Genomic DNA, 57,644 nt, shown 5'->3' on the forward strand with positions numbered 1-57,644 from the left:
TTTACTGTCAGCACCCTACAACTTTGCAGGTATTCGTAAGCTTTATTAAGCTGGTTTCTGTGAGGTGTCTGTGCTCCCCAGCCAGCTTGCCTTGGGCCCCGCTTGCCTTGGGCCCCGCGGGCTGCGGGCGGGGGTCGCAGGGCACCGCGAGAGGAGGTTGGTTTCAAGGGGATTTTCACGCGACAGGTAACGCCATTTAGGGGATCGCCTGTTTGGGATGGGAGTTACTGAACCCCCGGGAGCAGCCCCGAGCGCCGGGCAGCACCGCCTGAGCCCGGCCGGGGCGGGAGCCGCGCTGTGCGGCGGCCGTGACGGCTGCAGGCCCGGCAGCCCACCGGCGTCGCCATGGCAACTCGTAAAGCCGCCTAGCGCGTGCCCTCCCTCCGCCGCAAGTCCCGTTCTCGCGAGACTTGTCCCGGCCGGCGCGGCGAGGCCGAGGCGCTCCGGGCCCTTTTGAAACCCAGCGGTAGCGGGGCTGTGGCCCGGCCACGAAATGGCGGAGAACGACAAGCCCGAGGCGGCGCCCGCCGCGCCGCAGCGCGGAGCCGAGGAGGCCGCTGCCGCCGGCCGTCCGCTGCAGCAACAACCACCGCAGCAGCAGCAGCAACAGCCGCCACCGCAACAGCAGCCGCCGCGGGATGAGGAGGCGGCGGCAGCAGCAGCGCCAGCGGCGGTGACCGAGAGCAGCGGAGGCAGCGCTAATGGCGTCAAAATGTGTGTGCTGGGCCCGGCGGAGGGGCAGCGCGGGCGTGCGGCGGGGCCACCTAGGCCGCGGCGGGGGCAGGGCGGCCGGTCCCCTCCTCCCCGTGCCCCGCCGGGCTCCTCCCCCGCCGGGGCTGGAGTCGCTCAGTGCTGCGCGGCCCGAGCGCGGAGCCCCGGTGCGCGGCGGGCGGCTGGGGCGGTGGGGTGGCGGGGCAAGGGGAAATTTCTCCTCGGGCAGGGGCTGAGCGCCAGCGGCTGCGCTGGGGTGAGCCCTCACGCTGCTGGAGCGCGCTCTGGGCAGGCCAGTTCTCACGGGATGCGTTCCTAGAGGTGCTCGGGCTCGTTTGTGGTGGTGGTTACGTTTCCGATTCTTACCGTAGCGGTGCGTTTTGTAAAGCCTTCGAACTAAGCTTCGTTTAAGTGAGATTGGTAAAACAGCCTTACAGCGATTTACTTGTTAAAAACAAGCAAACAAACACAAACTTTCCTTGTACATTGTAGTGTGGTCATACGTGGAATATGTAAACTGACTTATATAGCAGGTCTAAAAGGACTTTTAATGTAGCGTAGGTGAGCTGGAAGTACCACCTCTCTAGAACACTGCTGCGATTAACTTTTTATGTGTTTGGTTGTTCTTGATGTCAGGCTTTGAGGGTTGTCACTCTTCACGTGAACCAGCTTTTGGCCTTATATAATTGTAATTTCAGTCTCCTAATCTCATTCAGATGTTGGAGGGAAGACTAGCTGATCTCCAGAGGTCCCTTCCAGCCCTGACGATTCTGATACATTTATGGTAGACTTACTGTTGAAGTCTATCAAAGCTGTTGAGAGCTGTGAAGTTTTGACGTGTTCTAAGCAGCCCAGTCTGATACCGTTGGTTTTGAAAAATGCACATGGGATCAAGTTCAATATAAAGCTGGAGGAATAAAGGCATACTTCATGCCTTTACTTGACTCCCTGTGAAATGCAAATAGTTTACAAGTTATAAATTTTATATTACCATAAAACAGCAGTTATGGGTTTTCTTTTCCCGAAGCCTGGCCCTCAGCTTCCAAACTACACAAATTACAATAAATTTTTACAGGAAGTTTGTGAACCTTTTGCACAGTTGAAGCATATAACGTTTTATTGACTTTTGGAGTCGTTACTGTAAAAATAATGACTCAATTTCTCTGTATCCCTCCTCCTGTCAGCAGTTTTCTTCTTTTGCTTCTGAACCAAATTGCAAGCAAATGAAAAATCCCAGTCATTCTGTGTGGTAGAAATCACAATTGTAGTTTGAAAGTAATACAGAGTTCTTGGTAACAGAGTTACAGATCTTGTTCTTTCACTGCAATTTCCAGTCTGCCCCAAAACCTGTGTACAAACGATTAAGCTGTCAATGAGCAGGTGAAATGTGCTTCTTTTTTGAAGTGTTTCAGTAACCAGGTTTGCTTAGCACTCGGATTAAATTGAAGAGGAATCTTGGTCTCAGCTTGTGTGCTTCCCGAAGCTCATTGTATTGGGGAGTGGAACTGTTCAGCATAACAAAGCTGAACTGATCTGTGTGCTTTGGAATCACATGTGGACTTCCTGCATTTCTGTCTCTGCTGATCTCATTATTTGTATGGACACTTGTGAGCAGAGGAGAGTAGAAGTTTGCTTAATAAAAATAGCAGCTTTTAGGGCTTTCATGTTGAATTATCTCGTGCTTATTATTTTTTAGGCTTTTAGTTTTGTATATAGAAACCTTGTCTTTTGTTTCCAAATCTTCATGGAAGTTCAAAGACATTGTCTTTCAAAAGGTAAGGATTGCTCTTTCTAATCTATGAGGATAGGCTTTTTTATGCCTTTTTAAAAAAAAATAAAAATTAAAGTAGACATCTCTTTTTAACCCGAGAAATTTTCTAGTGATTTCACAGGCATGTTAATGAAATGCATCAAGTTATATGCTGATACAAAAGCTAAGGAGTAGAAATTACTATTGTTTTTCCCCCAAGAATATGTCAATTCATAGTTTTCGAGACTGTCTTTTCTGTGCTCTGCAGGTGACTAACATCACATTGCTTTGAATGTACTTGATTGAAATTATTTTTAATATTCAAGGAGGAGGGTAAGAGCTGCATCCACAAAAGGACCTCTGGCTCCAGCTGGTTCACTGGCCTGTGTTGGTTTTTGCAGATGATTTTTGCAGGAAGGATTGTTTTTTTTAAATAATCCTCTATTTTCAGGAGACTGACTGTGATCCCCAGACTAGGTGAAGCGTTGTCTTGCTTCCCAGAGTTTATGCCAGACTCGTATCCGCTGTGCTTTACTGGTTTGCGCAGCCAGGTTTTGTAGAGCCTGTGGATTCCATATTTGAAGACCTGGCTCTTCCTGTGCACTACGTTGAGCACCCAGAGGCTGTTTCATAATCCTTTAAGCAGGAAAGAGCTTAAAAGGCTAAAGAGGATCCATTGCTCTAATCCTAAAATTTAAGGAATAACTCGGATTTTATTAGGAGTCTAATTGGGCAGGAGTTTTGCTTTTGCAAATGGGGCTGGATTGGAAAGGATTGATCTGACTCAAAACCTGATACTCTGCTCTTTCCTTCTCTCCCTCTGGCTCCCTCCAGTTCCGTGTATTGTTCCCTTCATTTCACTTCACTACACAGCCACACAACAATTATATTGCCACAACAGACGGGATGGTGGTGTGAAGGAGGGGTGATGTGGGGGGAAGCTGGAGGATGCTTGAACCAGATAATGTGGTGTTGACTTTGAATGTTTTAAATTTTACAAATACTTGGCCCAATAGAGTGTCTGTGAGTTTCTCAGTTGCTAATTCTCTCTTGATCCACTTGTAAACACAAGGATTGTGAAGTTTGTATCATTTGAATACTTCAAAATTTGGGGAAAAGTTGTCTGAGAAATATGGATGTATTTGAATTTATTCCTCCCTGACAAGTGCCCAAGCTGGAGTAGGTAATACGTTTAGCTTCATGAAAGGCTACTTTCATGTGCTGTTGGGTTCAAGACTGCCACTTACTCGCAGTTTTGTTAATAACAGTGCAGGGAGCTGAAAATACTCTTTTCAGTTAATCAGAATCAGTGATCTTGCCATATGTTGTGGTTGTAAAACTGAAACGCCTGTTTCAGCTAATTTTACACCAGGAACCTTCCAAAGTGTCAAAATAAGATTAAAACCTAAGCCTTCTGAGATGTGGGGGAAACTGTAAAGATAGTGATGTAATCTAAGAAGGAGGGTTCACAATCACTTCTGACAGTTCTTTAAGACATTTCCTTCCATAAGTTAGACTGTTTCAACTCTCATTTCTGTGGTGGTGAATATCGTGCAATCGAGCCTGATGCGAAAATTATTGAAGCACCAAATCATGGGTGCTGCAGCTCATTTTTCAGCTGAGTCATTCCATTTTGCCCATTTGTAGTAGTTTCATAGCACTGTCTTGCTGAGTCTTGACAGACATGATGGAAGTGGAATGTAACTGAAGCAGCAAGATGTACTTTCTTCACTTACAGTAGTGAATAAATCTATTATAACATTACTTTTTGTCCTAGCTAAAGCAACATATTTTGGAATTAGACTGGTAACGTGAATTTATTTTTTCCTTATTTGAAAAGCAGCATTTGCCATCCTGGGAGTTCTAATAGCATAGGAGGTATACAGCTATATATATATATATGAGGTATAAGTCTGATGATCCAACACAAAACTAATATATTTTTTGTTTGGATTTGTGTTTTTAATGTAGGGGTAATGATGAGACAGCAAAAGAAGAGAAAGCACCTGCTAAAGAAAAGTATGTTGCAAAACCGAAGGCAATCCCTTCTCTTGGAAACAAGAATAGATTCCACCCCTATTCAAAGGACAAGAATGCAGGCACTGGAGAGAAGAAGGCTATTAATCGTAATAGAGTTTTTATTAGCAACATCCCATATGACATGAAATGGCAAGCTATTAAAGATCTTATGCGAGAGAAAGGTAACTTATTCCTTATAATACACCTTACGTAGAAAGGGGTAGAACTTAAATGCAACGTATATGTCCTTTGAGCCACACAGATTTGACTTGGCTTTTTTTTTTCCTTTTGGCCTTTACTTGGTACATCTATCTCCCTTTTCCCTCTTTCATCTGAGACAATTGCATTGCAGGGTAGGATGGGTAAATGAAGTGCTTACAATCTTCTGCCATTCTAGTGTGACAGTAGAGAGTACATGCATGACCTCATGACTTCTTAAAGAGATTGTGTTTTGTCTAGTTGTAGTCTTTGTAGATGTTTTTTTTAAGGGTTATTGTATTTAAGCAACACATTTAGTGTGTTAACATGAATAATAAAGGACGTCTTTCAAAAGTTGTTTTGTATTTCTTTGGTGGAATCTGGCTGTGGAATTAACTTTGTCTGCATTGTCACTACTGCCATGACTGTCTGGAGACTTGTATTAAAAGCTCGCTACTATTGTTGCAGTTCTGTTAGAGTAATCTCACTACCCCAAATGTTTTATTTTATTTAAGTTTGGGGTAAAATAATGCTAATACATGAATTCTGTAAAAAGTTAGTTCTGTGTTTTCCTTGAAAAATTGATTCTTCAAAAGTAATGCAAAGCACACTTGGCTTTTAGGCTGTGAAAAATGCCAACCCCCCCCCGTAACTGCTGGTTTATCTGTTGTAAGGTGACGCGACTATTTGATTGGTTTATTTACTGAAACTTCCTCCTTTAGAAAGTGAGTGGCTTGCTGTGAAATATTTGACGTGTAAATTTGGTTATTATTGAAGGCAAACGTATGATTGAAGACATTCAGGTAGAAAGAAAGTCACCTTAAAACAGGTGTTGTGAGTAGGACGATAAATGTAACACTTTCCAGTGAACGTTGGCGTTTCATTTGTTAGGTTAAGGGTGTATATCTGAATTTGTTCACCAACTATATCATACTGGCCAAAATATGATCTGTAGTATGAATTAGGTTAAATATAGTTGTTTGTTTTTAGCTTTTGAGAATGTGACTGCTGCATATTTCTGAAAATTAGCTAAATTATATAGCCATTGACAGGAGGTACGTTGGTCTGGTTTTGATTGTTGGTGAATAATAGGTGCTTTTCTGTAGAGTTGTGCACAGGGGCACAGTAAAGAAAGATACTGGTGTTTAAATGCATTGTCTCTTGGTATTTTCCCTTTGTATGTCTTATGTAGTTGGTGAGGTTACATACGTGGAGCTGTTTAAGGATGCTGAAGGAAAATCAAGGGTAAGTGCCGTGGGCAACAATCTGCTAGAGGTTTAAAAGTTCCTCAGCAGTTTTATTTTTGTATAATACTTGTACCAGTTATTGGAAAGTAAGTTTCATTTTTACACCGATTTTCATTAAGATAGCCTTGAGGATTCTATATTAGAAGTAGTCTGACACTTCCATGCAACTCAGACTAGCTGGCTGTAAAGGACAAAATACTTTCGTAAATGTTACCAAATGGCATTTAGTTAATTCTTCTTTTTAGCCAATGTCTTTGTTTTGGTACAAATCTGTTTCATATAAAGGTTGTTCAATAACCCAGCGATTTTATTTAAATTTTGTTAGTGTAGTATTCTCTTCTTGGGGCCAATAAGTATAAAATTTTAGCTAAGAATATACTGTTTGAAGTGCCTGATTTGACAGCGTTGCTTGGTTGGTACTCTAAACACTGGATTAACGTATTTGCTTTCTTAAAACCATATGGATGGAAATGGTTAGTAGCCAAGAGAGTGCCAGCAATGAGGCACTAAGAGTGAAGATTGTTAAAGCTCCTTTGTCTTCTTAAAAGTAGTAAAAAGTTGGGCCAATAGTAGCTCTGAACCTGCATTGAGGCCATGAGAAGTGCAGGTTTGTGTCTTAACTGAGGTTGTATCAATTGTTGTAAATGACTTGCTTTAACGCTTGTTAAAACTAAAACATGCTGTCAGCTTTGCTTTACTTAAAGCAATCCTCAACTCTTTATTAGAAGGATACTGGTGCAGTCAATAGGGTTATTTTCCTACCAAGTAATTTCTCAATTATGCTAGTAATACTGAAGAGGTATGCAGACTCCTTGTTCATCGTACTGGTACACTTGATGTAGGTAGATTTGAACTCTGTAGTCAGTGGGCAGCTTTTAATGACACAATGAGTGTCTCGATTGGCATTTGGTTATGGTTTTGAGTTATTTTCTTTCTGCCCTCCTTCCCCCCCAACCTTCCTCTCCCCAATTGTCCTTACATGGATCTGTGTGGCATTTTTCCAATTGTGGTTTGGCTCAAAGAGAATAAAAGATAATGTATTTTCTTGCACTTGAAAGGTATGTATGTTGAGAAAGTAAGATAAATTCAGATTGGCTACCAGTAAAGAGCATGTATTACGGATTTTGAAGCTGAAAATAACTTGAATAGTTATTTAACAGTGAGCTGGGATCTTTAACTGGAATCTTAAATGATCTATCATTTGTGCTGACTGTCTTTTTCTTTTTTCTTTCCCCCCCCCTCTCTTTATATGTGATGACAAATCATCATGGATGTAGGGTTGTGGGTAAGTTTCTTTTTATATGTGTGTAGAAACACACCGCTATGCAAACATGCTGTTAATTGTAACATTTTAAACTTTACTTTAATACTTTGTACTTTGTTCTCTCTAAGTGTGGTTGAATTCAAAGATGAAGAATTTGTTAAGAAAGCGTTGGACACTATGAACAAATACGATCTTAGTGGAAGACCCCTGAATATTAAAGAGGTATGATTATTGCTTATGGGTTTAATTTGCAATAGTGAAGATACTATAACTACTGAGATGACAATACAGCATTTTGAGCATCTTTTGCTTTGTAATTTCCAGTTTAATTTTTTAATGACATTTTCTTAATGGGCTGAAGTGCCTGATGGCTTGCAGAAGTTCTTGATACTATGCCAACTGCTAACAAGTATGTCCTGAAATCAAAATAATCGAACATTGTTTTTCTTTGAAACAACTTTTTCTTTAACTTCATATTCTTACCTTAGTGCCATCAGGTCTTTTTCCAGCCTAAATGATTCTATGTTTACATTGCTTACCTGCTTCAAAATACAACGCAGAACGAGCTGAGTATCAGACTACTACATATGTGCAAAAATGGGGCTGGAAGTAGAGAAATTGTGCTGACTGGAGAGTAAAATTAATGTCAACATTTTTATTGTAGTGTTGTGTGATGGTGCCTGATGCAGTTCTTTTTGTCCTGTTGCAACTTGGCATTAATAAATTTTTAAAAAAGCTTAATTAAACGAATTCAGCTCTTGGAAGAAGGTGGCAGACTGACAGTCCTTTAGATTGAAATCTCTTCTACTTGTCCGTAGGCTAGGTACAGCATGTGAAGTGGCAGTGCACGCTTCCTCAACAAGTGCTTTGCCAATATGCCTCAACCCTCATCTGAAAGGACCCACCTCTAGAGGTGAGGGAATTAGGTCTCCATGCTAACTCAGTTCTTGATCCCTCTGACACGGACAAGGATGTTGGTTGATAATTTTGATGGGTTTATGTAGAATTTCAAATAGTACTTTCTTGTTTGTTGTCAGTCCTCTTGATGATTAAGTTGGCTTTATTTTTTGCCCATGTTTCAGGATCCTGAAGGTGAACATGCTCGTAGGGCATTACAGCGTGGAGGAGGACAGTTTCCAGCAGGACATGGACCTGATGTGGCACCTGGAATAATGAATTTACCACCTTCTATTCTCAATAATCCGAACATTCCTCCTGAGGTTATCAGTAACTTGCAGGGAGGCAGGCTTGGGTCCACTATTTTTGTTGCTAATGTAAGTTTAAAACTGTGTTTTATAACTGTAATACTTGATCTTTGTAAAGCATCTGACATTCCTGCATAGTTCAGTTTTAATGTAAAGAGAAAATTGGAAATTAGTTCACAATTAGTATATTTAAGTAAAAATGCTGGATATGTATTTAGATTACATTACATGTAATTGCATTTCTTATTTTAATTAAATACACACTTCAGTTTATCTTGCTAGTTACTTTAGATGAACTTAAGCTATTATATTTGTTGGAACTTGTTAACTTCTTTATTTGCACAAAAGACTACTATGTCTGCAAGAGGACTTATGGGAGTAGAGCTGCTCTTGATAAGAACCCATCTGTTTCCCAATGTTAGTATGTTAAAGTAAAATACATATATGTAGTACAAATTGCTGCTTTTAGTTGACATTTTTGGACTTGGTTTCAGTGTGTGTATATTAGAAAATCCTTACTATTTACATATATCAAGCATTTTGTAAAGCTGAAGAGTTACAACAAGGCAGAAAAATCTCGTCCAAATGTAATGGCAGAACAGAAATGTGCACCAAAATCACTAATCTATTTCTGTGTGTAAGCTTGACTTTAAAGTTGGCTGGAAGAAACTGAAGGAGGTGTTCAGCATTGCTGGAACTGTAAAGCGTGCAGACATCAAAGAAGATAAGGATGGCAAGAGTCGAGGGATGGGAACAGTTACCTTTGAACAAGCAATCGAAGCTGTTCAAGCAATATGTATCCTTGGGTTTGAAAAATAATTGATCAAATAGAATGGCTTCTGATAGTGTAGTTTTGCAGATGGTGGTTATTTGCCTTGTAGCTGGTATATAGGGGCTAGAGTTTAATACTGTGCAGATTACATTTTTGATAGTGACTGGGTTTACTGCTGTAGTCTGAAAACGTTTTCCTGCTAATGTTGAAGAAGATTAAAATATGTGGGAATATGACATGCATGAAACTTTTATATACCTAATAGCTCATATAATCTCCTCTGGCCTTTGAATTGACCTTGTAAAGATTAGGTGAGGAAAGATAAGGCCCTAAAAATGGTACAGAAATAAAGTAAGTTATTACAGTGATTCTTCTGAAATAGTTAGATTGTCTTCTGTAGCTAGATTCCTTGACTTGTATTTCTTCAGCTATGTTCAATGGACAATTCCTGTTCGATAGACCTATGCATGTAAAAATGGTGAGTTGCTTACATTTTTTTCTACCTTGCCCATCTCTGCTAAAGCACCGAAAGGATCATGGCATAACATCACTGTTTTTTCTCAGGATGACAAATCAGTTCCTCATGAAGACTTCCGTGTTGCAGACAGCAAAACTTCACAATTGCCTCGTGAGTGCACGCTCTTTCTACTTCTTGCACTTAATATATGTTGATATAGAGTCTTAGAGCTGTTCAGTAGTACTTTTGCTTACTGTGGTCTCTCTATGATAGAGAGGAAAATCTTCTGGTAATACTTATTGTTGTTTTTCAAGGTGGTCTTGGTGGTATTGGTATGGGACTTGGACCAGGTGGACAGCCCATCAGTGCAACACAACTGAGCATGGGCGGTGGAATGGGGAGCATGGGTCCAGGAGGTAAATCTATGTTCTTTGTTTTTAAGTTTTACAGAGCTGTAAGTTTAAAATTGTCGTTTCTGTGTTTGGAAGAATGACATACTCTTGACAAAGCAAATCTTGGATAGTGTGCTGTTGAGATGTTAACTGTCTGTGGTTTTTTTAAAATCCATTAGGATCTTTCCTGTCTTCTAAATGGTGTTTGTGGTTTTGGTTTAAAGGTATGGGAATAGACGGTCCAGGATTTGGCGGAATGAACAGAATGGGAGGCGGTACGTGCTGTGAAATTCTTTGCATTAAGTATTATTAAAATATTGTATAGAAAACACTCTTCCTTATTTTACAGGACTTGCTGGACTTCGTGGAATGGAAGGAATGCCTAATATGGGAGGATTTGGAGTTAACCGAATGGGAGGTAGGTGAACACTGTGCCCGTACACTTATTAGTTTGCTAATGTTTATTTATTAAAAGCCTTTCCTTTAGGGATGAGTGATTTAGATGAGTTCAGAGGAAATACTGTTATTGGCATGAATGGAGGCATAGGAAAGTGGCATGGGTGTGAAGGATTTAGTAAGTGTCTCTGACTTGTGCATTAAACCCACTTCTATTTAAGCAAGCAGCTGTGAAACAAGTGTTGTGTGAACATCAGCTTAGATGGTTTTTGTGCTTTGTTTTCTATAGAGATGTTCCGTGGTGGAATGGGAGGAAACATGGACAGAGAATTTGGTCGTGGTGAAATGGCTTTGAACCGTGGTTTTGGAGATTCTTTTGGAAGGATGGGTATGGTAACTTAAATTTCCTGTGGCAAATTGCAGCACAATATTGGAAGGGTTTTACTAGAAGAACTCGGTTTCATTTGGTCATCTCTGTCCCCTTTCCTCCAGTCATTAAGGATGTAATTCGAGTGTTTGTGAGGGCTGTTGCTTAGGGTGGAGAATGAAGTGGGTCTTTAGGTTGGTTGTGTCCCCCCTTCCCCCGCCATCTGTAAAATAGAAACAAAACTATTTGAGGAAAGCATTTAGCTTCATACTTTTAACTTTGCGAGGTACTAAGTCTTTTGGATATTAAAGTACGTGCTTCTGGTAATCCTGAACAAGCTGCCCATGTACCACCTTTGTAACTTCCAGGAGCTTGCTTTTGTAAGTGCGTGCTGGAAAACTGTTCTTACTGCAAATCAGGTAGCATTGGTTGGGAACCATGAATTCTGGTGCCCTCGGTTTTCTTCCTGCCTTCAAAGCTCGAGCAGATCAGAGTGGGTTTTACTTGCCTCTACTTTAACTGAGCCAGCTTGCTTTTGTTTATAGATGATGTTGTGTTGACAGATTTCATTTTTCTTACTTTTGGGTTCTCCCAAATGAGATACTTTTCTATCTTAATGTGCCTGGAAGTGCTTAACAATAGAGCCTTCTTGCACTTTGTTATTGTATTGTTACCTGGATGCATGCATTGTAGGAGACAGGTTTTCTTTCGCCCCCTCCCATTTTTCTTCCTTTCCCCATCGTCTGGTTCATCTGGTCTAAAACTTGGGGGTCTTTTTGTTTTTTTTTTTTTTGTGGGGTTTCTTTTTCTTTCCTTCCTTTTTAAAAAAATTTTTGTTATTTGGGCAAGTCCTAACAGAGTAATGCTTGTGTGCTTCTCTTTGAGCACTGGTAATTGTGTAGCAGTGATAACGTAATAAACTTGTCAGTTGAGTTAGTGTTACTGCCTTGGAATTAGTGTCTTAGAAATCAGCTGTATGCTTTCACTCTGTCTACTTGCAACATAGGATAAACATCTTTTTCCTGAGTGAAAATCCAAAGCCAGTTATAAATGTTCATGCAAGCAATAGCCTTCTGAGTTTTCTGGTAACACATACTGGTTTTGAAATGCGTGAACATGGCTACTGTGAGAAACTGATGTGGGAGTTCATTCATTCAGTAGATCCAGCAAGCTTCAACTTATAACCTGTCAGCAGTGTTACAATTTAAACATGGTTCTGAGAAACAAGATAAGAATTTTTCAAATTATCATAGAATAGTTTGGGTTGGAAAGGGCCTTAAGATCATCTAGTTCCAGCCTTAAATAATGGAAGGAAATTGTACATCAGTACAGATATAATAGGTAATAGATACTGCTGTGAGCTCATCTGGCTTTAGTACCCTGCAACTTTCAAGGAGGGCAACTTAACACAGTCTTTGACTGTGCTATGGCATCAATTGGTAAAAATGAGGACATCTCATTTACAGCAGAATTGTTGGAGTTGCCATTTAAATTGGCAAAATTTTGAAGTATCCAAAAAATCAGAGGTTGTGTCATAGAGCATCTCTGAGCATATAGTTTTTTACTGGGATAACGCGAGTGGGAGAGAAGGTGCAGGCAAAGGATGTCTCTAAGGTCAGAACCAGCTGAAATCTTGCTTCTTAGGATTATTTGAGCTTTCAGGTTGTGGAGTTTGTTTTGGGTTTGGTTTTTTTTTGAAGTGGATCTCAGACTGTTGGGGAGACTTGGGGTTTTCTTTCCTTTTAAAAGACAGTAATTCAAACAGCTAAGGTTTTCTTCTAATGGAAGACTCAGCAGTGACCTTTTTAGATATGAAAGCAACGGTGTCTATCCTAAAGATGACAGTTATTGATCTGTTTTGCCATAAGTAAAAACTGACCTGTTTCTTTTAGGTATGAAAATCAAGCAAGAAAAAAGCAGCCGACAGCTGCACTGTGTTCTGCAGTGACAGGAATGTAGTTCTTTTGTAGTTCTTTTGAGCTTCTACAGTTCTACAAGCTCCCTTGAGATTACTTTCCTGAATATTAGCACTTCAATAAAAAGAATTATTTTGACCCCACTGTAGGATCAGTCTGATACCATTCTGGAGATTCCATGGTTCTGATGAACAGATTTTATTAAGCATTGATTCCCTTTCTTTCTCCCTTTTCCCTGACCAAATTCCATCAATTCACCTTCACACGCAGTAAAGAAAGACACTGGGAGAGCATCTCCTAGCTTTTGCATTGGTTTCTTAAAAATGGGAGACACTGGGGCATTTCTGTACTATGAAGTTCAAATAAGATGAACCCTTCAGTTTCTTCCATTGTGGGAAGAAGTTAGTTGTAAGATGTTTGTGCTGCTGGTGGACTGTCAGAGGGGAGAGAAGCTAGCAAAAAATCAGAGTAACTTAAATCATATAATAGAGAAGGAGAGACTAATGTTACTTACTAGATGTTTCCTATTTAATTTGTATGATAAAGGCACATGTTAAAGTGTTGTGTAGAAAAGAATTGCCAGGTAACATAGAGATCAGTGTACTTCATCAGTGTGTGCTTTGTTGTCGTCACTAATGGGTGGTTTCAGTGTATATCACTATATTATTTTTTTCCGTTTAGGTGGTGCAATGATTGGTGTTTTTGCAGGAGGAATGGGAGCACCTAGCATGGGCCCAGTAAGATCTGGAATGAGTAGGTTGACTCGTTTCAATAGAACATAAATGCATAGGCAATGTAATGATATGGTGTACATGTAATTATATCAGAGGGTTTCCTTGTAGCATAGTGTCTTGCCAGTGTGGGAAGAAGTAGAATTCTGTTGCATGTGACTGCAAGTCTAATAATTTTTAAAGCTGTTTTGTTGAGGTAAAAATTCAGAAGAAAACTTGCTAATACAGTCTCTCCCTTAATTGTAGTTTTGAAATGGTTTTAACTTCTGGTTTGGAGGGACAAGTGATTGAAGTAAACTCGTGTTCCAGAAAAAAGACAAATAGGCAAAGCTATTTGTGTGAACTTCATGAAGCTGAACTGTAGTAATCTCTCATCATTGAAATAAAAAATAAGCCTGGAATTTCAGATGATCACTCAATTTAATTTTGTGCAAAGCTCCAGTGCCGAGTTTGTCTTACAGCAAATGTCTGAGTTCCTCAGGCTAGAGCAGATGAGAAACTAAAATCTTGCTAGTGGCAATCTTGAGAGGCGTAAGACTTAAAAAGAAGGTCCCTCATGAATGATGTTGATAGTTTTGCTTTACATTATTTTTTAATTATGAATACAGAAATATTATACTAGGATATTTGAATGCCATTGATCTTAGTTCTTTATATAATATACACCAATGTATTTGCTTGCATGTGTCATAGGAAGGTCCATGTTCTTCACAGTACTTGCAATAACATCTGTTCTCTGCAAAATATGCTTTCTCTAGAAGATTGTGTCATTAAGTGTGGGTATGGCTGCATTAAATAAAGCTGAATGTGAATGCGCGAAGCAAAATAAACGAGAGTGTATATGGCCAAATTATCTGTATTGTAATGTTGCCACAGTTACTTGATCTCTTTTTGGTACAGAGTATCAGATTTTTATTAATAAAACTGAACAGCCTTTAAATCTTAATTCTTGTGTTCAATATTTTACTTCATTAGATGGTGTGACTAATAGCTTGATGCGGTTTGGTTTTTACTTTTCTTTTAGAACTGACACGTCGTATCTTCTAATACTTCACCTTAAAATATTAGCCATGCTACTACATAAATCACTGTGCATGTATGAAGTTGTTTTGTATTACAGCAATTTTATTAAAGTTATTTTTCTCTTGACACGAAACATTTTTAAATTTTTTTATTTAAATTTTTTTTTATTAAAAATAAAATACTTGTGTGTTTATTACTAGAAACATTTTGATGTTATCCTCCTTTCCTTTCTCTCTGTAGGTGGTGGAATGGGTGGCATGAACAGTATGCCCGGAGGAATGGGAATGGATCGGATGAGTTCTGGTTTTGATCGAATGGGACCAGCTATGGGTGGAGGCTTGGACAGGAACATCGATATTGATCGAGGATTTGTGCCTGGGCCAATGGGAAGTGGCATGAGAGAGAGATTAAGCAATAAAGGCAACCAGATATTTGTGAGAAATGTAAGCATCTGAATACATAGAAATCATGAGCTTATTTTGCATGCATGTTTGGTTACATGCTCTTTTTCACTTTGTAATACTTTGTTATTTATAATCCGGTTTTATTCCAGCTTCCTTTTGACTTGACCTGGCAGAAGCTAAAGGAGAAATTCAGTCAGTGTGGTATGTATATGAATCCTGTCCCTGCTCAGCTCCATCAACTACTTTTATATAGTGTTCATTCAATAAGGACAGGAACACAAGGTTGTTGCCTTACCCTGAAGAAGAGATGGCTAGCCTAATCTTTCTTAGTTCCCCCAGCTTTTCTGAGCTATAGAAATAATTCTTAGGCATGACATAACACATGATACCAAGGTACAGTACAGGCTATGTAGGCTCTGAGTGCTCATCTGCTATAAACTTTAACCTAGTCCATTAATAAAATTACTCTTCGAGCTTTTTCATTTTTGAGGCAGGTATTATGTATCTTCTGCCCAATACAGAGTATATAGTGTAGCATTTATTTTGAGACAAATGCATGCAGGGGCCTGGGCCTGTCCTGGTTATGCATTACTTCCAGAAATGGTGCTGCATCAAGTCAGAGTTAGTAATTTTGCCAAACTGGCAGATTGTTTTTTATGCAAATAGACGATCCTGATTAGCATATTTGCAGGCTGTAATGCTTCCCCTTTATGTTAAGAAATAAAGGCCCTTTTTATGTAAGATAAAGGATTTCTGCAAATATCCAATAATTCTTTTTATCCAATTCAGAGAAGTTGTCATTTCACAGAAGTAAATGAAAAATGAAGCTTGCGTGTAGACATACGTGATTGTTTCATTTTGAAAATGCGCTTTCAGAACGAAAAGCTTTAACTGAGTTACAGGATGTCTTGTCTTATTTTGGAGAGACAGAAAAGACAAAACATACTGCTGATACCTAAGACAGTCTTCATACAGTGCTTTGTAGATAATTGTTAATGAGAGCTCGCAGTTCAACTGTGAAGATTTTTTGGGTGTTCACAGATGTGTGTTTTTGTAGCTGGAGGATACAGTGAAACAGGTTCTCTATTTTTTTTAAGGCTTAGCTGCCTGGTGGGCAATTTTCACATAGTTCAGAATTATTTTTTCCATTATCTCCTTGGCAACTAACAGATGCAGTAATTATATTGAATTGTTTCTAAGAATCATGAGCACAAATATAAACAACAGATTGTTTTCGTGCCATGTCATGACGAAATATAAAGACCATGTCTCCATATGTTCAGTTTCTTTCCGTGAAAGTCCAACCTTCTATTATATATTCAAAAATAAAAAGCTATGTATTTTAGGGAAGGGTTTGTTGTTTATAATGGCATTTGGAGGCTCAGGAGCTGTGCTGTAACATACCGTAAGTGAACACTCATAAGCTCCATTCTCTGAGGTACCAAGATATCTACATAAAAACGTTGCCTCATGAGTTGTGTCCAATCTCAAGAAAACACTGCAGGAGTCAAATAGCGCATGCTACTTTTCCACCACTCCTAACCTGGGAACTTTACTGTTTCAAAGGCTCTAATTTTGCCCTGCATCTTCTTTACGAAATTGCCTGCTGGTTGTGATTGCTTGATAGGTTGTTGTGATGAACATGGTGGATTGGATTGAACTATAATCCAGTTAATGCCTGTCAGTAGTCACACTTCCGGCAGTGCCTCTAAATGAAATGCAAAACTTTCCCTTAGCTTTATAGGGCACTTTGTTTCAAACTTGAGGTCAAATACAGGTACGCTTCATCTTGCAGTAGTGTGACGGGAAGATTTGAAATGGTGGATCTTAATTTGGATTCTTCGCTGCTGTTTTTGACCTGTGTCACCTTCCCTGAATGAGTGAATATACCATCAGTCTGAAAGTGCTAATTTCATGTGTCCCCCTAGTTTATATTTTAAAATGCTTTTTATCACTTCTGATGAGTTCTTTAAGTTGTTAGTGCACCGAAGACTTGAAATAACTGCTGTTTAACTTATTTATTCAGGTCATGTAATGTTTGCAGAAATAAAAATGGAGAATGGAAAATCAAAGGGCTGTGGAACAGTCAGATTTGACTCACCAGAATCTGCTGAAAAGGCCTGTAGGATAATGAACGGCATAAAAATCAGTGGCAGAGAAATTGATGTACGCTTGGATCGCAATGCATAATTTAAAACTTTGTGTTCAGGATCATTCCTATGTCTGTTTAGCTTCTCTATCCTAGTAAGTCATTTTTAGTAACATTGTATGCTTACAAAAGCTGTAAAAAGGAACTTTTAAATCCCACCAGCCTTTAACAGTATAGTGTTTAATATACTGTGATACTTGTTAACTGAATCTTACGATGTTTGGTTTTTAAAGACAATTTGCCTGATTTTTGTTGTTTTTTTAGAGGCACTGAGCACCTGCAGGTCCCTGCAGGCTGTGGAAGCTTTGGATGCTCAGTGCCTTTGGAAAATTAGGCCAAGTGTCTCTAGTCATTCAGTTTAAATGAATGGTTATACTGTTTTTAATAAAATAAGCCATTTTCTCTGTTAATCTCAAGATTGCATAGTGGGGTTTGTTTAGTGTCTTCTCATTTTTACTCCCCCCTCCCCCTCCCCCCAGTGTGTATCAACATTGTAATATAAAAACTAGATGTCTTTTTTTCCTTTTTCCCAGAATTTTGGTTTTACATGTGTGTTGTCGTCATACTGTAATTCTTGACTCTAAAAGAAAGGGCTCCAATTAGGCTGTGATGTTTTTGTTCTACTTAATATTACTTTAATGACATGACTTAATTCTGTAAATAAGATTTAGAGCCCAATGGGAGTTAGGATTTTTTTTTTATTATTATTTTGACTAAATGAAGAAACTGATCTTTATCTTCTTTTATTTTTTTTTTATCAGTATAATCACTGATTAAAACTAGTTACCACAGACCCTTGTAGGATTGTTCCCTATGATGCCAAGTTCATATAAAATTGATAATACAGTAAATACTAAGTATAGTGCAAGACAGATTGCTCCCAATTTTTTATCTATTTTCCAGCCATTCAGGTGAACTGCCAGAAAAATAAAAACAACAGAACAGATAAGAGAAATGGCTGTGTATGTCAAACCACTGCTGTTCACTTCTATGGGTCCTGATGTATTTATGAAGGCAGTTCTCATAAACCAGGGTATTCCCAAACAGAGCATATCAAATACGTTGGATCCTACAATGTTAGACATAGCCATATCTCCATTTCCTGCAAAAAAAAAATACAAATAAGTCTGTGTAATTGTATTGTACTGTACAAAATTGCCAAACTGTTTTGGAGGAACAGACTGTCAGCCCTCAGTTTCTCACAGAGCACCCTTTTCAGACTTTTCATTCGAAGAACTGTAGTCATGATTCTGCAAAACATGGTTTTGGGTACCACAAGCATTAAAAAGGTCTCCCTAAATCACCAGCATCTGCACAGTTGCACTTAAAATAAGCTAGACAGTCTATTGTAAAGTCCAGTCATGTTAAAAATCCCAAGACCAACAGTTGTGTTTTGCAGTAAAAGTGTAACACTTCATCAACAACAAATCATACCAATCTGGAATACTTCTCTGAGATACTCTGAGAGGTTTTTAAATGTCTGAGCCACAGCTGCTTCAGGTAAGCTATTTATTTATTAGTAAACTTTAGCTCTAGAATCTGGAGCAAAACTTTGAAGTTACTTCTTGAATTTCTGGAAGTGCTGACTCAAAATTTTTCATAGTAACTTTTAAACACATCCATTGAAATGAGTCTGAATACTAAAATCTTTACCTTTTCTAGCCACCAGCACACTTGCAACTGTATCTGGTACACTTGTTCCTGCTGCTAGTAATGTGAGACCCATTACTGACTCTGGAATTCCCAGTGTTTCACCTGCAGTTGATAAATAACATTAGAAAATGCAAGTATGTTTTTAGTTTAAGTTTCATCCAAAGAAATTGCTTTGGACTTCGTTTGCTGGAGAAAGAATTAGTAATCATACAGTAATTTTAAAAGGAATGTGTCAGTTAGTTGACTAAATAGGAAGTGACTGAACCATGAAGTAGTTAGGAACAACAACAAAGAAATAGCATCCTGTCCATGTTCTTCAATGAAATAATAAAGGAATTGTAGTGTAGTAACCATCTTGCTTAACAAGTGTCTCGAAGACCTGAGTGGAATGTCTCCAGTGGTCAAGACAATACCAATTACAAATTTTCTATTTTGGGTACAGTAGAATTTTAAATATCCAACAATTTACTCTTCCCCCCCCCCCCAACTTCTAGAAAACACAATAATTTTCTGGTTTTGGGCATATTGTGATTAGTGCTTAAAAGTCTTAGGAAGCAATAACTCTTTACAGTCACCCTCTTTAAAGTGGTGGGGAAAAAAGCACATGGATTTTCTTGGGGGAGGGTCATTAAGATCATTGCTATGATCCTGTCGCAACTACATGGCTTTACCATTTCACTCCAGTTAGGTTTTTTGTTGGATTTGGAAGAATCATAATGCAGAATTTTTATGACTTTTAAATGCAAGTTATCCTTTACAAGTGTGAGTTTCTTTAGATAAATACTTGCTTAAATTAAGAAAAGTTTTAAGTTATTACTAAACCAGCAGCTTATTTTCCCCACCTTCTTTTTTTTTTTCAGCCCCACATGTCCTGTAAGCATATTAACTTCTCACTTCAAATACAGGGATTCAGCTCTTCAAAACTGTTTTAGCAGTTGTACTGTTCACAAGCATCAATGTGCTGAAGTGTTTGATACCTCTATTCAAACTATTAAGTAATTAGTTTTTCTTAAACTTTTTTGTTCACTAAAAGCATCTTGATACATTTTTCTTTTAGGATGTGGGGGTTGGAGGTTGAAATTGAATTCTTACTTGCAATATGTGGACCCTAATAAGAACAGTTTTCTTAAAGTAAGAGGCAGTGCTTGGGAGCTAGGTCAGCAATGCTTGCCTGTACCTACCAGCTTAGTCTGGGTCACTTAAATAGATTTTTGTTTGAAACTGTTGGTTCAGAGGGACTGATGCGATCCTGTTGCAGAATGTGTACTGGTATTTATTCTCCCATCACTCCTAATTTAAGAGATTTATAGGATGAGGGACCAACAAGATCAGCTTTTATAAACCATCCAAGTGGAAAATAATGCTTCATGCCAAGCAAACCAATGTGAAATATGAATGAACCCTCCATGTTGTACCCAGCAGTGCTTTCTAGCCCTCTGAAGGTTATAAATAGAATCTAAACTCAGGTGAATCTAAATCTTTCTTTTTATTTTAGATTTATCTTTATTTAATGTGAAGGGTTGTTTGGTTTTTTTTCTGGCAACTGACATAAAGAGAGAATGGTTTTATTTTTCTAGCCTTTAGTTAATTTTATATATTAGTAGCAATATCTTTGTAGAAGTAGTACTCCTTTGTGGGTTTTTTTGCTAGCAACAGAATAGTTACTAAGGTTTGTTCTTGGATCAAAATTCAGTCCCTAGTTACAATACCTTTGTGACATTCTGATAGGCGGTTATGCCACAATAGAATCTTTGAGTCACTCTTCATGAAAGAACCTGGACTTGAATAGAATGTGTGTAACTTAGTGTTTTAACATGTAAATAGAATATATTGGACCTAGAAGTAGTGGGCCAAAGACCCCAATACTGCTTGCGATGACTGTTCAAAGGGGACTAACACTAATACACAATCCGAATCTCTAGTGTACCTGCTTTCCCATGGATTAGTGCTTTGTCTTGTAGCACAGCAATAACTTTCATTTGAATCTGGTTTCGAAGGCTTCTAGCGTTCAGACTGTAAAACTTTGCTCTTTAGATACAAGTGGAAAATTATTTGACCAGGGAGTGAACCTGGTGGGTGTTATATCCAGTGACCTGCTAGTAATTTCTCAAAGGTTTACCAAATGTGTCTGTTTCTGCACTGAACAAGGAGTTATTCATTGAACTTAAGTTGAAAACAAGTTTAGGATGCTGAACCAGCAGAATACTTGAGTAGGATTAGTAAGCTATAATGTGGAAATAGCACTTTGTAGCCTTTCTTTCTTGTTTAGAGATTTATTTTCTGCTTCCTCTTAAAATTAAAAACTGGATTTTTTTCCAAGCTGGCTGGAGAAACAATGAAACGAGGAGATCTTTAATACCTTAAGATACCTTTAAGAGAATGTTTTTACACAGAAGTTTTCCTACCCCTTACCTCACTCCAATGCAGTTCTTTACTACTTCACTTTATGATGAAGATTTGTAAGAGGTATACATACACACCAAAAATGTTTAATACACCTGTGATGCTATAGTTGAAATAAAATAGTACAAAAATGTGGGAGATGTTTTTGGCAGTTAATGCCAAATCTCTAACTGTAGTGCTCAAGAAAAATACAGGTATAGAAATAATGGTTCTTTTACAGAACTCTGTACCTTTAATTCCAGTCTTGGTGGATTACTTGTCAGACTTCAGCTTGACAAGTCTATTTCTGTGTATCTAATCGTTTCACTTAATGAAGAAGTTTTATGAACCTGTCTCTTGCTAAATTTAGGCTGGGTTTTTTTGTAGCTATATAAACAAATTCTCATTCATGTGCTGGTAAACAGTCTGAAACAGCTAAACTCTAAAGTGGTTTTCATTAGATGGAAGAAGGTGGCATGTTAAGCAGTCAAACGTGTTTTTGTTGGGTTTGTTGTGTTTTTATAGCAAAGTATGTGTTGCTAAACTGACTGTTAATTGTGGAAAGGAAAACTCTTCACAAGGGGAAAACTGTTTTTTTCAGTGACTCTTGATTGGTTGAGTCTGTAGAGCAGCAGCAGTTCAGGTACCTACCTGCTATTGTTATCATCCATACAAGGACATAAGTTATGGCAGAAATCCATGCTGCTGAAATTAAAAATGTCACCATGAACCAGTTCCTCCAAAACTGTCTTCTGCAATCTGGTATAGTCAAATAGAGTAGTGTAATAATAGGAAGGGATAACACCCACACAATTCTCTTCATATCTGCTTCAGGCATGGTGAAGACACTTGGATGATCTGTTGAGGAAAAACGCTATTTTAAATTGTAGCATGGTTTGAATCCATAGCATAGTCATGTTACCGGCATCTACTTGTGAGAATACTGAAAACAGGTTAAAAATACGTGAAGTTCAAGCTGTAGTCTTACAGAATACCTGCATGACACTGGACAAAACTCTGAAATCAGATGTTCTTTGTTACCATGTCAAGTAGGGGAGAAACAAGGTGGGTGAACTTTTCTATAAAGGTTTACACAAAAGGTTTACCAAAGTAAGTACCAACTGCTGGTTTTTGCCTAAGTGAAGAGGAAACTGGTGATCTGTAGCCACATCATAGCTATTTCCATACTTCTGATGTCATGCATGTTTTGGGCTATGAACCTGCCATTGTCATAAGAAAACAGTGTGAGTATGGTACCAGTGTGTCTTTTGGCATTTTACAAGCAGCATTGCTGGGAAGTTTCAAATGTGCACAGCAAAGACTGATGGAAGTCTGCTGTTCCAATATGACACAAATGAGTGACTATCTTAGCATTCCTCTAGCAACTAACTTCATTTAAATACCACCACTCTGATTTTCCTTGATGTTATGTTCCAGGGAAGAATAATGCTTTACTTAAATACTATGCTGGAGTTCTTTTGTGAACAAAATCTTAATGCTATCACAGAATCTGCTCTTTACTAGAAATGATGCAGACAGGCATGCAGAGTATAAGAGACAACTGTAATAATACTTCTACCTTCAGAGATTTCATCAAGCCCATGCAAGCTTGTTGAAAGCTGAGAGTAGTCCAGCTCATCTTGAAAAATGCCACTATCTGTTCTTGACTGTTGACGGATTAGAGGTCCACTCTCTTCCCTCCAGCCAACCAATGGCTGCTGCTCAGCATTCTCTTCCATAGCTTTTGTAAAACACACACAGCAGGGACTGAACTTTTTCATGAGGTATTGGTTGATTTTAATGTCAAAACATAGTACCAGAATGTAACACCCGTATATCAGTAATAAGGATGCACTTTCATACCTAGAATGAAAAACAGGTTTTACATAACATGTAGTATAAAAACCCCACAACTGTTTGACTCATTAAAATGGCTGGTGTAAGGAGAGAGAAAATTTGTGTGAGTGGCAAAAGGAAAACACCCAAAACATCTGTTTGCAGTTGTATGGCTGATGTCATGAAAGTTCATGAGTGTCCCCATGTCTTTCAGCAGTTCGATTAATTCCACTGCCCTGCAGAATCTTGTTTGTATATTGTATAGCTGCCTGTCTTCCAGGGGATCTTACTGAACCAACATCTTACTGATGTTTGTGAAACTGACTCTTCAGGTGGTGGTTAAAGAGGGGATAGTATGTGCTGTTCTGAGTTAAAAACAGCAGAGACTTTGTGCTGGACGTGACTGAGTTGTTGAGGCAACAGGAGTTTCAGTGTTCATGGAAGAGAGTTAAACCTCGGAAGCTCACGATCTGCTTCTGGCAGATAAAGGCTCAAAAGGAGTAAACTATGAACACTAATTGCTACGCCAAAATAGTGGTGGTAGAAATTGTGAAGTCTCTACAGACAAACCTATGCAGATCAAACTTTATAAATATGCAGGGTTTGAATGTTTAGGTAATAATCTTTATAAGCATTGTGACTTTCTTGGTTGTGCTTTGGTTTTGTTTTTTAAGCCAACAGGATGTTTATTTGTTAGAGAGTGGCAGTTCAGGCTACTTGAAGTTTGGGGCTTAGGTTTTTTTGTTTGTTTTTCAAACCACTGTCTCACTAATCTCCAGTCAACATGAATTCAATACTACTTGTGCTCTTACCAGTAAATTCTGTTGTCAGATATCATCGCAAGGACCGCTGCCACGCTAATTGTGTATGCCAGGCAGTCTCTAAACAGCGGCCAACAGGATAGCTTCGAAACCTGCAGAACACAGATTCATTTACTTTTCTTAAATTCGTCTGTAATACTTTCACTAAGTGCTGTAAATGCTGCATCAATATGTTGTTTCTATATAATGTAAAAATTTAAGATTCTTAGGAATGACTTGAGTATGATATTTAACAAGTTAGTGTTTTTAAAAACTTTCATAGCAAGTTACCTTAAAACTGATTACATGCTGGTTTTGCTACTAAATAATAAACTTGGCAGTTGTCATAGTAAGTCTCTCTTGGCTTTTGTTGGCAAATCAGAAAGGATAACCGTTTGGCTCTTAGGAGCAGAACTATCAAAGTTGATACATACCACGCTGGAAAACAGCCCACAAGCTGCAGAAATACCAAGAAGATTATAGTTTGCTGATCCAAGGATGGTGCTGATGCCGATATCTCCCTTAGTCACGAAGACTCCTATAAGGGAAATGACTCTCTGGTATGTTTCAGTTTGGCATACAAGGAAAAGAGTTCTAGATTCTGAGGAGTCAAACCCTATGTCTGTTACCTAGAAAAGCAGTGACAAGCTCTGGAGCAGAGCTTCCAGCAGCCATAAAAGTTGCTCCAGCAACATCCTGAGAGAGGCCAAGGCCTGAGGATAGAACAAAAGAATTGCTTGAAAAAATAAATACTTCAGTAGTCTGTTCCCTTTACTTGCATTAGTACATAATGTTAGAAGCTGCTACAGTTTAATAGAATGAACTTTGCTTACTTTCATACTGTTAATGCATTTATTTGAAATTGGTAAAATAGTACATTGAAAATGTAGCCTCATTTACTGGGCTAATTTATTTCTAACTTTATTACAGGAATTAGTTTAAATACCAGAAAAGAAGTACTGGTAATACAAGAGATTGGGAATGATCTTAGAATGTAAAATAGGCATATGTATGCAGGCTTTAACTGCTGGGTAATAATTGTGGGAAAGTTCCTTGGACTCACGTGTGATACTGCTACATGATCCATGTCAAGTCTGTCTATCTTCCAGGAAAATCCATGCTACTGTGTCTTCACATACCAGAAATACTAGTTAAATTCAAACCAGTGCTGCGATCTTAAAATCAAATTTTCCCTTCGTATGGACAGTGTAAGAGCCTGTGTCTTGCTTGAATGAATGAGATTTTTGTTCTGGTAAGTGGACTGTTTCTGAAATGTAACTCACTCTGGATCAAGTTCTGCACACTGAGAACAGGAACGTGTGGCTAACTATGGAAAAAGTCTGACAAATACTTATTATCATCAATAAAAAACATCAGCTCTGCAGCAGTGTTTAAGCTTACATTTTCTGCAAGTGTTCTGGTCTGGAGAATGTTTTCCTTAGGGAATTGTTTTTAATTCTTGGCAATGAAAACCTGATCTCTCAGCCAAGACCATCTCTTTAACTCAGTGGTCTGCTGAAGCCAGGGGAATTATTACAGGTTGATTAGATTTCATAGAACGGTTTTAACTGTGGTATTCCTTCCCCTCCTGTGCCATACCTTTTGTGGGTAAACGGTAGTTCATCCTGAAGCTTGTCTAGTACATTGAGAGAATTACAGAAACTCGAGGAAAGTACTTAATTCGCATGTTTTAATAGAGGAGAGGTTTTCTTGGTTTGGTTCCCACCACTCTTCTACTAATAAGATGTGCAAGTGCTCACCCCAAAGTTTTATTGGCAGTTTAGGTGATACTGAGGAACTTCTCAAGATTTTCCTTCAGGCACAAGGAAGGCAAATTCTAAATGAATGCCTGTGCGAAGTGTAATCAGAGTATGGTTTTGTCAATATAATATTGATACATTGTATCAAATTAAATGCTGTATTGATAAGTCTATGCACAGAGACTGGAATGTCTTTAGTTTTGTCTCCAAACTATGTCTCTTAACTATGAAGCTTTTCTAAAGAGAATGTTCTGCACTAAGCGGATTAGTTTTACAGGGCAAAGAGGAGAATGTTCACTTACATTCGCTGAGGATCTCTAGAGAAGGTAGGAAGTACTCATCGCACACGATGGACACGGCCAAAAACATGTAAAGTATAATTATGAAGTAGATGACGATCCCTCCATCCTTCCGCTCCTGCGGCGTAAAAAATCCTTCAGGAAACTCTGATGAAGAAGGGACACAACCCGTCCTGTTCCCTGAAAATGGAGTACAAAGGTGTTTCACATCCTCGCACCTTTCCCTTCCCTGTGGGAGTGGTGCGGGTTAGAGCTGTAGCCGGAGCAGGTCTTGCCCGTAGCTCTGTTCCGTGCAGCTCAAGGGCCGCTGCAGCACCCCCCGGGCTGACGGTGTCCGGTGCGGGACGGGCTGCGGGGGAACCTCGACCCCTCCCGCCCCTACCTGCGTCCGCGGCGGGGCGCTGGGCCCGCGCTGCGCGGGGCCGCTGCCGGCCCCACACCAGCACCAGCAGCAGCAGCGCCGTCCGCGCGCCTGCCCGCATCCCGCCGCACCCGGACCGCTCTGAGCGCGGGGCCGGGGCCGGGCCGGTCACGTGGGGGCCGCGCCCCTGCTCCCCCCTCACACACCCTCATCCGCCTCCTGCGGCCGCCCCGCTCCCCTCAGCGGGGTCAGCCCCGCTCCGCTCCCTGATCCGCTCCCCTCAGCGGGGTCAGCCCTGCTCCCTGATCCGCTCCCCTCAGCGGGACCCGCAGGGTCAGCCCCGTTCCCGCCCCGCTCCCTGGCCCGTTCCGGCTCAGCCAAAGGGTCTTCACCTCAGGCTGCGGTTGTGCGGGCGGGATGGGCCGCGGTGCCGCCATCCCCGGCTTGTGCTCGTGTGGGAGCGCACCAGCGTGCTTTGGTGCCCGCTACGGACCGCGGTCCCCGGGCGAGTGTCCAGAGAGGTGGAAGGTGAACTTAAGGTTTTATTGCTTATTGTGTGCTGTGGCAATTTCTGTTCGTTCCCGCTGGTGCACCTCAGTGCCGGTCCTGGGCGGTGTGAGCGCCGGTGGGAGATGTTCATGTTGAGGTGGAGGGCTCAGCATGGGCAAAGCTGGGACCTTCCACACAATCCCTCCCTTCAGCCCCCGTTCACTGCACTCCTTTGTCTGGTGACCTTTCCGCGGTGAAGTCATGTGTATGACTGGGGATTAAACAGAAAAATACAGTCTTTTAGCAAGACTGGCCCCTCCACAGCCCCTGGTTTGTTTCTTAGACAGAGTTGTGTTCCCATCCAATCACTCACTGACATGTCTCCATAAACATTTTCAGCCCCATTATGCCAAATGACATTTGGCAGTGCTCATGTTAGTACTGAGCGTTTGTTAGGTGCAGGGCTGATGCTTGCCTCTCTGAGAAAGAAGCGCAAATTGGAAAACGCTGTTTTGCTTCAGTTCATCTAATCCCTCTGAACTCTTTGTGTTCCTTGCATCCGGGGTGCTTGGCTTAATACGTGATCAGTCCCTCTCTAGGGTACAGGAGATAAGGTGAAAAAGTCGGTATTTCTCTTCTGGATTAATTCAAACAGAATCATATGGCCATCATTAGAGTATGGACATCAGCTCTCAGAAAAAAATAACTTCTGGAACAACAAATCCTGCTGCAATTGCCATTGCCTATTTCTGACCCCTCTGCCCAGAACGACTTCTAGCAAAGCAAAAATGATTTTAATGATGAAGATTTTTAAGGGTGAGGACTGATGTTCAGAAATGAGTTCTCCTTGCTCCCTGAAAAGCAGACTGCTGCAGAGTTGTGGCGGCTGCTTTGTCTTCTGCTTCACAGGAGAAAATAAATCATTTTGGTCTTGAAAGATTTAAGGATTTTCTTCAGAATCCCACTTTTCAGCAGGGTAAAACACTATGAATTTTCCTGCGTAAATTAGTGGTGGCTCTTCCCTTACACAGGTCAACAGAAAGGGTTTCGTTATCAAGGTAAGTGGCTGCCTTGCCACTGCCTCTCTTCCTTCAAGCTTATCATTTGCCTACCCTTAAAACCTCAGCGCAGTGTTCTAATATCAGCTGCTTCATTTCAATTTAGATACTTTTTTGATGGCGTGCTCATTTTTTTTTATTGCTTTGAATTACTTACGAGCCTGCCATTCTGATGGGAGTGGATTCTTTGGGACAGCATTGTGCTCGCTGTGTAGTTAGGAAAGCTCAGTCATGTGCTTTCAGGATTTGAAGGTTTCACTATGCTCTGCTCTTGCTCTGTGTTCAAGCTCTAATTCCTTTCTATAGGCACCCCCTCTCCATGCATAGCTGAAGCAAAGCCAGAGCTTTGATTTTGTTGAAGAATGAAGCTCACTCAGTTTGCTGAGAAGTTGTGAGTGCGGTTGCTGTACCCCTTGCCAAGCACACCCCTGGAGAGCAACAAGCAGAAAAACCCGATAGTCTCCCAGCACGAGGAACCACGCGCTACCTATCTGCATGCTTGACCCAGTGCAGAAGTACTGACGAGCCTCAGCACGGCTGGCTGCCTGGCCTGGGCTATTTCAGCCTGGGAGAGCATTCTGCAAAGCTGAGGTGGGTCAACTAATAGTGCAGATTCGGTGCGTTCTGCTGCATTTTTTTGGCTGCTGTTAAGATAAAGCACAACTGTCCTTAGCAGTAAAAATAATAGATGGATAAATTTTTTTGAGTTTCTGAAGGAGAGAGAAGGGCAGCTGTTCACTACTCAGGTTGCTAACACTAATGCTCTGCCACCCACAGGGATGTGCTAGAAAGTTCCTATGGCTGCCCAAGCACAAACCTCTTAAAAAGGGTGAGGGGGCAACTGTAGCTCCTTTCCTAGCGTCCATAATTCTGGCATGAACTGGCTATATCTGAATGCCCCATTCGATTGAGGACAGGGAGTAGTTTTGCTGCCCCTTAAAGCAAAAGGAGTCAGGCTGTCCAGAGGTCTGGCTCCAGCTGTGTGCTGTTTAGGGGGCAGGTGGGAGAAAATGTTCATTGGGAGCAGCTGTGTGTCTGCACACAGCAGGTACTCGTTTCCTTGTGAGTAGGGTGGCACTTCAGCACTTCCATACAAGTCCAAGATGGAGTTATCATATATGCAGTGAATTTGCTTAGTAGTTGTTTGAGGATTTTCTCTCCATTTTCTTCATAATTTCAGCAGACGGGACATGGACAGTGAGGAAAAAAGCAGGTGAGTTTATCAGAACTTAAGGGGAGCACGAGTCCTTGTTGGTAGGATCCAGTCCTCGGGTAGAAAAGACATGTGGTTAGCACGATGAATCTATGACTAGCTTAAAACAACAACAACCTTTTTTGTGTATGGGTTGGGCTCCAGTGGGAGGTAGAGGTCCCAGTAAGGGATCTGCAGCTACCTTAGGTGTAGGTGATTGTATGTACCTGTAGAGGAATGCTGAGTTTCTCTGGCTTCCTTAGTTATAAATGCGCTCACTTTTTAATTCTAACTCAAGCTGCTACCTACTGTTTCAATCACAGTTCAGTGTCTGTGTCATCCTTTCCTTGTAGTTTTGGGTTTTTGTCATCGTCTAGTGTGTGGTGCCCCTGCCCATGGCAGGGAGGTTAGAACTAGATGATCTTAAGGTCCTTTCCAACACAAGCCATTCTATGATTCTATGATATGATTCTAGGATTTGTTTGTTCTGGTAGTGGCCTGGAGAAAATTAGCTCAGACTGGGTTTGATGGGTGTGTTCAGACAGCCCCAGAGCTGATAGGAGAGCAGCCTGGTGTTTGCTGTACTCTAGTGTCCCAGTACATGGACCCTGTGCATGACTGCGTGTTTTTTTTGTGATGGTCTGTGCATGTATACACCATTTATGCTCCCAATCACAAGGCCTAATGTGCTGGGAAACCATATAAGTGTAGGTATATTCATCCTCTAAAAAAACCCCAAATCCCAACATTCTTGTGATAATCAGGTGTTATCCCTATGTTGCAGAAAAGAAGCTCAGGATGAAAAGGGAATTGACCTACTGCTGCGATGGGAGGTTGCACTAGTGCTGTTCAGAAGGTCAGTGTTTCCACACTCCCTTTCTTCTGTTCGTGCTGCTCGTGTGGCTTCTTTGGAGGCTGCAGTAACTATCTGTGTAAAATGGTGGTCTCTAAAAGAACTGATAGAATAAATTCTCTCACCATGAGGTGCTCAGATATCACCCTAAGGTGATGAGATAGATACTATACTGTTGCAAAGTTAAAATGAGTCTCTCCAGTATAACTCCATTATTCTTCATTTAAAAGATAAATATACTGTCATTGTCAGACCAGATATTCCCCTTTGTCAGCATTTCATGGCTCACTTCCTGGATCTAGATAGATTGATGATAGCTGTTTAATATTCTTTCCTCCATAACCAGCGATTTGAGAGTTGCCAACTCTCATGATGGCAGCTCTTTTTCTCCAAGCATCAGCTTGATGTACATTAGCCACACAAGATTCCCAGCTTGCTTTCTCTTTCTTTTGAATAAATAGTTCTAGAGAAAGCTTGAAAATGGGAATCTGAACATCTAACGCTGGAGGCAAATAAACACATGACAATATTATTTTCAAGCTAATCTCATGACTTGAAGGGGTGATAAGCTAATTCATAGCTTTAGAACAATGTTAAATGGAAGGATTTGGTTTCTGACCCTTAACTCCCTGAAGTGCACAAGAGCCAAATGCTCTTGCTGTGAATACCTCTGAAGATCATTGGAAGATACAACTCAAGTGCAATCCCTAGTGACAACAAGGAAAGCTGTTGAGCTGTGAAGGAATGGCGTGTGGTAGCTTGTGTGAGTCAAATTTATTCTAGGACTCTGGGCCTTCATGTCCTGAACTTGTACGTGCAGTGAAATGAGTTTATTGACTCTAAGCTGTGAAGTTGTGAATAGCGTTTGTTTTAGATGGTCCAGAAATAGACATCAGTGTTAATGCATCTGTGAGCTAAATGCAGGAAGCTTCCAGCTTTTCAGTTGTGCTGTCTGGCTGCCTCCAGCTGTATTTCAGTCACTAAGAGTGAGTGACAAGGTTATTTTTGGCAGGCAGAACATGGAAGCATTCAGGTTGTGTAGTCAAGGGAGAAAGGTGAGGGTGGGGAGTTGTGAGGCTGCTCTCAACTGGTGATTGCAGTTGTGGAATAATTTTCATGTAAACTGAAGTAAAGTCACTCCCTGTGATAGTGTGATCGTAGCCTGACAAAGGCATTAGCTTGACTTAGGGCTTCTCACAAAGTCAAAAAAGCTAGAAACTACTCGGCAGGATTTTTTGCTTGCTTGTTCTCAAGTGAATGCCCTCTGAAAGGAGAGTGTACTATTGGTAGCTGGAGAAGATCCAATTTGTTAATTTTGATGGCTGGGGATTTCTATTTTCCCAGTAATTCAAGCGTACAGAATTGTGCCTTCCATCGTCGGGCCGAAGACCTCTCTCACTCCATCTGCTGTCTCTTTGGTGAAGCTCTACAATAGTTCTCATGGTCTTAGCTTGCTCACTGGGTGTTCTGGTCATCTGTTCAGGACAGCAGAGGAATCTCTCAAACTGAAAATGTAACATGGGCCCAGATTAAATGCTTTTAGGATTTAAGCAAGAACTTGTCCAGTAGTATGTGAATGCTCCTCCATGTTAACTGCTTTCCTGTGGTTAAAAGTCCTCATTAAGACAATTGGAATGTATTGTAACTGTCAGTGCTTGTGGTATCATGAAACTGAAAGGCTAGATGCACCTATATATATTGCATATATATGAATGCACCTATATATATACCAGGAGAGCAGGTCTGTTGCTAGCTAGTAATAATGCTGTAGAGAAATTCCTTTGTATGGTTCTCATTTGGTATCTCAATATGCGCACTGCCTTTAGAACATTTTAAGGCTGTGAAGCTCAGAAGGCTGCGCATAGGCTAAAAAAGGATAGAAAATTGGGGATGATCTGGCAAATAGAGCCAACATGTAAGCTTGAAGCATGTAAGTCAGGTGTTTGCATGCAGGATGGCCAAAGAATGGAGCAAAATGTTGTGTTTGTGAGGGAAGTCGTATGGGTAATACTAACATTGCACTATGATCACTTGAGGTTGCTCTGTTCCACCCCTTCAGCAGTTTATGTTATAGATCAAATACACCTCTTCTATGTCTGATACACTGTTATGTCAGTGGGGCAGGTAAACACATCACAAAACATATGTGAGAGTAGAAACTAGCAATGAGTCACATATTTCTTTGATAAAATGTTGTGTGTTGTCCCCATCCCCTTGCGTGTCCTCCCGCCATGTTATGCAGGGTTTGTTCCTGTGGACAAAGTTGGGCCAAAGAGCAGAAAACTGCTCCCTTGCCTGCAGTTTCTAAACTTGTCTTTTCCTGCACCAAGGAGTTCTGGTCCCTCTCAGTGACTTTTGCTTCCACTTGTTTTCTTTCCTCTTCCTGTTGACACAGACACTTCACAAACAGTTGTGCTTGTACTTACACTGTGTATACACTTGTTATTCCCTCCCTTTCAAGTCTGGTTTTCTATGGCTTTCTTTACTTTAGCTCTCACTCTGGCTGTCTTGAGGCTTGGTTTCATCTGCTGCCTGCCATCCTTTCAGCGTGCCTCTCCTGAACCATTTTGGAGATCAAGATGTGTGTTGCAGCTCTGTGTCACAGCCTCTGCGGTTTCAGTGAGGCTGCTGGGTTTGTTAAAGTTTTGCTGCTGTTTTTCATCACTTTGCTAATGAAACAGTCTAGCTGCTCTCATGACTTTCAGCTGACCTTGAGTTTGCAAGTACTTGGGAATTTACATTCTACATAAAGAAAATGCAAATTATTATTCTTATGATTATAGTATTATTCTTATGGCTACTGCCTGCAAGTTTTGTAACCTCAGTGATATCAGGAGATAAAACAAACCCTCAGTACGTAAGTATCTATATAAACAACATCAAATCATGCTTTCTCCAACGCGATTGCTTCTTTTCATGTATGCCTATAACTGAACAAGCATTAGAAAAATAATTATTATTGACATACTAGAGAAGAGACACATTTAATTCTGTGTTATAGGCTACAAGGTCGTTTCACCAGATAACATCAGCATGTACTAATGTTATTTACAATGTAATAGGTGGTGTTCATTTGAGGATGTTCCTCTGTTTCAAAAATTGATTGCTAAAAGACAGTGTGTTGCAAAATACTACTTGTGTATGTTGGGTTATGTTACTGTGCATCAGTCTGGAGGCAACTCCTTGCATTTTAAAGTACCTCCAGGTTTTGGTGCAGTATCCATGATGCTAACCTTTTGTCACTTTGTGCGTGTTGTGATATGCTTCTGGAAAGCCTCTCCTTCTCTCAACCCTACGCAGCCTCAGGGGTGAGGCCAGCCAGGAAGAAAACAACTTGGTTGCTGTTTTGGCTGTGCTTTTGTTGAGGAGCAGAAAAGGGGGGAGTGCAGAACAGTTCTCTCAGGAGCTGGAGCAGGGGTCTTTGTGGCAGCCTGGCTAGACAGTGAAGCAGAAGCGTGTTGTGTCTTGTGCAGTGAAGAGGGGGGGCAACAAGTAGAAGAGCAGAAGCTTCTGCTAAAACATAGCTGGTCTGCATGCCAAAAAGATGGTCTAGATAGATAGCGCTGTGAACATGGAGTTTATGAAAACTGGCTGAAATTCAGCTGGAACTTCTTCATAAATTGGTTCTCCCAGTTTATACTTGGTGTAGAGTTCATGTAAACTGTATCCAGACTAATATATCAGTTACGCATGTGTGCAGACACCTGCTTTTCCTCCGAAAACACTGTACGCTTTACATGAGGATGAAGGACCAAAATCAGTTCTGTGCTTCTGCTAAGGAGATGACAGAACTATTACTGCTCAAACTGAGCAGTGCAGGCAACCGAAGCATAAAATTCTTGCAAACTCTGAGAATGTGTCTCTCTAGAGAGCTTTGGTGCAGTCCCCCACTGCTTCCTCATGAGATAATCTCCTCACCAGAATGCAGTTTGTGTTTGGCCAGAGGACTTAGCTTCTCCCAAGCTCGCATAAACTGCTGGTGAGTTACTACTGATTATTCCTTCACAATGCTAACTTTAAAAAGCTCCGCTGTGAAATGGAGAAGATTTAAAACCTCACATATTTAATAGTAATTCTGTTGTTGCTGTATATGCTGGAACATAACATTTTTAATATTCTAAGGCAACATCGAAGTTTTTATCAGACCTTAAAAAAATGAACATATTGATGTCTTAATTGCTAGCACAGAATATATAGATAATACCATATCTTTCACAAGAGGCAGGTTATGCTGACAGGGGAACTGATGTGATAGAGCTGAAACTTTTTCCCCTCAGGGTAGAACAATTATTATATCCTTATGTCACTAAAACTGGTTTCTCATATTCTCACACATCATGAGCTCTATGAATTAGGGTCTTCTCATCCATTTTAAAAGCTTCTAGCTTATGCATCTGTTCCCTGGCCACCAGAAGCGTCATTTCGTTGTGGTCATTTGTCACTAATGAACATAATCATCAGCCATGGAGATGGTGTGCATAGTATATGCAAGTTTATAGGACTTCTTCCATGGACCGTTCTCGTTGTAAGCAGGGGATGGAAGTGGCAGCCAGGTCTCCAGCTGCTGTCCTGTTCCAGCTTTCCAAGAAAGCTGTTTCAGTACTGACTGATTTACTGATAAACATTTTTTACAAGCAATTCCTGGCTTACCTTTTCCTGGATCACTTTTAGATGTTCCCATCCATTGCCAAAGATTTTTCAGCCAGCACTTGACTGAATGAATAGCTGATTCAGCATAACAGGCTGGAAGCCACCAGCAGGGAATAAAAAATGGTGGGGAAATAAGGAAGCGGGTCAGCTAGAAATGAAACAGGCACTCTCTAGGTAACTACTGGTGAAGCCAGTGGGTCTGCTTTCAGATGTTTTTGCTCTAATCTGTCATGTCTGCTGCTGAGCCTCTGCACTCTCAACTTGAATGAGAATAACTTGTTCAGAGGGCATTATAAATGTAAAGCTAGTATTTTCCTTTCTCAATTCTGTTGCTGCTGAATTTCATCTGCCACACTGAGGAATTTATAGTTAAATGGATACGATTTTTTTCACCCTAATTTCCCATCTGTTTGAGCAGAAGCAGGGGCAACAGCTTCAGCTTTATGAACCACCTCCACACTTTGCCCAACTATATAATTTCCATTAGCTGGAAATATATCTTTATTTAGTGTTTGAAGAGCTTGGGCTGGGCTAAGACCGTGGAGCCTCTAACTGTGCTTTTCTGGTGTTTATGCCCACTGAGGCCAAGGCAAAATCACTTGGAATCAAGAAATGGCTTTAGGTGACTTCTTGTGTTTTCTCGTGAAAACTTTGAGACATCAAATACAATCCTCTGGTTAACACAGAGGAGGAAGCAGTGTCTCCTAGAGAAGATGTGTACATCTGTGCTCCCTTGGAATTTAGGGACACTGACCTGAATTCTGCTAATGAATGAAGTGTAGAAGAGTATTTGGCAATATCCAGCTGCCTCAGAACTGGTCATTTTCAGGTAGTTTCCCTCTTCAAGTGACCGTTGGATATGCCCACTCTGATTCTTGTGCTCAGTTTGTTAAATTCCTAGTTCTGAACACCCCTCTAATTTGAGGTGAGGGATGCTGTCCTTACAGCACCTGGTTCCTTTCTGGAATCTGTTTGAAGCTGTCTCCTCTTGAAGGACTTCCTTGAACTTTTTTCCTACTTTAATCTCCTGCTTGCCTGATGAGTTGATGCTCTTGGTAAGATACCTTGTGCAATCTCTGACCTTCAAGACAGGACAAACAATTGGCAATACAAGACTCGAGGCTTTCAAAAGCCCTGCTTGGAAATGCTTTTTTCATGTGCTTTCTGATTTGAATATTTCTTTCAATTTTACAGAGGCGATAAAGAAAACTATGCAAATTTAAACAGGCTTTAAAAATGTTCAATTTAATTGTCCTTGAGATATTGAATACTGGATCTGCTTAATGGGATATCTGCTGACCAAGAATTTGAATGCTACAGACTCCAGTCCAATTCCATAACTGTAGGTGTTTGACATTTGGATACTCGAGGGTATCCTACCTGCTTTCCATCTGCTGCTCTGGAATTGGTCCTGCTTTGTCTGCTAGCCTCACGTGAGTGTCTTGGGTACTCTAAGGTTCCACTGCTAATGAAGATAACTAATGTTTAGGTATCTGAGTTGAACATGTAAGTTATTATCATTATTTGAGGTGATTTTGTGGTTTTGTTTGTTTTTTAAGGTATGTTTTTACTTTTCTCCCTGTTCTGATGAGCAAAACAGCACTAGTGATAGAACCTCGTTTGCAGCAAAAAATTGGTTCTTGTAAACTGCTATCTCCTGTTGGGACCATAAGCCCATTTCTGTGCAAATTATTGCCGTGAAGTTGTGCCAGCTCTGACCAAACCACAAAGGGCTTATTATTAAATGTTATAAAAAGTTTCAGTGAATTCCTGCATCCCTCTTTATCATGCTGCCAGCTTCCCAGGTTCTAAACGTTAAAAACCAGCTACAGATCGGATCGAGTAGCTCTAAACTACTTTGGCAGTTCTCTTGGAGGAGATGCAGAGCACTGAGGCTTAAGGAGGAGAAAGAGTACTGTGGCAAACTTGCACAACCAAGAATGTTCTTGCTTTTGACTTCCAGCACAGTTTAGAACATTCCCCCCTCCCCGCTTTGTTAAAGTTCTGCATTTGGGAATGTTACACATTTTTCTGACTGAAATAGAAAATAGAAATATGCTTCTGCCTGCACCCAAATCTGGGGCCAAGCAGACTGTGACTCTTGGCTGATTGAAATATAAATCCTGGTGTCTGGAAAATCCAGATCTAAATACAGCCCTAAAGACCTATCAGCGCAGGATTCATAGCACCACAGTGCTGTGGGGGGAGGGAGAAAAAAAGATCATTGTTTTTTCCATAGTTGCTGAAAACTGATGGAAAACACTGTAGAAAGAATTTTAAAAAGCCTCAGACAGTGCTCTAAGGTATTTCCTGAATCTATAGTGAAACAAAATAGTTTAAAGCTTAGTCTGACAGCCTTCTTGTGAGGGCAGGACAGTGAAGAAGGCAAAGTAATTCCATATGCTTAGTATTTGTAATGAAAAAGCAGGGGTACACAAAAAGATGTGGTGACCACTCACTGGGTATCTTGCATACATTTGACTTTGATTTAATAAGAGCATGGTTGCCTCTTACTGTTTTTGTTATATATCAAGAGGATACATGAGTGTGTTTCTATTTGCATAACCTATTGTGGCAAGACAGCACCCTCTATTCACATGCTTACCTCTTGCTAGTGCTAGTGTTATATACTATAAATGCATCTCATGCATTTCAGTTATGTGGTTATGTAGTGCTTTGCTTGGGCAGTATATTTAGCAAATTGTGTAGTCAAATGATTATGTTAGACTGAATGGTTGACGTCTAGTACACAAATAATTATGACACTAAACTTACTATGTATGAGCTGGAGCCATAGCTGATTTCAGTGACAGATGGAAAACTCCACTGAACCTTTTATTGGCCATATGCCATTTCTGAGTGTTGGCCAACAACAAGATTTGTTGCTAATATATAATGATTTAAACAGTAAAAAGAGCAGCTGCACTTTGATTTTTGGTGCCTTTACTACAGGTTTTCCTGGAGCTTTTGAATATCCTGCCGCTTCCTAATGCAAAGCTGTCACTTCTAGTCTATGAGAAGAGACTTTATCGTCCCAGCACTATCTGTGGTAGAATTTTATATTTTGATACTTACAACTAAAGCTCTCCTCTGCCTTTTATTGCATTATTAAGTTGACAGCATAAAAATCTCCCTGCAACACGGGGCTGGCAATGGATTGTAAGAGGCTGACTCTTGTGTAGTACCGCAACGGAGCTTCTTTTAGGCTGTCAGTAAGTCTTATGTTTTAAGGTCTGTCTGAGGACTGGGAGACCAGAGTTCCTCCAGCTGTTCAGAGAAGGCAGCTTTCAAAGCATAGTTCGTTGAGAGGAACCACATATGTTGTTCGTCATAATACCAGGACAGTGTTTGCAAATGTGAGTATGTGAATATAAACTGCAATCATTATCTATGCAGAACATGTCATAATGTTTCTACTACTGCTGGCAGAGCAGAAAACTTGCTGCCATGCAATGCTTTGACCTTCATTCCTCCTAAAGAGGGTTTCACGGTGTTGTCCTTTGTCAATCTGCTCACTCTGATATTCATCCAGAGAAAAACAAGATTGGAATCTGGAAAGCAGAACCATTCTGGCCCTGGGCCCAGCAGCAAAGAGAATGGTAGGAGAGGTACATGACAAGGAAGCACATTTCATTAGAACTTCATATATATATATATATATATATATAAAAATACATATATAATTTTCATTTTATTATTTTTTCATATTTAATTTTATTAAATTTGAATTATGCAAACAGGAATACAAATAAAACTGGCTAAACTTTTGGCTGTCCTGTGCAGCATCAATCTGCACTGCATTGAGAAGCACTCGAGAGGTTTCTAGGATGCGCTTGACTAATCCCGTTGGTCAGATAATAGTCATCATGTTGCTTCTGTGCCAAGGGAGGCATGAAGTGGTCATTGCATAGTGTTTTCCATTGCAGAAGGCAAGCAGGTAGAGAAGAGAGCAGTTAACACCTGTGTACTTCTTGCACCTTCTCGGAAATGGCTAAGAAATGAGACCAATGTTGCTCTCCCCTTTCTCTGACAGCTTGTATGGAGAGAGTTGCAAGGAACCGGAGGGGTGCCTACAACCACAGTTTAGTTCCTGACTGGCTCGTGGGACATGCTGTGGGTTGGACTGGCGTGCACAGCCCAGCCTTGGTGCATGTGAAGGCAGTATTCCATTAGCTGGCTGTGGCTGAGCTCTGCTCTGCATGGCTGGACTGCCTCGGGGTCTCAAGCCTGGTTGTTAATGTCCTGTTATGATGCTGTCTGTAGTGCTAATATGCTTTTGCGCTGTAGCAAAGACTACCTTTCTCGTCTGCCTAGGTGCCCTGCCAACTGTTGCTAGAGCAGTTTTTCCCAGTAGCCTAAGCAAAGTGATTCACCCGTGCAAAGCCTAAAACATTAATTTATTTCTTCACCCAATAGTAAAAAGTAACCAAAGGAACCAAATGCCTTTGTGCGTTTACTGCATCTTTGACCTTTCTTTGTGGTGTTTGCATGCCAGCTGACTCCAGCTCTTGCAGGTTGCATTTGCTGTTGACTGCTGCATGCTCTGAAAGTGCCAGTGTGTTGGCTCTGCTCATCCCTTCCTTTAACAGATCAATGTTATGTTATGTTTGTTTGTTTATTTACCTTGTGTCTCTTCCTTTAGCTTTGGAAAAGCAGCCATGTAACTGCTGGCTTCAGGCAGGTTGTTTCTTCACAGCTAATAGCCTGTCTCTTGTAGTTTGAATGTTTGTTGGGATGCTTCTTATCTAGGTCATAGTTTTTCTTTCCTGTCAGATTCCTTCTACACTCCTCTTTGATCTTACCTACAGCAAGCTATCTGTCTCAAACAGTCAAGCAGAGCCATGCAAAATATTCATAAAGTGATACAGATATTTCCCACTTTGTCAGGTCTTGTAGAGCGTTGGACCCACGTGAAACCCACATCAGTCATAGGGATAGAAAACTGTAACTTTTATTTGTATTGGAATTGAGACGTAAAAGATAGATGTAATTCTGAGAGAGGTTTATAGCTGGCTGTGTTATCAATCTGAAATGGTACCTACTGTGGAATAATATTCCCAGTGATGTGGATGCCCTTAGTGTATCATTTGTGAGCTGGCATGCTCTTTCAGCGTGCCCTGTGCCTGTTTTCATCTTGCATAGCTGGTGCATGACACCTTGTGCATCTGTGCAACACAGGCCAACCGCCGTCTTCCATTTTTGACTGTTTTTACACATTTCTGATGCCACCTTCATCTGGTGTCTTGTAAGAAATCAAGCTGAGTCTAGTTCAGATGTAGAACAGCTGCCCTGTTCTTTGCTGGTTTTGTTTGTTGGTTATGGGGGGTTTCTCTTTGGTGGCTTTTTTTCCCAGGGTTGAGAGAATCTCTTGTCCAGGTGTTTGTGGTGAGGTGCAAACTGTTGATCATAAAACACTCGTGCTTTCCTTATGTTTTATAATTCCCTAATGCCCATTAATGTCACTGACTACATCATCTGCCCTCTTTCTGGTATTTGCTGGCATCAATGTTCACTGGTCCAAAAACTAGTTAAATGAGGTAGTACCCTTTGCTGTAAGGAAATACACACCAGTTTACAATGTGAGAGTTTAAAGGTTACAGCTGTTTTACAGATAATTAACGCCCATATAGGTTATCCAAAAGTAAGGGAAAAAAAGTGTTACCTTAAAAGCTGTTGGGAAGATTAGTGAAGGTTGTTCCTCCCTCTCCCCAAGTCATTGTCATGTACTTCCTGTTGATGGTTATAGGCAGTTGTGTGTGTAGTCAAACAGGAAAGAATCAGATAACAGAAAATGAATATGAAGCAATAAAGCTCTACAGTTTCCTTTTTTCTCAATAAATTTGTTCTTGCTTCATATAAAACATGGAATTGATGTTTCTGTCTGACAGGTGTACTGTGGGTAGTGTTTAGCCCTGGTTAGCAACATCTCCTTGTGATGTTATTGCATAGCAAAACCAATGATTTACAAGTTCAAGATAAGGGTCCTTGGCACCATCACTGCAGTGAATGAAGCAATCAAAAATGTGATGATTCTTGAGATGACATGTACAAAAATGGAAGCACTTTGCTAGAAAGCAGGACTTGCTGGTGTCAACTGTTGATTAATATTTGTTGTCTTAAAGGCCCAAGGTTATTGCAATTTTTGAACAGAGCAATCTCAAAGTGTGATGGGCACAACTCATGTTTGGCTGAGTGCTGTGGCTGCAGTTTCTGTTCAGCTGGTAGTCATGCACAATGAGTGTGTTAAGATCTTCAGACAGATCTTGTTGAGCAGTCATGCCAACCATGTCTTTAAAATACCGTGTTGGGAGAAGAGACTTGGGACAGGTAAAGCAACAGCAAATGGTGAATGTCATATCATAATTAGTGTACTTTGAGTTTCGTAAGATGGGAAGAGTTTTCTGTATTGAATATTTGTGATGACTTGGAGTGGGTGAAAAATAATTCATACTGTTCTTTGTGACACTTCTACATCCACTGTGTTTTCTAGGGTTTGTGCTATTAGCAGCCCTCACTTGGCAGATGAATGGTGGGAAGTGGCTCTCTGAAGTGGCACTGTGCAGTAGCCATTTGGTGTTTATTATTTTGTTTATTCCTGAGCAGATCTCGTTTCTCCTTGCCCTTCAGCAGCTCACCCCACAGTTTTGTTATACAACTGCTACACAGATGCCTGCTCTGTGAGTCTGTACGTGTGTGCAGGTGGATACTTCATAGCTATCTGGAGACGGTGACCATGTGAAGGACAGAGAGCAGCGTGATAAATGCACTGTTGCTGGATGCGAACCAGGAGCATAGTTAGTTGGGTCTGCTAATGCCTGGCTGGATGAGTTTAGCAATTCCCTCCCATATCCGTGGCATTTAAAATTAGGACAGTGCTAATGTTCTGTGTAGGGGTAAAAACTTGTAACGTCTAAAGATAAGTGTTACTTGAGAAGCCATTTTCTTGATTTTGCTGTAATTGGCAAACAAAATAGGAGCAAATGATCAGGTGTTTTCTAATAACTTTAACAGGAGATGGCATCTGTTGAAGTCCAGGTGAATTTATTAGAGGAATAACCCCGTCCCCCTAGAGCTTGCTGCTGTCGCATGCTGCCTCATTCTGCGTTCCCTACGGGAGTGCATACAAGTGCAGTGGGAAATGATATTTAATTACTGTTAACAGTTTTAAGGAAAAAACTAAAGTTTTTATTTCCATACCAGTGATAGTGATAGATATATATATAGACACAGACACTTACACGTGCATACTTTCATACAGCGAGAATATGCACAGTGAATAAAAAAGATGATCAGATGATCGGATTCATGCATTTGAGTACCTTTGATTTTCTTCTCCAGCACTGAATGTGATATGGACTATAACTAAAATATTTCATGAGAGAAAATTTTACAAACCAAATCCTGGTGACCTTTAGTTCCTAATCTCAAAGCTGCCAGTAGAGATGCTTGGAAGCCGTATCCAACTGCAGACAAATCTCAGGTGCAAGCAGAGTGGTTATTAAGCAGCAGCTGTGCTTATGAACATTTGTAAAGTTGTAACAGAATTTGTAACCACATTAGATTAATAGAGACAGCAAAGTTTTTTAGTATGGACAGTAATATGATTTGTAAGCTGACCACTGTGGGAATACTGCTCTCCTCTGTTGCCTGGAATCTAGAGTACATGTGTGTATCAGACTGACATTATGGGTACATCCACCTTTAACTGAAGTGATAGGTCCTGTGCATTTGCAGCAGAAAGATCCATGCACTGATGTTGTATCAAGTTCTGAAGGGACATAATCTACTCTGTTAATAAAATATTTAGGTTTCTAGGTCGTCGTGGATCTAGCAATTTGCCTATGTCTGTAAATGATACTTACTATTGTAATGTTCTGACATAGTAACATTCACAGCCAGATACTCTTAAATATTTTGTTCTAGGGTAACTAGCTCATTTGAATAGACAGTAAGGTTGTGCGTGGAAAACAGATAAGGTTTTTCTAAGGTTTCTGTTTGCTTCAGGTATATCTCTACCATTGCATACCCAAATAGGCAGTGAGGACATTTGGTGAATTTAAGAGCTCTCAGAAAGCAAATATTCTGTCACAGCTAATGTTCTCCTGCTGCTGGTGACGATACTTCAGGATATCAAAATGAATGGCAGAAATGAAAGCAAAACAGCATTTATTTGACCAACAGTGTTGAAGATCAATGTGAAATAAATTAGAACTTGAGCCTGCTTAAGACTTTTCTTTATATTTTTGATTTGTATGATTTTTCGATCCCTTTCCTCTGTTGACCTTGAAACACTGGTTATTTATTAGCATAATATGATTACATACCTATCTGCAGGGCTTAAGATGAAAATTGAAACCTTGCAATAATTTAGCTAAAACCTACTAGAGCATTCAGCCAGCTGTCGAGATTTTAAGAGAAGTCATATTAAGCAAAGCCAAGCTGTAGCTGTTTAACTGATATCTGAACACAGTCAGCATAGCTACCTGGGTAGGTGGCACTTTGGCTGGCTTAATTTGCTGGCTGCAGATATGAATTATTAGCAAAATGCAATTTGGTGACAGCTTACACACTGTGGGCCACGAACTCTTCTCAGTCCACACGTACAGCCAAATTAGATGCATTTATAATTCATTCTTTCCTCCTCACCGCCTTCCCCCTCCACTCTCACTCTCTATTCTGTGCAATATGTATTTGTAACTGAGATGGATCAGGGCTTTGTTAATTACACGTCCAGGAGAGCATTACTTGCTATCACCTTATGGATTCCTTATAGATACAAGTGGCTAAGAACTGATTAAAAACACACGGCAGAAATAGCAGCATCAGTACTGCTACTTAAAATGTGACTGTGGTGTGTTTAAATAGTGGGCCCTACCTCTGGAAAAAAAAAATCTGCTTTTGATGTGGGTGACTAAGTGTTGCTAATTCGCAGTTGGCCTGCACAATGCATACGTGCCAGAACTTGCCTAACACCCTTTCTGGGTCCTAAAGGTAATTCGTTTTTAAGACAGAAGCAGTCAGTAGTATTTGTAAGTAATTCTTTTGCTTTATTTGCATTTCCTTTTCCCATGTAAGCTGTACTGGTTGGATGGCTGTCGATATCTTCAAATCTATCAAAAACTCGGTTCTCAGAATCTTGCTTTGAAAGTGTGTGCAGCCTTGGTGAGCTGCATATCACAGAATTCTCGTTTGGTTTCTGTTGCCTACAGAATGTGTATCTTCTGTAAATATTTACAGTGGACATGTGGACAGGTTTCCTTCTTTTGTAAAGTTGAACAAAAGGCCAAAGCAGTACCAGTGCACTTATTACTTACATAGTAGTTGTGTATGTTTGAGGAAGCAGCCTCGTTCTGTTACAAGGTTTTAGCTGAGTTTGAAAACCCCCAAACTGCTCTGTGGTCAGGGGGACTTGAGTATCCAAGCAGGTGAATGTAGCTCCAAAGCTTTTGTTATGTGTGGTGGTTTTGGGGGGTTTTTGTTGTTGTTATTATTATTGTTATTATTAATTCTTGTTTTAAATGGAAAACTCATGCATGCTTGGTATTGATCTTAGTAACTACCAATGTAAATGCTGGTCTGTTTTCTCTTGCGTGTTTCAATTGTCCCTCTATAATACTACATACTGAGTGCTACAAACACGTGGTAATGTACTTAGAAGCACTTACTCTATTTTGTTTCAAAACACCACTGAACCTGCAAAGCTTCCTAAAATTTTTCTTTTTCTCAAATAACCTCTAATGTTGTAGCAAATATTTCAATATTTGGAAAATAATTTGGAACTGGACAGAAAATCTTGTAGCAATAGAGCCTAAACATCGCTTTTTTGCTGTACAACATTTCTTTCTGAGCTCTTGACATGCCACTATTTTAATCTGACGTGGAGAGAACAGCACTGATGCCTGTGAAATGATTCATTTGCACCCTTTGAAGCTGGTCCTTGGGAGAATTAGTGGGGAAAAAGGCAGGAGGCAAGAGATTAGCTATCAGTGGCTAAGCAGTGTAGGGATCTAGCTGTCACTGCTGGTATCCATTTCTGAAACCAGCTCACATGGCTTTAACCCCTCTAGACAGTGTGGAATTAGAGGTGGTTTCAAACAAATGTGGATTCAGGTGTTCACTGTGAGATTACTATCCTAGAGCTCAGAGGTGATATACATAATTCTTTCACTTCATTCCACCATTAATGTGTAGTGCTATATTGCACATCTGAATGACTAACAGAGCCTTGCCTTTTTTTCTGCCTTAAAAGTACTTTACTATTCAGACCTAAACTTGAATTCATCTTGGTTCTGGCTGAAATGACACTACAGGCTGCTTTGTTTAGAGTTTTTAAAAATAGGCCTTAATCCTGCAATGTGATGCAGAGGAGCTGGTGGTTGAGCTCGTTCAGAGCTTTATGAGGAACTCTGAAGCTGCATGTTGCACAGCCAGGTCTCTGTTTTCATAGAATCATAGAATGGTTTGGGTTGGAAGGGACCTTAATGCTCATCCAGTTCCAACCCCCTGCCATGTGCAGGGACACCTTCCACTAGAGCAGGTTGCTCCAAGCCCCGTCCAACCTGGCCTTGAACACTTCCTCTTGAATATTTCATAGCCATGCTAAGGTGCATTTTCTATCAGCATTTCTTGCATCTGCATTTCTTTCTGGATATAATTTCTAAATTATCCTACATCAAAGAGAGATATTTTCCTTTATATAAGGTATATATATACATAGCTAAGTCTTTTATTTGATGGTGACTTCTGAATATAAATATTTATTACATTCTTAGAAGGATGTTTAACAACACAAAATTATGTAATCCCTTATATTTAGTTTATTTGAGAATGGTTGTACTCAGTTGTGCTTTTACTGGGTTTTTTCGTCTTGTCTGTGGCTGGAAGTTCAAGAATCCCATATTTTCATTGCTTTATTCCGCTCAAGGTCAGTGAAAGTGGGCTCCTTGAGCGGTGGGTTGATGCCAAATGCTTGAGTTATTGTTCAAGGTGTGTAGTACTGATAGTGGTCATGCTTGGCAGTAGTCAGGGTTGAAGCTGAGCCTCAACTTGCTTAGCTTGGCCTCGCTACTGTGGTTTTGGCTGGGTGATTTTTGGCTTGATTTGCTTTGTTTTGTTTTCTTCCTATTATTCCAGAGAGGATATGTATTTGTTGAGCCTTTTGCTCAGCTTTTGTCAACCTTGCCTCAAGCTTTGAGATGGAAGGGGGCTATTTTAACTCAAGTTCTGACAGTTGAGAATCACTGCAGTGACTGTTTTCTGGCAACCTCCCTTGGCAACTTAAGACTTATAATGCCCTGTCAGGAAGACAGCAGCGGCTTTCAGTGCATTTGCAATTTTATTAAGCAACACTTTCTTGGAGGGTGTTTATAGCATGGGAGAGCTTTTGTCTTTAGAAAACAAAGCTTTCCTTTCCTAAGCAGTTTGGCTACCTACCCTTTCATGGTAGGTAGCCGAAAGACCGGTACTGCCTTTCTCATATAACAATCTCTTCTACCCACCTTCAAGCCTTCTTTCTGGCAGAAGGTTTTGCTTGGCTTTAGTAAGATAGTCTTAATTAAGTTGCCTGCAATTTCACCAGCAGTAAGAAAATTTAATGTTTTCCTCATTGGTTTGCTAAAAACAATTTCTTACTGAGATAACTTCTTTCTGGATTTTTTTGACTAGTGTACAGTCAATTGCTGTGGTGCTATGTAATTAGCAATAACTAAACTAAGTATACTAAGCTTATGCCAGACTGCCAAGTACTTTGTGAAAATTAATTTAGATAGACAGGGGGAAAACATTCCTGAAAGGAGCAGAAAATGAAGATTGGAAATGGTCCATGTGTCCCCAGCAGCAACCTTTTTCCATGTCTAAGACAGCAACGTTGGAAAATGTCCTTTTACTGATGGCAGACATGCAGGTTACTGCCTTGGACTGAATCTCCTCCTCTCATCCAAACTGCTTTTTGGACCCCAAATTTCCCTGATTTTGTTTAATACTTCTCTTTCTTGGGATGGCTTGATTCACTCTCCCTCTGTGGCCTGAAGTGCCCACTACTAAGTCATCAAACCATTGCAGTTCACTGACTGCTGTGGCCTCTGTGTGCCTGGGCAAAGAGCTGCAGCCATTTCCTACTGACCCTGTGCTAGAGGTTGCCTTCCTGCAGCAGAGCTGGAATGCAGGGACTCCATTTCATAGTCCAGCACCTCAGAACAACTCACTTCTAGGTCAAACTAATCCACATGCACGTTTCACACAGGGGTGTATGTGGTGTTCTGTAGACTGTAGTATAGGGACTGAAAGGGTTGAAACAGCAAGATCCACCTTAAAGCAGCTCCAGCCCATACCAGATTGGATGGTGCCCATAGGCTGTGTGGTTGTAGAGAAACAGGAGCACTGCCATAGTAAGGGACTTGAGAGGCACTGGTAGTACAGTTGTGCTGCATTAAATTCTTGCAAGGTCATTTAGCACTTTGGGTACCCAAAGAAAGCACAACTGTGCATTGCAGTCAAATTGCCCACCTTTCTGTGTGGTGTTCAAAGGATGCTTCCAGAAACAAATACTGAAATGTGGCTGACAAAATTCTACCTCACCAGGAGCTGTTGAGTTAACAGTAATCTCAGCCCCCATCCAGGGTGCAATGTGTGGTCCCTCGGTTTCTCTTACCTGGCAGGATTTGAGATTCACAAGAATTCCTCCATTTCTGGACCTTGTGAAAGCAAGATTCCTGCTGGTTTCAATTCCTTACTCATTCATAAAAAGTGGACCTGGCAGGGAGATTCGGAGTGTGGTGGGAAATGCATACATGTGTCTGTGATTAAAACAGAGTCTGTATTCTGGACATCCTCCAGCCTGCAGGCGAGGATCTCAAGAGTTTTGTAATTCTGTCCTACAGTTCTGCACTTCCCCTCCAAGAGCAATCTGCTAACGTGGTGCAATAGGCTGCATCCTAAACTAGTACAACTCCAAACATAGCAACTGAATGAAGGTAGGGTTGTGCAGCATTATTTTTCAAGCCTGGCACCTTTGACAATGCTTTAAAGAGGGAGCTTTATAATTCAAGTCAGTTTTTCAAGGCAAAGGCTGCTTACCCATGGGCTGTGTGTGGTCTACCAGGGTAATTAATCTGGCCAGCTTCCCGGGATAATTTGGAAGAGGTCTGTAGGCAAAAGAAGTGGTTCTTTTGCTGGGGTAGATAGCTCCTAGCTATCTCTTTTCTGCTGTCTTTCCCCCTTATCATGCTGTTGTTTGCGGCAGTATATTTGTTTGTGATGGGGAAGGGAAGGCTGAAGCATGTGATCCTGCTTTTAATTAATGTCATGTAATGGCTGGGCAAAACTGGACTGGGTTAGATGACTTCTGATGTTCTTCTGCCTACTTACAAGCAGTGGGGCTTAAACAGGATGTGCATCAAATTTCACTGCTCTTTTGAAATTTCAGGAAAACAGTGAAAATGTAACTGGGGTAAATGTATTTTGTCTGCCAATGAGAAGCAGGAAATTTATTCAGATGAGTGCTATTTACCTGCACAGGATGTGTGTTTTCTCTAACAGCAACACATGTGCTCCTGTAGACATACAGGAACACCTCCCAGGTGTGGGCAGGATCTTCCGCAGCGGGGTCTGCCCGTGCTATCTTTGCTGGTATTTCACTAGGTGCGGCAGTTTTCAAACCAAAGAGCAGTTTTACTTTATCCCCTTTGTTGTCTAGAGAGTCTAGAAAATAAGGACTGTTATCTGCCTGCTTGGAAAAGGCGTTTAGCTACTTGGCTCTCAGAAACCAGAAAGGTGGGTTGGGGTAGGAGCAGTATAGATGGTGTATTCCTGTTGCAGTAGTGGGAGTCCAAGAAAAGTCTTTTCCTTCTTTTTCTCTCTAGTTCTTTATATCCTGAAGTATTCAGTGCAGCTTCTTCCTGTGTGCAGATGAGAGCACAGGTTCTTTGATACTGATGAGACTTCACACCTCCCCATGTATGGGTGTTGTGTCTTCTGCAAATTCTGGAAAATAATAAACGCTTGAGTTGGACAAACCAAACTCCAGCAAAGCAATTGTGCCTACTGTTAGAGAGGGAATATATCAATAGAGAGGAAATCATGCAACTATGGAAGAGATCACAATTAGCGAGAGATCTGGTCTTAAATTACTTGTTCCTAACTGCCATAAAGTTCTGTAAAGTCCCTCTGTCTTTCTAAATCACCTGAAGAGGAGGCTATAGCCAGCTTGTGTGACTTGAAGATTGGGTCACAAATCTGTGATGCTGGCTGGTTTAACCCATCTCATCTCTTCCCCAGAAGAAATGATGCCTTACTCCCTGTTTCAGCCCAAGCCACTGGCTACCAGAGTCTTAGGGACAGTTTGCAGTTGGCATCTGCTATCTGTTATGCTCTAGAGGCATATGGCTGTGATCCTAAAGGTGCCAGGTTCCTCTAGACAGGTTGTAAGTGGTGCAGACCCCTTGCATGTGTATCCATACCATGTTCTAAACAAAGTCTCTCTCCCTCTGTGTAGAAAAGCCTTCCCCTCTTCCTCTAGAAGCCCTCTCACCAGCTTGCCTACTGCTAGTTATGGGCTGTTCAGCTCATGCAGATCTGGTTAATTACTCATTCAGAATTAAAGTGGTTATAATTTGATAGAGTTCCGTTTGCAAGTATGTTAATACTTTACTTTTGATTGAGAGTGTTTGCAGAGGGCTCTGTTTAATGATTCAATTTTGAAAGCTAATTCAGGTTAATATTCTTCAGCACATGTTGTTCTTCCCTTCCTGTCCTGTACACTTGCTCAGGATTTTAATTCTTGCAATATGGGAAAAGCCTGAAATCATGAACCTTAGCCTGGGATAGCAAAAGCAAAAAAGACTTCAGAGACTAGTGAGAAAATGGTTTTGCTAACCCCGTATTCACCTCCTGATATTGGATAAATTGGATATCTGTGGACCCATCTGGCACTGCAGGGGAGTAATATCCTTTATGACAAAGACATTTTACTTAAGGTTTTCTTCCAGTTCTGGTCCAGAAGGGGGAAATTGATTTAGCTTGTGATGTTAGAAACCAAAATCAAGAAGCATTGAGACAGAGGGCAAGCTGCACTGTGACACCTTCTGTGCATTCAGACTAGAAACAGGATCCTTTCCCTATTGCAGTGATCTCTTCTTCACATCTGTTGCTCCCTTCTTACTCAGACACATGTGAAGTCACACGTGCTGTCCTGACAGCGCTGCAACTGTTCTCCTGGAATCAAAGGACTCCTCATACAAGCTCCTCTGCTCTTGCTGTAAATGCTAGCCCAGAGGGAACAAAGCTCTGGACTGACTTCATCCCAAGAGGAAGCCTTTAGAAGAAAAAGGATTTTGCTGGGAGTGTTTGGGAAAAATATCCTAAGGGTAAATATTGTTTTCTTCTGTTGATGCCAATCTCACTTGCTTTTGTAGATGGCAGCAGTTTCTAAAAGCTGGTATTTCTGAATGAAAGCACAAGGACCTTTGTGGAGTTTGTTTTAGTCTCTTTTTCTCACATGGGGAAGTGGGATGCACTAACCAGATTGTGCCTGTTGTATATCTGATCTGTAAAATGCTAACAGCTTGTTCCTAAAGTGCCAGAGGCTGTAGCCCATTCATAAGTAGAAGATGAATGTTTAAAAACACTAGGTTTTGAGGTTGCACTCCGTGGTTAATCCCTTTAAGAGATACCCTCATGTTACAGCACTAGTGAATGCTGTGTAGCTCCCTGGCCATCAACTTCTCTTTTCCTCTGATTCAGTGGTTGGGTGCTCCCTGTGGAGCAGGAGCACTGCACAGCCAGTGATCTTGTCTGGACTAAACGTCTAGATAGAGGGTCTTGTTTTAATTTCTTTTTGCTTATTTGGGTTTATGTAGCTCCTGTGGTTTCTTCTCCCCAGTAACCAACAGCCACAGTGTTCATGGCAGTAGTGTATCAGCCTTTCTTTCTGGGGAGTAGCAGGCCTGCCAAAGCTTGTCCAAAACTCTGACAGAAGTGTGTTTTCCTGGGGGAAGTCCTTCATAGGAATCAAAATGTCTTGCCAAATCAGGTTGAGTAGGGACGTTGTTTTGGAAGAAAATAAGAAAAATTCTTGTGATGTCATTCCCATTTCACCTTCTGGGAATTGAAAGTAATTGTCTTTGGAGGTTTTTTTCTCTTCTCTGTCTCTCTCTTTTCTTTTTACTTCTAAATTGGAAGCAGCTTTTCATTTTAAAGCTTTTTTTCTGGTGCGTGTACAGCACATAACTGAAGTGAAAACCAGACATTTAGATTGAGGTGTAATAATTTTACGGGAAACTGTTTCATGAATTTCCATTCAGATTTGTCAGAAAGCCAAAGGTTTGAAAGATCAGAACCTTTCATGAAACCAAACCTCTGTTCTTCACACAGCTTTCATGCTTGTTCCACAGGGGCTCCCAACTAGATTATTGCAGTATACTGCAGTGAGGAATACATGTGCAGATCAGCAAAGGCTTGAGCCTAGCATGACATGTCTGGTCCTCTCCGAGTGAACACCTGTAGTTTCACTGCTGAGGTTTGGCAGTGATGATTAGCTGATACTATGATCCTCTTGCTTGCTGTTGACTGTTGAAATTACTGACTGTCATACTTGGAGTATGAATGAAGTATTTAGTGATTATTTTGAGCAATGATATGAAATGTAGTTGGAGAAATCCCTAATCTCGACCCTATAGGCTCATTCCCCAGTGCATAACCCCAGTGCAGTGCTACGAGTGTACCACAGGAGAACTCGTCTGAAAGCGGAACTGAAGTTGACCTTCTGTACTATTGAAGTCTGTGGAATTTTGGCTCTTGAAGCTTAGACTTAGCTTGTGAATGTTGTTTCACACAGTATGCAAGTGGAACCCATTCCATGACTATTAAGGGAGCTACATCGATGGGTGACTGTTAATACTCATATTTCTCTCTTTTTGTGTGAAGAAGAGATCTCACAGTTTTTTCTTCATATGTTGTAGCTTCTCTCTAAACTTCAGGGAACCAAATATGCGCAAAAGCAGATGATTCTTCATGCCTGCTGTCACAAATACTACCCTGAAAAATCATAATGGCGAGGATGAAGATTGGTGCATTTGTTAGGAAAAGCAGTTTGCTAGCAGCAAAACGTGATGTGGAACCTCCTCCTTCCCAAGGCTGATGGTTCTCATGCAATTGCACATTTAGAATCTCTGAGGGATTAAAAAAAAAAGGCTCTCGAAAGGCCAAGATACCCATTATGAAGCTATCAGGCTGGAAAGCTGCCATTTGTTAGATTAATTGCCTGGTCAATTTTTCAAAACATACATTAGGAAGAGAACAATGCTTCAGTGTTGTATGTGTTCAAGGTGCTTTCAGCCATTCATGGCATCATCCTCAGAGATACAGAAGATGTGCTTAAGCAGATTTTGTAAAGTATTTAATTCAGAATTTATTTAGTCATTGTAGAAACCAGTTAAGACGCTGGTTCTCAAACATTTTTAACTTCCTTCCTCCTTGCCCCCTCTGTCATCCTTTTTTGAGACTTCTAAACACAGTGAGGGGTTGCAGAGCCACTAGGAGAAGGTGGCGGGGCAGAGGCTGCTGTGGTTGATAGGACTAGCTGGGAGGGACGCACCTTGCAGAAGAGGGATGTTACACACTTGGCCTGAGTGCTGCTTCTTGTCCAGCTTGGCCCGATTGCCTGTTTCCAGGGAGTCTGGAGTGACTCCCCAGGCTTGCCTGAGCCGCTAGACTCTGCTTCGCTCTTGCTTTAGACCTGCTCATTTCTTCATTATCCAGTTTGTCATTCACCTAGGACTAAGGCGCAGGGGCAGGTGGTGGGGCAAGCAGCCACTCTGTCACATGAGGTCAGAAGGGACTTGGGGTGCCACCACACCATGAGGTACGTGGGTTACAAAAGCAGTGAAGGGGCTTGAGGTGGTGTCTTCCCCTCTAGATGTTCCCTGTACTTCCTGCTGCCTTTTGCCTTCTTGGCTACTTCATTTCCTGGCTTGGCTCTGCTGCCTCCTTCCAGATACAGCCCAGGTCTGCTGCTTCTGTTGTTCCAGCATAGTGATCTGTGCTGAGAACAAAAGTTGGATGTGAACTATGCTTTGTCCATAGCTGTGCTAGTGCAGGAGCGTCCAGCAGGGAGCAGAGCTGTAGAGGTGGGCTGACCTTCCCTTGCACCTTCCATTGCAGCACACCGGGGAATGAAAAATAACTGAGCTGTGCCAAATGACGTCTGGTACAAAACACACTTTGCTTTAACAATTCTCTTATTTTGGCATTAATGGATTAGGAGAAAGACTGTCAGGGTATTGGAACAGAAAGTTAAAGACCTGAAAAGTGGAAAATGATGCTTCAGGTGACAATGAGAAAGGGCTTTCAGAGCCTTAACACAAACTTTTAGACTGGTTGGTGAGTTGCTTCATTCTTTGTATTCTTTTCAGCTTATAAAATGATACAGAGATTAAAGATTATCACACTCCTTTCTCACAGCTTTAGCCATTTACTATAAACACTGCGCAGATGAATCAGGAGTGTTGCTTTGGCCAAGAAAGTTGGCAGCATGAGAAGTTTTGATGAAATTTTCCTTACACGTTTAGAATAGCAATAAGCATACAGTATTTCATCCAATTTTAATGGTCTGGCTGTGGCTGCCTGGAAGTACAACCCCCTGGGAAAATCTCACACTGCTAAATGTGTTTTCATTCTATATCAGACCCTTCTTCTCTCCAGACTTCTCCCCCCAAATCTAAGGTTTTTCATTGAATGGAAAGTAATTTTTGAGACATTCAGTATTTTCATTTTACTAATGTAAAATCATAACTATAACCTTACAGTTCTGGTATGAAAATCAAATCACAGGAACAAAATAACATAAAAATATCTTGCTTCAGTACCTGTCAAGGGAGTTCACTCACTGAACTATTCTCACAAAATGGTTAGACTTTTGATAAAACTGCGTTTCCCACAGAGAACATACTTCTGGCTCACTTTGGCTTTCTCAGGCTAGTGCTAGCCAGCAGCAATCCTGTTGACTTTGCCGTAAGAGCTGAGCTATAGTTTAAAGCAAAAGCTTTAGTGTGTTTACGTGTTTGTGCATTTCTGAGAATGATGCTTTATATAACTTCAAGGATGTTATCAGCAAAAAAGAGTAGAGAAACTGAAGCAAATTAGGGCTGCTGAGAGGAGTAATATGTAAAACAATGACAACAACAAAATTACATATTGATAACATTGGCGAGTGTGATTTTTTTATTATTTTTATTGTTGTAGTAGCCAAAATTCCTGATTTTATGCATCATGATAGTTAAACCAGTGATTAATTTGTCAGTCTGAGTGATAGGGAGAGAGAAAAAATTCATCTCTCATAACAAAAATGAGCAGTCTTGCGTCTTAGCTGGTGGTAGCATTTTTTTTTATCCCTGGTGTAGGTTACAGATTCCAGTCCATTCATTCTATAAGCTTATTTTTATTGCAAGCATATCTTTATGCCTTCGTTTTTTTTTAATTCAAAGACTTAGAGCAATGCTTTTACTGTCTATAAATGAGCGTTTCTTTCAGATATGCCCTGATGTAAAATGCTGAGAGGGTTAGCTTTGGCTTTTTTCTTTACCTACTGTATACTTTTTCTGACATGTTAGATTAACTTTCAGCCGCAGGCCAATCTGTCAAAGAAACAGGGAATGTCTCCTGCTATGACAGATTTGCCAGAGGCTGAGGTTTGAAACAAGCTGGGTATTGCTTCTTACACAAAAGTAATTTCTCCCTACTGAAGAGAGCTATCACTGAATCAGCTGAACAGAAGCCTCTGACTTGCATTACTAGGTTCTGATCAGAAAATCTGCAACAGGCATTTTTTTTAATAAACTTATATGCCACGAAGGAGCTCTGGCAGTGTAACTGTGGGAGAACTTTCAGCAATATAAGGTCAAAATAATTTCCTCAAGGATATCAGGAATCCAATGTATATTTAAAAAACTTTCCCTGGTTGACTTCAGTATTGTTATCATATTGGATGACTGTACTGCTGCGAAGATAGACCCACAGGTCAGACTGTAACATACAGGCAGGACATGCACTATCATCCCAGCATCTGCTCCAAAAATAACCACCCCACTCCTTGAACCTGGCTCAATTTACTGTATGAGCTGAACGAAATTGTGCCCTCTGCACCCCAATTGTCCTGCCTTGGCTGTAAGTGTTGAGGCACTAGAAGATGCTGTGCATCCCGAGCTTCCCTTTGCAGCATAGCTTCTTCCAAGGGGATATCAACAGCCAGCTCTCAAAGCAAGTCCAACAAAGCCTGAGATCTTTGCAGAAATGGCTGAAGAAGAATATCTATTACAGGTGTCCCTGAAGAAGCAATCTAGACAATTGCACAGCAGCTACAGTGCTGCTGGGCAGCTCGTGGGCTGAAATGAAGTCACGCTTCGTTCATCTGGGACTCCTTTTGTGGCAGATTGCTGTTTCCTCTCTTCAGGACTGGCTGGCAGAAGGAATGTGAATAGTATAGCGTAGGGAAGCATTATGAGAGAAAAGGCAGGATTAGGCTGGGAGCCCTTGCTGCCTCTTTTGCCTTCTGTGATATGAGTGTTTGTGCACTGTATAAACTGGGAAAGTGGCATCAGTCTTTTGTTTTAGTGGACTTCAGTACCCCTTATATGCGAGCCAGACTCTAGGAGAGTGCAAGAAGAACATTTTATTTGGCTTGATGAAGAAATTAATCTGTATTCTCCTCAGGCATGTCATAAAAAGAACTTAGACGTGTAATGGACCCCTTCTGGCATTGGAATAACTGAAGCTGTGCCCATTTCTGTAGACTAATTGAAGTCAATACACCTGTATTAGGTCAAGGATCTGGCCCAATTAAATCGGAATGACAAACCATGCTAATTTTAAGACTTTCTCCAGAAATGCATATATGTCTGCTGTATTACCTACTGATCACAAAGTTCAGAAGCTGCTGGTGATAATTTAAATGCCCCTTTGTAAAGTGGAATTCCTACTTGGATTTTACTTTACACATATATATATTTATAAATGTTGTGAATGGTAAATAGATGATGATATTAATTTATATTATCTTAGTTCCCGGAGATTCTGGTTTTCCCTTACAGCTGCATGAAAACACAATGTAATTGAGAGGCCTGTGAGGAGGCAGGACGTATAACTCAATACTATTTCTTTACTAAAGTCCTTGCTGCCAGGTAGAGTCCCTGGGTGCATTTTAAGGACAAAACTCTGTTCATCTGTTGACATGTGGTGGGCTTCTAAGGAGTAAGAAAGCCTGGAAGACTGCAGGTTTGAAAGTTCAAGGAACACTGAACAGGTTTCACATCTACTTGAAGGTGCAGAGAATGAAGTGTCGTATGGGCTGGGGATCTCCTGCTGCTGGCTCCCCACGTGGGCCCCTGCAGTGACTGGATATTGCAGGAGAGGTAGAGGGAAAGAGGCTGACCCTTGGCTTTTCTCTTTGAAGTGACCAAAATATAAGCAACAGAAATAAGCAAGAGAATGTTTTCACTCTGGAAGCTGGGTTCAGCTGTGGTACTTCGGGGTATTGCTGGTGATGTAAAAATGCAGTGACTTAAAGGACAAACAAAAAAAAAGGGAGAGGGGAGACAGCGTTTTCAACCTACATGAAACAACTGCTGGAATATCATAGCAAGAGACTTTATTTGACAGAATCATGTAGGGCTGTTTCATTTTGAAAGTGTGCAGGGCTTTAGTGACAACCGTATAGGAATGTGTTTGTAAAAGAGATGACATTGGAAACGTGACAGCTTGTTTTAAGTATATGCCACCAGATACTGGGGGAAGGGGACTTCACACTGGAACGGTTTTGAAGGCAGATGACTTTGGGCACAGAGGGCCCCTAAAAAGGCTTTGAAGGTTCAGGATTTGCCCTTGGCTTTTTTTTTTTAATTTATTTTACTGATTTTTTTTTTTTTTTCCCCAGCTATTTTGCAAGTCCTGAGAAAGAAGCCTGAATTTTAAAGCACATTCTGGACAATTTTATTTTCATCTTAAACAATATTTTAAAAAGTCTGTAAGCATAAAACACATGAGGATCTGCTGCAGAATTTCTCAGGAAGGTCACTGAAGTTCTGGATTTGATAGAACTGGGAGAGTTTTTATCCAAAGTAACACTAATATTTATATTTCCTGGCATGTGTCCAATTCTGCTTTGGTGTAAGTTGCCTCAGAGTAGGGGAAAAGTGATCAAACTTTGTGCATAATGAGATTAAAGAAGAGCTTTTGTAGTTACAAACAGCTCACTGATCCAGCAGAAAAGTTTCTTAAGACTAGGACTCAAAGGAGAAAATACATAAAATCCTTTTGGTTACGATTTTGCTTGAGAGTTCCAGTGTCATATCAGTCATTTCCATCCTAGCCATACTATCATTTTGGAAAAGAGGGGGTTTAGAGTAGATGACTGGATTGGGTTGGTGGAGAGATTAATCTCTACCTCTCATTTAATTCACTTCAGGCAATGCCTAATACTGTTTTGTTCTAAAAATTCCAGATTTATTTGCTTTGTGGTTATGGGGTTACAGGTGCTATTTTTTGCAGGAGGTGGTGAAAATCAGTGTTAAAATGCTTTAATTTGAATCTTAATGCTACGTGCTCCAAAGGCAGTGGAGTATCTAAGCAGGAGGAAAAGGGAGACACCCCAGAGGAAGCACTTGTCATAGAAAATTGTTTCCTGAAAATAGATGTTATGGCACTTTTAGCATCTATGCAGTAGGTTAGTGGAGCTTTGCGGTATGAGTCAAGAAGGACCAAGAGATCAGAGGCTTGCCAAGAGGTCAGAAGGACCAAGTCATCCTGGTGGCTCCCTTGAGCTTAAAAAGTTGAATCAAACAGGGGGAAGTTGACTAAAAGGAGAGTTGCCTGTCCTAAAAAGGACTAGAGAGGGCAGGCAAGGCTGAGTTGTGTGAATGTTGTCAAAGCCCTAAGATGACAGAATAACTCTTGTTTTACACTGGGAAAGTCAAGAGACAAATGGTCAAAAGATGACCAAAAGAAGAAACAGTGCATGTTGAGAATACAATGAGGAAAAGGGGAGAGAGTGGGGAAGAGGAGAGGGGAAAAAAGGAGGGAGACAGCAAAGAATGGGGTAAAGCTTGGCTTCTGTTATTTTTGCTCCCTTTCCTAAAGTGAACACAGATGAGGAAGCTCCTCACCTGCCTAAGAGGGGCTAAGAAACTGTAAACCATCCAGGGTCTTGGTCTGGGCCATTGAACAGAAAGGTGTAAAGGAAAGGTGTACACTGTAGGATTCCTCAGGTGAGGCGCTCCATTGTAGAGGTGGAGAAAAGCAGAAAGGTCAGTGCAGCCCTTTCAT

At 40.8% G+C, this 57,644-nt stretch overlaps 2 protein-coding genes across 7 annotated transcripts; one reads left to right on the forward strand and one right to left on the reverse strand.

The window, feature by feature from the left end:
* Positions 1-398: 398 nt before the first annotated feature.
* MYEF2 (myelin expression factor 2) lies at positions 399-25,056 on the forward strand. Of its 5 annotated transcripts, XR_003993365.1 has the most exons (18): positions 399-714; positions 4,433-4,662; positions 5,871-5,923; positions 7,203-7,210; positions 7,318-7,411; positions 8,272-8,463; positions 9,037-9,190; positions 9,595-9,644; positions 9,731-9,794; positions 9,938-10,039; positions 10,240-10,290; positions 10,365-10,433; positions 10,701-10,799; positions 13,376-13,447; positions 14,689-14,891; positions 15,002-15,053; positions 24,079-24,232; positions 24,782-25,056. XR_003993365.1 is itself a non-coding variant. In XM_030498706.1 (17 exons), exons 1-17 carry the CDS (start codon positions 494-496, stop codon positions 24,153-24,155), a joined length of 1,791 nt encoding a protein of 596 aa, XP_030354566.1. In that variant the 5' UTR covers positions 399-493; the 3' UTR covers positions 24,156-25,056. The 5 variants fall into 5 exon arrangements, 4 of the variants coding, with proteins under 4 accessions (XP_030354566.1, XP_030354562.1, XP_030354564.1 ...); XM_030498706.1 differs by having other exon boundaries at positions 24,079-25,056; XM_030498702.1 differs by lacking the exons at positions 24,079-24,232; positions 24,782-25,056 and adding an exon at positions 16,879-24,025.
* SLC24A5 (solute carrier family 24 member 5) lies at positions 17,710-26,563 on the reverse strand. 2 transcript variants are annotated; one of them, XM_030498708.1, is made up of 9 exons: positions 26,485-26,563; positions 25,735-25,911; positions 24,302-24,385; positions 24,107-24,210; positions 23,685-23,785; positions 22,616-22,899; positions 21,688-21,894; positions 18,655-18,756; positions 17,710-18,103 (listed from the first exon to the last, which is right to left on the reverse strand). In XM_030498708.1, the coding sequence occupies exons 2-9, from the start codon at positions 25,799-25,801 to the stop codon at positions 17,781-17,783; spliced, it is 1,272 nt and encodes a 423-aa protein (XP_030354568.1). In that variant the 5' UTR covers positions 25,802-25,911; positions 26,485-26,563; the 3' UTR covers positions 17,710-17,780. The 2 variants fall into 2 exon arrangements, with proteins under 2 accessions (XP_030354568.1, XP_030354567.1); XM_030498707.1 differs by lacking the exon at positions 26,485-26,563 and adding an exon at positions 26,114-26,229.
* Positions 26,564-57,644: the final 31,081 nt, after the last annotated feature.

The sequence above is a fragment of the Strigops habroptila genome, chromosome 9 (assembly GCF_004027225.2).
Source record: "Strigops habroptila isolate Jane chromosome 9, bStrHab1.2.pri, whole genome shotgun sequence".
Lineage (NCBI taxonomy): Eukaryota > Metazoa > Chordata > Aves > Psittaciformes > Psittacidae > Strigops > Strigops habroptila.

What these genes read in the sequence shown, in the direction of transcription:
- MYEF2 (XM_030498702.1), top strand. Translation starts at nt 494, where the DNA reads ATGGCGGAGAACGACAAGCCCGAGGCGGCGCCCGCCGCGCCGCAGCGC. An exon ending in CAAAACTTCACAATTGCCTC is followed by an intron (nt 9,795 to 9,937) that starts GTGAGTGCACGC and finishes TTGTTTTTCAAG; the next exon opens with GTGGTCTTGGTGGTATTGGT. An exon ending in CCCAGTAAGATCTGGAATGA is followed by an intron (nt 13,448 to 14,688) that starts GTAGGTTGACTC and finishes TTCTCTCTGTAG; the next exon opens with GTGGTGGAATGGGTGGCATG.
- SLC24A5 (XM_030498707.1), bottom strand. Translation starts at nt 26,213, where the DNA reads ATGCGGGCAGGCGCGCGGACGGCGCTGCTGCTGCTGGTGCTGGTGTGG. An exon ending in GTGGGCTGTTTTCCAGCGTG is followed by an intron (nt 23,786 to 24,106) that starts GTATGTATCAAC and finishes TGTGTTCTGCAG; the next exon opens with GTTTCGAAGCTATCCTGTTG. An exon ending in ATGGATGATAACAATAGCAG is followed by an intron (nt 18,757 to 21,687) that starts GTAGGTACCTGA and finishes TATCAACTGCAG; the next exon opens with GTGAAACACTGGGAATTCCA.